Below are 72089 nucleotides of genomic sequence, written 5' to 3'. Positions count from 1 at the left end.
TAAATTTTAAATGGACTCTGAAACCTGGCTGAGGGCTGTTAACTGATCTCTGGAGAAATAACAGTTTTTAACACTAGTGAAAGGGGAATGTTAAACTCTTCTGTGTACTCCACATTCTGCAAGAGTTCGCTCATTCGGTCGGATTCCAGAATAGGTTCTCTCATCAAAAAACACAACGCTATGCCATTTTTAAATAAATAAATAAAATAACTCCTCTTCTCTTTGCACCAATTAAGCGATTTATGGGTCCTTCTGCGCGAATTTAGGTAATTTGTTTAGATAAAACCACCATTTCACTGCGGCGGTGTTCAAAAGAATTTCTGTTTATTTAATGTTAAAATGAGAGCTGCACTCTGAATGATCGTTATTGTCCAAACTTAGACTCTGCGATATTTGTTTTTGTTTTGACAGGGCAGGAGACAAATATTTTCACTTAAGTAAGACAAAATATGTAAAAATAAATAGTCATAACAATAAATATTTACGAAAAGTATGTATGTAAAATGTGCTTACTAAAATGACAACATACGTTCACGCGTGTAATTCGATTTATGACTTTGGCTTTGTTTTCAATTTGGATGTGTGTGTGTGTGTGTGTGAAATGCATCTGTGCGGCAACTGTTTCGCTTTGCTCTTTTCAATGCATGCACAAGTAATGCACATACAGACACACATACATATCTCTGATTTTTGGACTTAACAGCTCAATTCGACTTGGCGCTCTCTTCCTGCCAAGCACTAAGTTGCTGGATGCTGTTGCAGTATTTGAACTATTAATAATTCGTATTTGTAGGTTAAGAATTTCCATTTGAAAAAATTATATGTAATGTGAAATTTTCTTATGTAAAATTGGTCTTTATTGTTCTGAAAGAAAAACCAGCTAAAGTCAATAAAGTGTTTCTGTCAACAAGCCACAGATATGCACGTAATTTATTAATATTGATATTTAGTCTATAAAATTAACTGATAGCTTGGCGGAGAAATGCGAGCAATTTTTATTTGCTAGTCAATCAATTTGCTTTCGCTCGGCTTGCTTTGTCCGATAAGCGCCGTTGATAAGAATTGTAATAAGGGAAAGACTAAACAAAAAAAAAAAGAAGAATTTAATCACACTGGATTATTTTGTCTTAAATTTGTTTCATGTAAATGGGTATAGGCGATTATATTTAGCTAAACAAATATATGAAGAGGCTCGAAATGTAAAATTTGTTTTTTTTTTTCTATGTATTATTTGTAAATATTTTCTTGTTTTTGTTCTGAAACGACAGCAAATGCGAAAAACAATAATAACACTAAAATGAAACATGCTCGGTTGGGTGGAAAATTGTTTTCTAGTGTGAATTGTGGGAGCAGGGGCGAGCAGTGGATTTCAAGAAAATTGCTACGTGGGCGATATTACGAAAGAAATATTTTGTTGTCGCCAGTCCCATACACCGCCTAGATTTTAAATTTACAATGTATGCCTCAGTTTAAATGTTCTTTACTAAAAAAAAGAGGTTGTCTGTAAGTCGGTTAACGGACGATAGTTTAACGTGACAGCGTCATAAGAAAATACTGATGGAATGGTTGCAAGTTTCAAAAGAAATTTTTAATTTTATTTGTTTGATAGATTTTTTATTTATTTATTTATTAGAATTAATATATAATACTAAAACTAATACAAGAACGAGTACTAGCTGCCAGGGCCTACAACTCGAGTTTGATAGATATTTATATAATATAAAAAAAAAATGTTTGATTTTGATTTGTTAACATAACATAACATAACATAACATAACATAACATAACATAACATAACATAACATAACATAACATAACATAACGTAACAGAACATAACATAGCATGCAGTTCAAGCAAATTACGCCGCATGAGCAAGATAACGACGCCTTTTTTGGTGCGTGCAGCCGGCTACATCGAATAAGACGTTATCACGTCAAGAATGCGTCTGTAGGCAAAAAAATGTAAATCTCAGCAATTGTCGGTTTAAGGGGGTCTTCTGGTCTCCAGCGAAAAAAAAATCGATTTTTTTTTTGCATAATTTTGTTGTATGTGTATCCGAGAATACGCCACAGAAAGGATTTTTTGAAAATCGCATTTTTTCACATTTTTCTGGGCACCGAAGTGTACCCTCCTCCGGCCGTTTTCATCATAAACTTTATCTTTAAACGCGTTTCCCCGAAAATCGTGTTTTTTAAGCATTTTGGTCACACTTTTCATAGTAGTTATACTCCGATTTCAATGGTTTTGGTCTTAAAAGGTTCGGAAAACTTACCGCTAAGTTTCCCCGTGTACGATTTTTGAAATTTTTTTTTCATTCCATTTTTATAACCTTTTAAAGTTCAAAAAATGAGCAAAAGAAATTTTTTTTTGCAAATTGTTGCATAACTTTTGAAAAAAATTTAAAAAAAAAATCTGTCACGGGAAAACTTAACCAGGGCAACTCTGAAGACAACGCATATCTAATTTTTGCTTTCTGATTACCCAGGTGGAAAAACCGTGACCAAAATGGAGACCTGTTTCGTTTGGAGGTGGACGTCTTCAGCGCCATTTCAAGGTCGCGGGTGTTAATTTTTTTCAAAGTCAAAACCATTTTTTAAAAGCCAAGACATGTACCTTTAAAATAAAAAAAAAAAAATTTTTAAATATTCACAGGATTTGTCACAATCAATCCCCAAAAAAACCCTTCGTTTCAGGGCCTCGAGACCAGAAGACCCCCTTAAATAACAAACTAAATACCTGCCTTCCAAATGAGTTTTGCGCCCTCCTAAAGTCGTATCTGAGCAAACGCTACTTTCGCGTTAAACAAGGAAACGAGTACTCTAACCTTGAAGAAATAAATGCTGGCGTGCCGCAAGGAAGCATTCTTGGGCCGCTCTTATACCTTCTATATACCAGAGACTTGCCGATACTCCCGAATAGCTTGATCGCCACTTTTGCCGACGACAGTGCCTTCCAATTCAAAAAAGGGCTGAAGAAACTACAGCCAATTTGGAACAAGCGCTATTGAAGAATGGAGGAAGATTAGGCGCATAAAATTGAAATTGATAAAACTTAAACGGCATGAAATCCATCAGAAGATAATAAAATTGAAATGGCTGATTGGACGAAGATCAAATCAATCCATATATAATATGTAAAAAGTGATTTTTTAAGAGTTATAGGAAAATTTTTCAAAAAAACACAAGTACAATTCAGCAAAATGAATGAATTTTTTATTTAAATCGATAGTACAGTCCATCTAATTTAATGTTTGAAGATTATTTCATGCAAATGTAGACCGCGACTGCGCTTCAAATGGTCCATCCGCTTAGTCCAATTTTGGCATACTCTTCCCAATGTTTCGGCCGGTATCTCACATATAAATGCTTTAATGTTGTCTTCCAATGCGTTAATTGAAGCTGGTTTGTCTGAATAGACATGAGCTTTAACATAGCCCCACAAAAAATAATCTAAAGACGTTATATCGCACGATCTGGGTGGCCAATTGACAGGTCCCGAACGTGAAATAAAATGTTCACCGAACTCGCCTCTCAACAAGTCCATTGCTACGCGTGTTGTGTGGCATGTGGCACCGTCTTGCTGAAACCAAATGTCATGCAAGTCAAGCTATTGCATTTTGGGCACAAAAAGTTGGATATCATTTCCAAGTTGTTCAGTTCAGTTGTTGACCATTTTACTATGCCAAAACTATACGAAATTACGGATATTGCAAATGAGTTGATGGCTCTGATCTGGTTATAGCCATTATTATTAATATTATATTATTTATTATTAGTTTATACGGCCGCCGTAGCCGAATGGGTTGGTGCGTGATTACCATCCATTCGGCATTCGCAGAAAGAACGTTGGTTCGAATCTCGGTGAAACACCAAAAAATTAAGAAAAACATTTTTCTAATAGCGGTCGCCCCTCGGCAGGCGATAGCAAACTTCTGAGTGTATTTCTGCCATTAAAAAGCTCCTCATAAAAATATCTGCCCTTCAGAATCGGCTTGAAACTGTAGAACAACATCAAGACGCACACCACAAATATGAGGAGGAGCTCGGCCAAACGCCCAAAAAGGGTGTATGCGCCAATTATAATATATATATACATATATAGTTCATCATCCAAAGGCACTAGCGCCTACAACGTCTTTGAATCATTAAAATTCACTTTGAAAATTGGTCAATTCGTAAAACGTATAGTGTCGATTAGAAGTCGCTCGTAACAGCTTAGGCTTCGTCCGTTCACAGTATGGAAAATATTACGCAAAGATAAGAACCAACTGGTGCAGAAACTCAAGCCTGAAGACCACTGAAATCAGCGTACGTTGCTTTATTTTGCTCTAGAAAAGCTGGGCGATTCTTTTTTTTCGAAAAATTTAGTTGATTTTTGGTTGAATGGTTTTTGTAGCAAACGAAATAGATTTGATAAAACGATATTTAATGTTAACAGTAACTCTCAATTTGGTTCTGTTAACTGGGCTGCTGAATTGTGTGACTTTACACCATTCGATTATTTCTGTGGGGGTTGTTAAGTTATTCGTGTACGCTAATAAACCAGTAACAATTAACAACATGGAAGGTAACAGTGATCGAGTTACAGCAGAAATAAAACTGATAGACTGTGGTTCATCAGGCGAGCCAGAGGTGGACAAAAGAATACATTTTAACTTTTATTTTTTTTATTTTGGTTTCTGTTTTGGTTTTTTATTATTTTTAAATTTTTTTTAAATACTTATTTTTATTTTTAAAAGTTTTTTAATTTTTTTCTATATTTTTAATTTTGTTTTTAGAACAGCAATATATATTTTTTATTTTCTTATACATATTTATTGTGTTTTATTTTGTTTTTAACATTAATTTTTTTTTATATTTTTATATTTTTATTTTTATTATTTTTTTTAATATATATTTTTTGTTTTGTTTTTAATATTTTTTTTTTATTTATTTATATTTTTTCAAGTATTCTCTAAGTTCTTATAATTATAAGCCAATTGGCAGTCACTAACCAACGAAATGAAGGCAATGAGAAGTGGGATGAAAAACAAGATTACGCTTTTTTAAATGTCCCGTTATAAAGAAGAAAAAGCGATATCTGTGTATACATTATTATTATTTTTTTTTTATGCGCATCGTTTTTCCGATTCTCGAGTCAGTCGTTGATTTTTGGAGAGTGACAACAGGGGATTGTGTAAAATGGGCCTCATATTGTGAAGTGAAAAAGAAAGTCAGAATGTGAAAATACCAACCCAACCCAACAAACCCCTAATTACATTTTTACACATTCTACTTTTTTTATGTTTTGTTCTTTCTTTTCTGTTTATATTTTCATTTTTATTGTAGTTTTATTTTTTTTATATTTTTATTTCGGTATTTTTATAAAGAAACTTAAGAAATTTAGTGTCTCACAGAGTAAAAATGTATAGGGGGACTTGAGTTGCTTTATCATCAAATATACACAGATTGGAGTCTTTTTTATATTTTATATAATAATTTATTATTAGTATTTATTTCATTATTATTTTTTATTTTTATTTTTTTTTTTACTATTTTATTTAAATTTTTTTTTTATTTCATAGATATCGTTTTTTTTATTTATATATTTACATAATTTTATTTTTTATTTGTGTTTTTATAGTTTATTATTTTAATTTTTTTTGTTTTTTTTTTAATTATTTTTTATTATTTTTCTTAATTTTTTTATATACTTTTTTTTATTTTAATCGTTTGTATACATATATTATTTCATATTTGTTATATATATATTTTTTTTTTATTTGTTTTTTATAATCAAATTTTCATTTTTATTACATTTTTATTTTGTATTTCCATTTATATATATTATATTATATATATATTTTTTTTTTGTATATATTGTTTTTTTTACACTTTTATTTTTTTATAATATATTTTGTACTGTTTTGTGTTTTTTGTTTTTGTTACAATTTTGATTATTTTGTTTTATTTTTTTTTTTTATATTTTTTGTTTTTACTTTTTTTTTATTACTTTTTGTTAAATATTTTCGTTTTCTTTACTCTTATTCGTACTCTTTACCCGAAGCCTCGGTGCACCCGTGTCCGCTGGCTAAAAGCCCAACCACTTGTCATAATTTGGAAAGCGACAAGCTTAAGCTAGCGATCGCCGACACATTTTCGTGGCAACAACAATGCAGGCATTTTGAATTGCTTGCCGTAAAAGCTGTCTAGGTGGGATGTAGCCACAAGTGCATGCTAAAGTATCAAAAATGTATGTCATTCATATTTTCAACGCGCGTGTGCTTGTAATTGTAATACATACACATACATATGTAAATAGGCGTCCGTATATAGAGAAGTAGACCGGTAGGAAATCGGCTGTCCTAAAAAAGCACACGCCTATGCCAAATATGGAAAAGTAAATAAAATCGTTAAATGATATGTCAATCGAATTATTATAATCAGATTATTTAATTGGTATCCGGAATCAGGCGACATTACACTGTGCTACAGAAATAAAGTTTTTTATCGCGTGTGAGAAAATTGAAGCGATTATTATTTTATGAGAGGATTTAGCACTGCGGGCTGAAAGATCTGTTCGATTTGGATTTAACTCTCTCAATAAATTTTAATATTTATCGCATTTTATTGGGTTTTTATTGTGGATTTCTGATCGTATTCAACTCGGTAGGAGTTTCGGTTCAAAATGTGGTTCATTGACGTGATTAATGTTGGCTCTGGCGGAATAAGTTGGTACACCGGCTTCTATGAAAATATAATCAGCTGAGCAACGTCATTCCATACAATTTAAGTGTAAAACCAGAAGACTGTTCCCGACCAAATGCGTTAGGTCAGGTCTCTCACTAAAAAACAAACAGCCACTGAAACACGTGTTGCCAATCTTTGAAGAACTTTCTGAACTTCTTTTGACAGTTATTAGCTGTCACATTTAGCTTGCTTTAGAAAAAAAGTCCGCGTAATTTTGTTTGTATTTGTTTGCTTGGCGTCAATTTTAATATGGAGCCCACAGAAGAGCATTTCCGTCATATATTACTTTATTATTTCCATAAAGGAAAAAGCGCAGAGAAGGTTGCTAAAAAGTTGCGTGATTTGTATGGTGATAAAGCCTTAAACGAAAGACAGTGTCGAAATTGGTTTATCAAATTACGTTCTGGAGATTTTTCACTCAGAGATGAGCCACGTTCAGGTCGGCCAAGTGATATCGATGAAGACGTTATCAAGGCCTTAATCGAATCGGATCGTCATGTAACTTTGCGTGAGATTGGAAAGAAGTTAAATATACCAAAGTCAACCGTTTATGAGCATATCAAGAGTCTTAGACTGGTAAAAAAGCTTGATATTTGGATACCACTTGAATTGAAAGAAATTCATTTAACAAACTGAATCAACGCTTGTGATATGCATCTTAAACGCTATGAAGTCGATCCGTTTTTGAAGCGGATTATCACTGGTGATGAAAAATGGATTGTTTATAATAATGTTAATCGAAAACGAGCATGGTCCAAGCATGATGAAGCGCCACAAATCACTTCAAAGGCTGATATTCACCAAAAGAAGATGATGCCGTCAGTTTGGTGGGACTGGAAAGGTGTGGTATTGGGTTGGGGAGAAAGTAATGTCGTATTTTGTCAATTAAACATATCTTGCGTTGTACTTATTGCATCGGGTCACACTAAACGGCGATTTGAAGACGAAAATCTGTAATACAAGTGTCTATTTGACATTGTTGTGATCGTACGTTTCAGTCTTAAGTTATAGCGCGTCAAAGATGGAGTCCACCAAGCAAGAAATTCGTCATATTTTACGTTTTTACTAGCTTAAAGGTAAAAATGCAACGAACCCGGCGACAAAAATTTGTGAAGTTTATGGGCCTGATACTGTAACGATTTGCACAGCACAGCGTTGGTTCGATCGATTTCGTTCTGGTGTAGTAGATGTCGAAGATGCACCCCGTACTGGTAGGCCAATCGTCGTAGAGACTGATAAAATCGAAATGAAATTATCCAAAGAGACCGGCATGTGAGTATTCGCTCGATTAGTCAGGAACTAGGTGTAGACCACAAAACCGTTTGGAACCATTTGCAGAAGATTGGATTCCAAACAAAGCTGGATGTTTGGGTGCCACACGTGTTGATGCAAAAAATATCTTGGACCGAATCAACGCTTGCGATTCTCTGCTAAAACGAAAAGAACTTGACCCATTTTTGAAGCGGATGGTGACTGGCGATAAAAAGTGGATGAGCTACGACAACGCCAAGTGAAAAAGATCGTGGTCGAGAAGCGGCGAGCCGGCCCAAACCATCGCCAAGCCCGGATTGACCGCCAGGAAGGTTTTGCGGTGTGTTTGGTGGGATTGCAAGGGAATTATCCACTATGAGCTGCTCAACTATGGCCAGGCCCTAAATTCGGTCCTCTACTGTGAGCAACTTGACCGTTTGAAGCAGGCGGTTGACCAGAAGCGGCCAGAATTGGTCAATAGGAAAGGTGTCATATTTCATCAGCACAACGCTAGACCGCATACATCTTTGGTCACTCGCCAAAAACGGAGAGAGCTTGGCTGGGAACTTTTGTTGCACCCACCATATAGCCCTGACCTTACACCGTCGGAATACTATTTGTGTCGGTCTTTGCAGAACTCCTTAAATGGTAAAACTTCCGGCAATGACGAGGCTATAAAATCGCACTTGGTTAAGTTGTTTGCAAATAAAGGCCAGAAGTTCTATGAGCGCGGAATAATGAATTTGCCGGAAAGATGGCAAAAGGTTATCGAACAAAATGGAAAATATATAATTGATTAAAGTTCATGCTAAGTTTTAATGAAAATGTTGTCTTTTAAAAAATCGGCAATTTCCTTCCGTACAACCCAATAGTAACTTACGGTGAAAAAGTTATTAGTGGACTTGAGTTGTTTAATCAAATCTACACAGATTTATAACCGTTTCGGTGGCGTTTTTTTTTAATTTTATTCTTTTTTTTATAGATTTTTATATTTTTTTATTATTATTTTTTTATACCTTTATTATTAGTTTTTATTTATTTTTTTATTTTTAGTTCTTTTTTATTTATTTTTTTTTTATTTGTATTTTTTTTTTGTTTTTATATTCCTATTATTATTTTTTTTTTAATTTTAATAATTTTTTTATTTTTATTTTTTTTTTTTTTTAATTTAATTTCTTTACTATTTTTTCTTAAATTTTATAATAATATATTAAATTTATTAATAATGTTAGGCACCGTAACATTACGTTTGGTTCATCCCACAGCGCCAGTTCTGCTTACCAAAAGTGGCCCACTGGGCACATTATATCCCAACCTCAACCTTCGTATCAATTTAAAGTTTGAGAATAGGTTAAAATCGTTTCGACCCTAAGGCCTCTAATTATTCGCTTTACCAGATCAGATTATTTTACATAAATTTGAAATGCACCAGCTATCCTGAGGGAAACTTCGGAGGGAACCAGCTACTAGATGGTTCTATTGGTCTTTCGCCCCTATACTCAATTTTGACAATCGATTTATCGTTATTCGTTGTACAGATACCCACTGGTACATAACTTTTGTTACCCTCCTAATTTGCGACCTGCTTTGGTAGGCTTAGCAACAAGCAACTCATACCAAATGCGGCAGCTGTCAAATTTAGCCACGTAAAAGTTATCATCTGCGCGATACTTTTCATATTGTTTTGTTTCCTAGTCACTGGGCCACAACGGCCGTTGAGTCACATAACATTCCAGTTCATTCGTGCGAGCTCCTTTTGTCATATTCCGCTGCTTTCTCTTTACTAAGTACTTGAACGTATTGACAGCTGTCAGTTGAACAGCTAGCCTTTAATCATATTTAACGCTTCCAATGAATAGCAATTAAGTAGAGACTCAATAAAAAGCCAGCGAATAAAATAAAAACAAAAACCGAAAGCCCAAACGAATCAAGTTTCCATAAAAAAAGGCTGCGCTCACAACTTTTTTGGAAAGGTTTACTCGTCAAATGTTTTTATTATTTGGTTATGTTAATTAGATACGTCAATGTTAATAACTATAATAATTATTGATATATTGTTTGCATACGGTTTGTATAGGGTTGTCCAAAAAGAGCGGATCGCAATGGGATAAAACTAGTTTCGAGTTCTTTTCTTGTTTGAAAGACCCTGGCATGCCATTTGGTAAGAAATGTGACATCACTCAAATGTCCGTCGCAACTTGGCTCGGTATCACTCATTGATCTTTTTCTTCTTGATTGACATGGTAACCGCTTTTGTGGGTTATATACAGTTAGAATTTTCAGAAAATCGATTTTTTTAATTTATTTTTTTCTTAATATACATACATATATTTAAGAATACACACAGAAAATTTAATACCGTTCCGGTGAATATTTTCGAATTTACACGAAAATTTGAAAAGGCGTTTCAGAGTGCTTGAAAGCACCAGGCCGGAGCGGCAGAGCTCGTGGGAGCACCCGAGACGGGAGAAGGGGCCGCAGACAACAACAGCTCGAGTTACAAGAAGTTAATAAATAAGTTAAAAAACAAAATTGTATCCCATGTAAAGTGCTTTTCAAACTTTAAACGCGTTTTTCTCAAAATACTTTTTTCAAAGTCGGTGGCCAACATTACTTGAAAATGGCTAAACCGATTAGTCTCGAATTTTAACACCAGCTTCTGAAATATATTTTTTAGTAATTATTATTATTATTAGAAGGCCATTACGCACTGCGACCAGAGCCGATCTATTGTGAAAGGTCTATTTTCGTAGCCCTAGAGTTTTAGGCTTTTTAAAAATTTTAGCACAATTTTGGGTTTGTTGTTCCAAAGATTGCATGGAGATACTACGATACCACCAAGGTGATGAAGTCTCCGTCTGTATTCTGTGCTTTCTATGTCCATTTCGCAAAAGCGGCAGACATTGGTCTCAGATATTATTTAGATGATACCTCAGGCTACAGTGACGTGTAAGATATCCTGTTAAAAGACGCAGATCTACTCTGCTTAGTGAAAGTAGCTTGTCAGATATTCGTTTGTTGGTTTTTTAATTCCAGAGGATCCAGTTCTGAGATATAGAGGTCACCGCAAAACGTCTTTTTTAAGAGGAGCTCCCGCAGATCAACTGTAGCTCCTTTCCAAATAAATATTTTTACTAAAATGCTAAGTCTTGAAGTAAAGTAAAGTTAAAAAATAAAATAGAAATATGGTAGATTAAGAAATTTGAAAGTTTTCTCAGAAAAAATTCTAGAAAATTCACTTTTTTCGGCCTTCTAACTGTATATACCTAAGTGATTTTGGCCCAGTTTAACAAAGTCCGCCAGTAGTTTCTTTGTCGTGCTAATCGGCGCCAGTTGAACACTCCAAGTGAAGCCAAGTCCTTATCCACACATGCCTATCCATTGTAACATCTATGAACGCGAGCTTTCCGACACCAGATGCCGCGAAACACTTCCAAACCATCACATTTCGTCCACCGTGTTTAACTACTGTGAGCAGGTTGTTCTCCTAAAGCTCTTTATTCGGCTTTCGTCAAATCCTTTGTCATCCATCTGACCCGAATAAATTGAATTTTGATTCATCACTAAATATGATGGTGTTCCACAAAGCGTCGGGCTTGTTTAAATGTTGTTTAGCAAATTCTGGCTGCTTTTTCTTATTTACCTTCGAAATGAAGGGTTTGCGTCAAAGAACTCGGCCATGATACCCAGCCTTATATACGGTATTCCGAACAGTTTGGGGGTTGAAATTGCTTTCAAATGAATTTTGCAGGGTCCCGCACAATTTGACAGCCGAAGTTTTTGGATTTTGTGCCACCGTGGAGACTATAATTCGCTCCTGTCGTTCGGTTAATTTTTTTGGGAGACCAGATCTGCTCTCCGGAGCTTTTTTGCCAGTATTTCAATAATGCTTAACGATGTTTCGAAGGCTGGACCATGATACCAATTTTACCGACAAGTTTACCAATTTTGCGATAGGATTTCTTTCCAAAATACAGTTTTGTCATTAATTGACGTAGTTCTAGGGAAATTTCAGCACCACTGCCCATTTTGGTCTATGTCCGTTGAAATCGCGATCAAAAGTGATTGCGAACATATAAAAATCCTAAAACGTACGAATAAGTAAAAAGCAAGAGTGAAAGTAACGGGAGTTTACCGTTACGACGCCAAAAGCATTAGCTAACATAAAGATGCGCCAAAACTTTTTGGGTGTGAATTTATGCCTTATTTTACCTTTCAAGTTTGAGCTTGTAAACCTATGTTGATACTAATTTTTTTTTGTTCAGATACGTAATAAATAAATACATTTAGAAAATGCCGTTTTCTATATTTTAATATTTTCATTAGAAGAAAAGTTATAGCACTGAGAACTTTGATTTGATTTTTCGTGTGTGCCAATACTTTCTTGACTCACTGTACTTTCATTATGGTTTGCGATCATTTTTCTTGCAGGTGGAGTTAGGCTTTTTATTCCATGCTCGATATTTTCTTATATGGAATAAAGTGTCCAACTCTGCGAAAAATTGTATCAAAAATCACTAAAAAATGTTCTCATATCCGAAATTTGTTTTTACAAATCTGAAAAAAAAAGCTGGAAATGTTGATGAAAATTAGTGGTTTTTTATTTTACAAAGTTTGCGGTTTTTATTGTAGAATTAAGGTAATTTTTTATAAAAAAAAATATTTTAAATAAATTTAAATTAAATTAAAAATAAAAAAAATTAAATTAAATTATAAATAAAAAAATTTAAATTAAATTGAAAATAAATTAAATTCTTTAAATTAAATATAAAATATAAAAAATCTTTGATCAAAACTTCCCATCATATCACACATCTATTATTTTGAACTCAAGTGTAAATTATTCCAGCATTAAGGGATTAGGGGTAGTCAGAGGGCCGAAAAAATGATGATTTTGAATAATTTTTTTTTTTTGCTAGTCAATTGCTTTATTTTACAAAAATAAAAACATAGCATTAATACATCATAATTCGACTTGATTTTAACAAAATTTCAACAAAAAAAAAATTATAATTGTAAAAGTTATTTGCTGTTCAGTGCCTGCGTTCCTCCAAAAGACCCTTGCGGTGATCATCACAAGTCCTTGGAAATTCACCTAAAATCAATCGGACAAGAGAAATTAGTTTTATGAATAGATAATCTTGTGCCTGATCGAAACTTTTTTTCAAAATTAACAATGTGGCGGCCTCAGGAAATATTCTTCAGATGTTCCAGAAACAAAAAAACCGACAGTTAATTGTTTAAAAAAATCGAGATTTTGAAAAAATAATTCTTCGATTAGGCACGAGTTTTTTATGTTTTTCAAAAGCAGTATACATTTTATTGAAATCTGCCAATCAGTTAAAAAAACATAGTTTTGAGAAAAACGCCTTTTAAGTTTTTGTTTGCTTTTGTCCGAGCGCCCTTTGTTAATTGTTGAATAACTCGAAAAGTATTTGTCGGATTCACCTCAAATTTTCACACAAAATTTTTAATATATTATACTTTAAGAAAATCCTAAAAAAAGTCAAATTTTTTAAAATTCTAACGCCTTAATAAACTCAGGGTAGCTGTTCGTCTTTCCATACTTGTTTAGTTTTCATAGCCTTAAAATCTCTGGCAATGATGTGCCAAATCGAAGAAGAATGCGGGAAATCCCCAAAATTGATTTCGAGACTCTACGAATTTTGTTGTTTGAGCCTCAAATTCAAGTTGATAAGTGTACGGATTGCATCTTTAGCAAGAGTTCCGCTTATGCCTAAAAGGGGAAACTCGTCATTTGACTCTCTGTTTATAAATAATAAAAGTTGCTCGCCAAAGCCCTATGCCTATGTGTGTAAAGGGTGGACATTTCGAATAATTAGTCATGCATATTTTAAGTTTAGTACAGGGTTATCCAATTAGTATTTGGAATTTATTATTTTTACTTATCGATTTTTTGGCTTTGTTACAAATTTAAAAAAATAAATAAATAATTGACGCATACACTTCTGTTAGGTGTTTAGTCGGCTTCCTCCTATTTGCGGTGTGCGTCTTGATGTTGTTCCTCACAGGGAGTTTTTTTACAGTTTTAATCCGACACAGAACAGCAAATAGTTTTTATGAGGAGCTTTTTCATGGCAGAAATACACTCGGAGGTTTGCCTGCCGAAGAGCTACCACTATTATCAAAAACTTTTTCTAGTTAATGTTCGAATCTACACACTCTCGAATAGTAGTAATGGTAGTCACGCACCAACCCATTCCGCTAAGGCGGCTGCATTTCCTGAATTAAGGGGTATACACCTTGAGTTGGACTAAAAAATCGAATTTTTTTATGGCATATCTAAAAGAACATCATCTTAAAAACATAAATTCAAAAAATCATAAAGATCGGAGCACTAGAACGAAAGTTACAGACCGTGGAAGCGCGCGACCTGAATAAAAATTATTCATAAATGAAGTGCACGCAAATCTTTAGAAGCGAATATCTCGAAGTCGTGTTTTTTCAAAATTACCATCGCGGTGATCATTATTTATCAAAAACCATGATATTTGACCGATTTGAATACACTTTTTTTTTTAATTATTCGAAGCTACAACCTCGTGAATCTGAACGGTTCACTTTTTATAAATATTTGCATAGTTCGCTTGAATTAATTTTTTTTCATTTTTCAACCCTTCAAAAATGTTTTTTTTGTTTTTGGTGCAAAGCGATTTTCATATCGAGACAAATTTTTTTTTGGCTAAATAAACCGTTCAGATTCACTAAAACACATTTTCTACAATAATCATTTAATTTTTTTTTAATTCAGTTGAGCTGCTCATGCGCTACCGTAATCACCGCAAGCCTCTTCTAAAAAACGGCGTTTCGGGGGAGGGGCGATGTCAGCAATAAATAATAACATTTTTTAAAATAAAAACACCAATTCTTCGAGAGTTACCCTTCAGTATGATATGTGCCTCATTTGAATAAAAGTTCTAAAACATATTTAAAAAAAATTATGATAACCGTCCATTTTTTCGGGCTCACAAGGTATATAACCCCTTAAGTTCACCTCTTTTTAATTTGTATGGCTGACTTTAGGGAATTCTCTCTAAAGCACCTTAAAATTTTGTGATCGTCTTGCCGGGAAGTTTTTCCGTTTCTTCTTCTTTTTTCCGAATTTTCCACAAATTCGGATGCATTTGTAATCATTTTTGCTGAGCTTGAAAGAATATTCGGTATTTCTGTTTAAGATCTTCCACCTACTCTCAATTTCAGTATCTGCTTTCGTTGCTCTGTGGTGCAGTGTTTCGCTTGACGCACAACAGTCAAAACATAGGGAATATATGAATGACACTCACCAAAATTAAAAAAAAAAATACAAATAAATAATTTTCTTTTTTTTTCCTTGTTCACTCCACTCGGGAGTATACAATCGTCCATTTTTTCGGGCTCACAAGGTATATAATCCCTTAAAATATTTTTAGAGAATTTTTCTTTGATGTCTATATTGAAATATTTTCAGATTTACAAGATTTACTTCTTCAAAAATTAAAAAAAAAAACATTCATTATAAAATATTCGTACGTCTTTTAGTTATAGCCGAATTAAATTAAATTCTGAATGCAAAATGGACCACCCGGTGCTGTAAACTCTGTAGAGCTTTCTGTACTTTATAACAATTTTTCAATATAAATCTTCACGCATTAATCTTTATTAGTCTATATGAACCACAAAAACAAACAAGAACAAAGAAATTTAAAAGTTCAGCTCACTTTGAAACACCCTTTAATGCGCATTTTTTTTTTTTTTTTTTTTTTTTATAACCCCATGCGCTTTGATTTTCTAAAACTGCATCCAAATAATTTGAAGCGCTTAGTTTCTAGCTTTCGCTGTGTAAAGCTGCATGCATACTTACATATGTATGTACATATATCTATGCATGTTGTTGTTGTACATATCTACATAAATGCCTGCATAGTTTAAACGTGACTGCAATATGCCGGTAACTACTTGCCCAAACGTTTGACATAATGAAAGGGTAAGCGCAAATGAGACAGCGAAGACTTTTTGACTCTCTGCAATGATGACGCCGTTGGGTAATTTATTAACCATTGACATACATACGAACGCACATATATATGTCACGCATAACTACATAAGTTTGTAGTGCATACTTACTACTGTGTCCAAAAAATAAGGTGACATTGTATTTATTTTGAAAATTCTTTATTTATTCTTCCAAATCAATTTCATCCCCTTCAAAGTAATCCCCTCCCGACACAATGCACTTATGCCAACGTTTTTTCCAATTTTCGAAACACTGGTTGTAGTCACTTTCCGGGATGGCCTTCAGTTCCGTCTTCGTTGCGGCTTGAATCTCCTCTATCGTGTCAAAACGGTGTCCCCGGAGCGGTCTTTTGAGCCTGCTGAACAGCCAGAAGACGCACGGTGCCAGATCAGGTGAATACGGTGGTTGCGGAACGATATGGGTTGAGTTTTTGATGAAATGATCACGAATTACGAGTCCAAAAAATTCAATGTTTTCGGTACCAGTCGAGATTTGACGCGCTTGAGGCCCAAAACATCCTTCAAAATGGTATTGACTGAGCCTTTCGATATGCCAACATCATCAGCAAGGTCTCTAATCGTTAATCGACGGTTTTTCAACACCAAATCTTTGATTTGTTGGACGTGAGCTTCGTCAGTTGAGGTTGATGGTCGCCCAGGACGCTCTTCGTCTTCGACACGTTCACGACCGGCTTGGAACTCACTATACCACTTGTAAACATTTTTTTTAGACATAGCCTCATCACCAAAGGCTTTCTGCACCATCCTCAACGTATCCGAAAATTGATTCCGCAAACAAAATTTAATGCAAATTCTTTGCTCAACAAATTTCGACATTGCAAAAAACGAGAAACTCACTTTTAGCAGCTCACAAAACGACGCGTATCAAACAGTAAATGAATATTTCACATGAAATTTGACATAGATGTCACTCACAGTACTACCAACCTAAAAAAAAAAAGAATTCTCCTAATCCTTCAAAGCGCGCAGTTTAAAATCAAATGTCACCTTATTTTTTGGACACAGTAGTACATACATACAAGTACATATAATGAAATCGAAATTATAGCTAAAGAGGTTTAAGCAGCAGCTTCACCACCTTTTCGTGCGCTGCAGCAGTGAGGGCCGGACGTGCTCTCTTCACCAAGCACCAAGTTCTCCATAATCCATCGCATGCGCTCACCCATTTTTTCGCGCTGTTTATTGTTGTACGATCATTAGATATTTATCTAGTTGCTTTTTGGTCCGATGTCTACATGAGGAAGTGCTCGTATATCGAGCTGGTTGGTGAGCTAAGTAAGCTGGTGCGATGTTTAGCAGCTTGCTGCTCTACGATCAGTTCAATTGTACACCTCGTGCGCGATTGTATATAATTTAGCGTGAGTGTTTCAATAAACTACAGGAAGCAGTTTCGCGAATTCATTGTATTGTAAATTTTGTGATTTTATACAATTTTTGTAAAAGAAAAGCAGAGAAGTGTTTTTTTGTTAATGAAATAGGTATGGAAAAGGGGGGAAAAAGCTTACGAAATACAAAATGTTTATGTGTATATTTAAAAAATTTATCACTTTTTTGCATATGAAATCTCAATGTGCTGAATTTTGTGCCCAAAAGCGTCATCAGAATCAAAATTGCTGCTAGTATTGTTTACCCATTAATTCTATGCTTTACGCTCTTAACAAATATCAAAAATATATTTTTAGTCATTGTTTTGTTGTAGTTGCTCTGGAATGTACTTATACGTATGTATGTATGTATGTGTGCAGCTATGACGGACAAAGTCAGAAAATTAAAGCAGCGAACAAAGTAAAGCATTGATACGCATAATAAAATAATAGAATAACCAAACTAGCCAACTAAATGGGTGGAAAAAAACTTGAAATGAAATATAAAATGTTTGAAACAAATTTGGTTTGCAAATGATGGTGCGCAGACAGTGAAGAACTCAACAGAAAATAATTTTTTTAATGCAAGTAAATGCGGCTACGTTTTTTTTTTTTTTTTTTTTTTTTTTGTTTTTGTCAAGAAGTGCAAAAATTCGTTAAGCCTAAAGGAGTATGGGCGAAGAAGAGTGCGCATCTTTCAAACGATAACTAAAAACCAATAACTTCAAAACAAATTACCAAACAACAACAAAAAATTGCACGTAGTAATTAAATTCACACAAAAACAAAAAACAAAACGATGCAACTTGAACAAGTCCAGAAATAACAACGCACATAAAATTTCTTTTATTGCATTGCAGAGCGCAAAAGCATGAGCGCAAGCTCAGTAAACTCAGCGTGAGCGCTTGGAAGAGCAAAGCGAACAGTGTAGGGTGGCTCATGAGCGTAACAGAGCACCAGCAGAGCACAAGATCGCGTGCGTAAGTGGTGTAGATTTTTACATGCTTTTTTTTTTTTGTTTTAGTTGAGCAGGCCCAACTACACCTTTGCGAACGGGGAGAGAGAGACTGAAGGCCGCACAGCAAACAGCTGAAATTTGGTGCTCGCTGCGCTCTGTGCTTTTTTTTGTGTTTTTGTGTTTTTATTTTTTTTACTGTTTCTTTGCATCACTCACTCTCTTTTATTTTCCAACACGCCATTTGATAAGAGACTCACCCAACTGATAAGCTGTCACACATACCTACACACATACCTACACACATGCATACATACATTTGTGAATATGTATGTTTTTAGCACTTCAATAATTATTATTATTTTTTTTTTTGCTCAGCTAATAAGCGTAAAAAGTACGTAATAACGCGCTCGTAAATTGTGAGCGCTCGTACGCTAAGTAATTCCAGTTACTCAACATCTACCCATAGTGACGGACGGTGGTTCTATTCATACGGGTTAACTGCTAAACGGCAAACGCAAACAGCGCGAATCGCAGTCTATTCAGTGTCAAAACTCATTGCAAGTGGCATACAAATACACATAAAAACGTGCAATTCATACGTACATACGAAAAACAAAAAAACTGTTCTTTCGCACATTCGCATATACATATGTACGCGTGTATATGTATGTGTGTACTACAAACGTGTATAATTATTCCTCAACGATAAGCTCGATTATTCAATTAAAATTTTTCGCTTTACTCGCACTCCACTTAACGCATATCGGCGGCGCGTCAAAACGTTTGCTTCATTAATTGCTACTGCGGCTACTGCTGTTGCTAAAAATAGTGTGGCACAAAAACAACTCAAGCGTTATTTATTAATAAAAGTTAATATGCCAGATTTGTCGCAAGACGTTTTCGAAATACAAAATCCCATCTCATCAACGCCGTTGTCAACGCGATCCTCATCGTCCAATAGTGTCGTCTCGCAAGCAGCAGCAAACGGTAGCTGGAACATGAATGGTAGTGGCGGCGATGGCAGCGGTGGCGGTGGCGGTGGCTCAGTTAGCACCCTATCTGTGCCTGGCCAACAACTGGAAGTGTTGCCTCACAATGGCGCTCATGGGGAGATGCCCCATCAGGGGTACAAGCGTGAGTTGGACCACAGGTGAGTTTGTAGCAAAAGCGAGAAGGTGTAAAAGAAAACGAAATTTTGAAACATAATAAATATACTGTAAAATACAATATTACTTTTGTGGGTTCGAGTATCTAAAATTTGGAATTTGTAATCCGTATCTTCTTCTGCTTGATTGGCGCAGTGACCGCTTAATCGATTTTAAAGGAGGAGAGGAGACATCCGAGGCTATGCTTGCTTTTTCAGTGGGATAGAATTTTTATGTGGCGTGTCCGAAACTTAGCGCACAACCAGATACACTGAGCTTTTTCGCCTTCTCGCATTAGTTTGCTCCCAAACGGGTTGTTGCAAAGATACCCAGAGGATACTTGGGCGAAACCCGAAAGTTGTGAGCTGCAGAAGAACCGTGGCCACTCCCAAGTGAATGGCGATCAGAGACTTTCCCCACTTGCGTGGATTTCTACACACGGAACAATCCTCCGTTATTGTTTTTTAAATCCATATTTAGAGCAAAATATGTACGTCAATTGTGCCCACATGAAAACTTTCTCGCTTAGATTTTAAGCAAATTTTGTGAAGATGCTCTACTATACTATACATTTTGCTAATAGGGGCGGGCGGCAAAATTGAGTGGCTGCCGTGATATAAAAACTTCAATTTTTGTGCAAGTATCATATTTTTTCTTTTAATTGCTGTCGCTCTAAAACAAAACGAAATAATAGTTTACTATTGTTCAAAAAGTATTTTTTAAAAAATTTGAAAAAAAATTTATAAAAAATACTTAACTAAATATATTTTTTTAATAAAAACAAAAACGAAGAAAAATTTTTATACAATATACAATATTTAAAAAAAAATTAAAAAAAAAATTTCTAAAAAATACTCAACTTTATACATATTCTTTTTTAATAAAAAAAAACAAAGAATAATTTCTATAAGAAATTTTAATAAAAAAAATTATAAAAAATACTTAACTACATGTTTTTAATAAAAAAAAACAACGAAGAAAAATTATTTAAAAAAAAAATATTTAAAAAAAATTCCAAAAAAAAAAATTAATAATAAATACTTCGTATAGTTAAATTAAAAAAACTTATAGTTAATTAAAAAAAAAAACGAAGAAAAATTGTTATAAAAAATATTTTTAAAAAATTTGAAAAAAAATTATGAAAAATACTTAACTTTAAGTTTTTAATAAAGAAAACGAAGACAAATTTTTATAAAAAAATATTTTAAAAAAATTTGAAAAAAAATATTATAAAAAAGTTTATAAAAAATTCGAAAAAAGCGCAAAGAAAATTTTACAAAAAGTTCTTTAAACCTATTGTTATACATTTTTTTTTTTAATTTTTCATTTTAATTTAACCCTCCGTTTGACACCTTTTTTCAATCCTTTGATTGAGCATCCTGTTCTGGCCTTTGTTTCGTCCTATTCGAAGATCCTTTTTAAGATGTTATATCTATAAATCGATAGAAAAGAAAGCTCAACGTGGAAGCTCAGTCGTTAGCTATAATATAAAAATGTTAAATTCAATTAAAAAATATCTTAAAAATGAAAAAGGCCGTCACGGGGGCCCAACGGAAGGTTAGGTCGTTTTTGATTTTTGTTTTTTATTTATTTTTGGTTTTGTGTATTTTATTTTTTTTTTTTTATTTAAGTTTTTGTGTATTTTATTATTATTTTTTTTTTTTTGATATAATTGTTTTATTTTTAAAACTTTTTTTATTTATTTAAATTTTTTCTTTTTTTTAATATCAATATTTTTTTATTTTTTTCTTAAATTTTTCATTTATTAATTTTTTTTTTTGTGATTTCAACAGTTTTTAATTTTATTGTTTTTGGGTTTTTTTAATTTGTGTTTTTGTAAATTTCAACATTTTAAATTTTTTTTATTTTTATGTTTTGTAAATTTCAACATTTTTAATTTTTTGTTATTTTTGTTTTATTTTTAAAACTTTTTTTTTAATATCAACAATTTTTATTTTTTTTTCTAATTTTAATATCAACAATTTTTAATTTTTTTTTATTATTTGTTTTTCTGTGATTTCAACAGTTTTTAATTTTATTGTATTTGTTTTTTTTTTTAATTTGTGTTTTTGTGAATTTCAACATTTTTAATTCTTTTTTATTTGTTTTTATTTTTTTGTAAATTTCAACATATGTAATTTTTTTTATTATTGTTTTATTTTTAAAACTTTTTTTAATTTTTTTTTTAATATCAACAATTTTTTTTTTTTATTTTTTTTTTTTAAATTTCTTTTATTATAATATCACCAATTTTTAATCTTTTTTTAATTTTTTTTTTAATATCAACAATTTTTAATTTTGTTTTTATTTTTTTTTTTAATTAATTTTTTTTTTGTTATTTTTTTTACTATTTTGTTTTTTTTTGTTTTTGCGATTTCAACAATTTTTAATTTTATTGTTTTTTTTTTGTTTTTTGTAAATTTCAACATTTTTAATTTTTTTTCTTTTTATTTTTTTATATTTAGGTTTTACTCATTTTCTTCTTTCATATTATTGTTTTATTTTTTTTAATTTTTTTAAATTTTTTCTTTTTTTTAATACCAGCAATTTTTATTTTTAACTTTATTTTATTTTTAATTTTTTCTGTTTTTGTTTTTCGATTTCAACAATTTTTAATTGTATTGTTTTTTGGCTGTTGTTTTTTAATTGTTTTTTTTTTGTTTTTGTAAATTTCAAAATTTTTAATCTTTTTGCAATATTTTTTAATGTTTATTTTTATATTTTGGTTTTATTTTTAAAACTTTTTTTTTTAATTAAAAATAATTATGTTGAAATGAAAACCTCGAGCTTGTCCTTTAAAATAATACTTAACCTCCTAAGGAGAGACAAAATTGAGCGCACTTTTCCGCAGCAGCTCGGTGCAATCGATCCAACGGGCAGCTCAGATCAACGTTAATTTGCAAGCATTGTGGCTCGAGATGGTCATCACCAAAAGTGGAAGCGACCAAGTCAGCACACCATTGTTGGTTTGATCTGGTCGAAAATCATAGAAAATCATCGTATCAAAACTTGACGTAGCCCCAGAGAAAATAAGTTTCAAGCGCTTGATCGAGACAGTCTATTGACCCAGTTGCCAAATTTCTTACCCACAACTTCGAGCGTTGCGTTACTTGTATGGAATGTAGAGCCGCCTTTTTGGAATCACAGTTCAGATACATTGATTTTGCCGAACTCTCAAGGCGAATTGAATACTGATGGTGACGTCTTTCTAAATCAATTACCTTATTTTTCGCGATTTTGACAAGTCTGACATCAGGTCCATTTCCAATAGAAAACAAACGAATAAAAAAAAACAAAATGATGAGAAATTACGTGTTTGTGGAAATTTAGTGAATGACTTCGTAGCTCGTTTTGCGGAAGACGCCTTGGCAAGAAAGTGTGTGTGTGCGTATTATCCTAGCCGAACTCTGGTAACTTCGATGTAAAGTTGGTAATTCCCGAGAAGCATGAACGGTAATGGGGTCTTCTTGTTCCTTATTTTCCTCATTCCGAAAGAGATAAGATCCGATAATGATGGATTATGTTCGCTTGAGCGTAGTAGTAATATTTTTAACGAGTTTTCGTCATTTCGTTTTGTGCTGACATCCAAATGTTCAAGGCGAAAGCAAAAAGCAAATTAGCTGATCTACTGAAATCACCTAGCATAAATTTACTTTGTTGTTGTTGTAGCAGCATAAACATTCCCCATACTTACATACGGGGAATGCTGCTGGAGTACCAATCCTTGGCCGGATATAAATCCGGGTCGTTTAACGAAACCCGAAGGAAAGTGCAAAAAGTGGTCGATAACGTAGAACCGACTGCCGTGGAATACTTTGTATTAAACCTTACTGAATATTTTAACAGCTGGATGTCATTGGTAACTTTCGAAATTTTCTGAAGCAGGAGAATTGGAAAAACTATTATTGATATCTTCTTCTTCTTGGCCGAGTTTAAATAGTCATTGTCATACCTGTTAATCCTTTATGCCAGCCCCCTGTAAAATTTTCTCAGGGTTGGAGTCCCTATTTCTGAACAAATAACTTTTCGAGTGTCTAATGCCAACTGAATGCAATTAGGTTCGCTGACTTACTTTCAAGGTAAGAAACTAATTTGGCGAAAAGCCATATTTGGAAAGCCCAGCCAATCTCTAAGGTGGGCGACATCACAAGTTTACCTGGTATTGCTTAAACAAATTTATTTCCCCCTACAACGTGTCAATATGTACATATGTACGTGTCAGTATGTACGTCAAACACTTTCGCCTGATGTGCTCTATAAATGTATGAGTAGGTACGTCACACGTACTTAACCCATTAAACTCAAAATATCCATGTAAAGTTTTTGTCTTCAAATATTAATGCTAAGGGGTTCTCTATTCATCATATTTGTGATATTAAAAAAAGGGTTAACCTGAGCTCAACATATCCATTATTCCCTATTCTATATTCGCGCAATACGCTTAGATCCACAAGTGCATAATTTCATCATCTGTTATCATTCCTATTCGCTCTCTTCCCAGTTGGCAGGCCTTTACTAATCTCTGATAAACAAATATTTAAAGTGTAAACTGTGAATCATCAGTTGCTTTGTTTTTTACTTTTCAATTTTGCGCAACATTTTTCGCACACCCTCACACACACACACACACAATGTTAGTGAACATGTCAGTGCATGTCGCTGTTGACGTAGGCGAGAACATTTTTGTTGTCATTAGTAATCACCCTCGGATATTGTGAAATTGCCGTTTGACAGAATTGATGGCAGATTTGCAATTAAAATTAAATTTTTGAACTTTCCTTCGGGTTTCATAGAATTTTTTTGTTGGTCACTTTTGGGAAAATACCTTGACTATAAATGTGCCTACTAACAGAAATTCCAAATACGAGTGTAGCAGCTAATTTTCACGCCATCTAATTAACAGACTCTTAATAGAATATTTGCATAATCCCGAGTATGTGAAAAAAGGCTATTCTATTTAAACAAAAATGCACACATATACTGACGTATATATGTATTAGTATATTTAAATTAGTGCAAGTACATCCGTTTGGAAACCTTCAACTGACGTCACACAGTGTAGCATCGCCATGTAAGCTGTGGTCAAAAATAGTAAACGTTCTCCGATTTCGCTGAAACTTTGTGCCTGCTTTACTTTCATTTAGTGAGGAAGAAATATGAAATGCAGGCAAATAATGAAGTACTGCCACGCCTCTTGTGGGCGGAAATGTTAAATGTCAACCGATTTTGATGAAATTCGGTTGGCACATTGGTTTTATCTAGAAAAATATAAATCTGAAAGATGGTTCGATTGGCCCACCAAGGCACAAAATTTTGACCCAGCTAGTTATTGACAGCGCCAAGGGGCGTACACTTTCCTTTATTGACAAGTTTTGACCATTAATTTATTTTTAAATTTTAATTACGTTTTGATAAAAATAATTATAATAAAAATATAGTTCAGACTACAACAAAAACCAACGTAAAGTTTCAAACTTTGTACAAAATGCATGAAATTTTCCTCAAAATTTTAAACTTTTTACTCAGAAAGGATTTTTACAAAAATTTCGAGTATACAGTTGTATAGCTCAAAAACCATTTAACGCAAAGTTTCAAACTTTTTACAAAATTTATAAAAATTCAGCAAATCTTTAATCAAAATTTCAAGTTTTTTTACTAATTTTTAGAAAATTTTCGGGTACACATTTTATAGCTCATTGAATTTTGGTGCAATAAAGTGCAAGTTTCAATTAAGTCAAAAATCGCTTTGATTTTTACAATTTTTTTTTGCTGACGGAGCTGCGTTTGTCTTTTCCATATAACAAAAATGTCGGGCAAGCGTAAAATGAAGAAAATACACAATACCGTCAGTCACAAAAAATTCTTAAAAATCAATGCGATTTTTAACATACTTAAAACATGCACTTTATTACACCAAAACTCAATGAGCTAAAAAACTGTGGTTGCGAAATTTTTTTAAAAATTAAAAATTCTCTAAACATCCAATTTTTTTTAAATTTCTTTTATATTCGTAAAAAAATTTAATTGTTATAAATTAGTAAAAATGTTTACACAGAGATAGAGAGAGTTAGTGCTGTGAGAATCTTCCAGATTCTTTGGCAAATCTGTAAATATCCTCCAGTTTTAGAGAAAGAATATTACTCATTCTCACGACATCGGAAACCAAAACTGGTAGCTGTGCTCTAGCAAAGGCAGGATACTCGCAGAGAAAGTGCTCAGTGCTATCCGCCTCCTCCAAGCACGACAGGCACATTGGGTCCTCAATGATTCCAATGGTGGTCATATGCTGACTCCATGGTTTGTGTCCTGTAATAATACCGACCATCAACCGAACGTCTTTCCTTCCAAGTTTTAGTAGAAGTTTGACAATTTTCTGTTCGGACTTGTCACAAAAAACTTTGCAATTCTGCTGCGTTCCAGACCGGACCATCACTCTTTATGTAGATTGCCTACATAATCGCTGATCCAATTTATGATTCCTGCGGAACTGATCCCGATTATTGGCTCTGGCCCTTGTGGGTCAACCGCTGATCCACGATTGGTCAATTCATCGGCAATTTCCTTTCCTTGAACACCGGAGTGTCTTGGAACCCATATAAGTACAAGCCTGTTTTGTCTTGCGACAGAATTAAGCTTCTTCTTACATTCTTGAAAAATCTTTGAGGTTTGCTTCGCGTTCTCCAGGGCCCTCAGTGCAGCCTTTATGTTAGTTAGAAATCCAGTTCTTTTAAAAATAGGCACTTTTCTCACAATAACTTCAATTTTTTAGTTAAAATACGGATCAAAAGGGCCTATGATGTTGTTGTTGTTGGTGTTGAAATCATCGTATCAAAACTTGACTTAGCCCCAGAAAAAATAAGTTTCAAGTCGCATGTTCACGACAGTCAATTGACCCAGTCGCCAAATTTCTTGTTGTTGTTGTTAGTGTTGTTGGTGTTGATGTCGTTTTTATGGTAGCCGCATAAAAACGGGGAATGCTGCTGAAGTGACAGTCGTTGACCGGATATTAATCCCGTCCGTTCCGGAAACGTAGAACCGAATGTCATGTAGGAATGCTTGACCACCCATCTGAGAGGTCAGTTACTCATGCGTTCTTTTCAACGTTTTATCCAGTTTTAGGCTATGATAAAAATTTTCTGTTATTTTTATTTTAATTTGGCCCTTTGATTCACTCTATTTTTGTAAGAATTCATCAGTTTTGTAAAAAACTCAAAAAAAAAAATTTTTCATTCCAAACACTACATAAAAATCACTGCACGACTTTCAGTGACGCTGTTGGTATTATAGCAGTTTGTCAAGCCCTGCCAGGCAGGATCGTCAGAGTAAACCTCATCTGACGGTAGGCCACATTTTGCGAATAACACCGCTCCATCCAAACCAAAAGACCCGCCAAAAATCACAGAGTAGGAAGGTCTACGGACACTGCGCTATATCAGCTGTATACGGAGATCCACACTTTTCCACTGTATACGGAGATCCATGCTTTTGACTGTGAGGAAATTGTGCTCACTGTCTCTGCCTTCTGTGACATCAAACGAGCTTTTAACAACGCCTCTCGCTCAGGATTATGTCGGCACTAGAGAGGAAGAACGTCCAAAGACCTTTCTGTAAATGGATAGAGTACCTGCTACAGACAAGGATGCCCGAAAGCTAATAGCAATAGCGGAGTATATTGTATGCATACTTTAAACAACTAAATGGTTCCCGCAAGAAGATCCCCTCAGCTATTACGTTGCCATTTGTACAAGATTGGGATATGGTCCACCGGCTCCTGTCTCTTCTGCGACCAGTCTCCGGAATAATATAAACTACTTTGTAACATCAATTATAAGATTCGTGACTAACTCTGGTGGCGTACAGATAGTAACTAACCTTCAATCACGATCCAGGCTCGTGATGTTCATGTGCGATCCGATTATCTGTACACGATCTCGTCTCGTGATGTTTACTTTTGGCCCGACGATCTATTCACGAGCCTGGCTCGTCATATTCTTGTTTGGATGTTTCGGATGAGGTGCTGTGATGATTAGAAGACATAAAATACCATGCGATCGAAATACAAATCTGATTTTCATTAATTCATTCATTCATTCAACGGAAGGAAAAAAATATACTGTTTCGACGGGTGGTTCCAAGGAGAGAGGCTTTTCAGGGACACGTGAATAGGTAGTATTGTGCTGGGTACACTCACATTCCGCTCATATGTTAAGCATTGTCCGTATGACGGGGAGGTTTGCGGATAGGTAAGAGCTTTGAGCTTCACTTTCAGGTGACAGTCGACCCTATTTGTTTTTAGAGTACTTTCCTCTTATGATATTAAAGGTGTGTGCCATTTCTTTACCGATATCTGTAGCTAAGTGACGTATTTACCAATAGAAAAAAACGACTAGATTAAAGTTTGTTTGCTTTGAATGATCGCTCGCGCGCTGAAAGCAACAACTGCTTGACTTCTACTTCTACAATCGACGACTTTGCAGAAGAGTTTTTTTGACGCTTTATTAGGTCCGACAAGGCATAAATATTTTACTCGAGCATGCATACAACAGCTTATCTGAGCAATTCCGAAGCGTAATCTGTGATAATTTCATATAAAACAAACTCGATTGCTACTTAAGTACTTTCGCAGGCCTTGAGTTTTTCGCTGTCAAGGAGATAGCTGATAACACGTAAAAACGTAAAACAAAAATGGGCTGCAAAAAGCGAGGGGGAAAGCGAGCGGAAACTAATTAACCTTTTAAGTGGTGGTAATCTGATTTAAGTTGCCTTACATTTTTTTTTATCTTATATTTAATGTTGCTATATGTTCGACTGCCTAACAATCTTGCACTCCACACCTTTAACACGTTGACGGATGCGAGTGGTGGGACGTATAAAAGAAAGGAAAGTGAAAGAATATACTACCTAACATTTTAACCAGTTTTGCCTATTTTTTTGTTATTTTGATGTTTTCTTTGTTTTTTTTTGTATTTATTTATTTTTTTTTGTTTATTTTTTTTTTTTTTTGTTTTTGTGGTTTAGAAAAGTAAAGCTTATTGTATAACAAAAATTTTATAAATTCCAATTTCGAATTTTAAAACAGGGTGGTTAAATTTCAAGGGCCGATGTTGAATGTGAACCACACCTTAACGTCAACGACACCGTTGGGCTTCTTTCTTTGGGGTTATTTGAAAGAAAAGATGTACGTCGATAAGCCAGCAACAATTCAAAAGCTAAAGGATGAGATAATTCGGCACATTAACGGCATAGAACCTCAATTATGCCTCAGCGTCAGCGAAAATTTAGACCATCGGATGGAGGTGTGCAGCCGAGGCCCTGGCGGCCATTTGACCGAAATTTTGTTCCACACGTAATTGAGCCACACCAATATTATCATAACAAAGAGAAATGACAATAATTTCCTAAAAAAATTGTATTTTTATTCAAAATCAACACCGGCCCTTCAAACTTAACCACCCTTTACAAAAATTATAAAAATTCAACAAATCTTCACCAGAACTTTAACCTTTTTATACTGAATTTTTAAAAAGAAATCTTTTATGCGGTTTTATAGCCCATTAAATTTTAGTGGGTAAAGGCGCAAATTTGAAGTGGCTCAAAATACTGGATGATTTTTGTAATTTTTTTCCATTCCATTTTAAACAATTTTTTTGAATGCTTATTATTATTGTTTTTAAGTAAAGCTTTTTGTCTAACAAAAACTATGGAAATTCACACTTCGAACTTTATACAAAAATTCATAAAAATGTTCACCAAAATTTTAACCTTTTTATACAAAATTTTTATAAAAGAATTGGGTATTCAGTTTTATAAGCCATTCAATTTTGGTGGATTAAAGCGCAAATTTGAGGTGGCTCAAAATTCTAAATGATTTTTGTAAATTTCTTTCTCCCTGTTTTCTGCATATAAAAAAAGTTGGCCATCCTTCGATATATGGAGAAATTCCACAAGATTGCTGGTGAAAAAAAAAAATACCAAAAATAAGCAGGAATTCCGAGACACTTTAACTTGCACTTCGTTATATTAAAATTTAATTGGCTATAAAATTGCGCACCCGGATTATTTTTAGAAATTTTGCTAAAAAAAATTTGAAAATTTGCTGAAAATTTGTCGAATATTTAGAAATTCAGTACGAATTTTGAAACTTGTATTTGCATGATATTTGTTGTGCAATGAATTATATTTTTTATAAAAAACTCATAAATACATATTAAAAAATAAAACAAAAGTAGTCCGAACTGGCCAAACGATTTTGAAGTGCAATTGCAGTATTTTAGCAAACCTTCAACTCGATGCATTTATGCATGGAAATTTGAATTGTTTTTGTTATTACTATGCATTTCATGATTCTAATTCTTTGAAATTTGAAAAGGTCGCGTTAAGGAACACCAGAAGATTTGGTGGCTCCTAAAACACTCGGACTAAAGAGCCCATTGTATTTAGAGCTCTGGAAAGAGGGTAGATAGTAAAGGAGGGAAGGAGAAAAGTATCAGAGAAAGAGATGGGAAAGAATAGTGACAGAGATAGAGATAGTTAGTGCTGTGAGAATTTTCTATATTCTTTGGCAAATCTGTAAATATCCTCCAGTGTTAGAGAACGAATATTACTCATTCTCACGACATCGGAAACCAAAACTCGTAGCTGTGCTCTAGCAAAGGCAGGGCACTCACAGAGAAAATGCTCAAAGCTATCCGCCTTCTCCTAGCACGACAGGCACATTGGGTCCTCAATGATTCCAATGGTGGTCATATGCTGACCCTATGGGTTGTGTCCTGTAATTATACCGCCCATCAACCGAACGTCTTTCCTTCCAAGTTTTAGTAGAAAGTTTGAGAGTTTTCTCTTCGGACTTGTCACAAAACACTTTGCAGTTCTGCAGCGTTCTAGACCGGACCATCACTCTTTATGTAGTGCAGTTTGACTGTCACTGAAAACTCCAATCTGTTTCCCGCTCCATCTCCTCTCGGTTAACCATTCGGCTACTTTCAGGATGGGGAAAAACTTCCGTTTGGAAAACAGTTACCATTTCCCCCATAGCATAGTGATACTTATTAGTATCGTTTAAGTACTATCCGGCTCCAGACCCTATTTCATTCTTGGACGCATCGGTAAAGAAAATATGCGTCAAACCTCCCTGAATGCATTCTGGATTGCTCCATTGCTCACGCAATCTGACATCAAGTTTACTTCCAAATGAAACTGTGGGTATGAGGTTGTCTTTAGGTGCCAAAAACAGTAGATACTGCTCAGATAGCAACTTAAAGATTTCTCTGTGTCCCGAAGTTGCGTCTTTGTGCCAGAAACCATATTTATAGTGTCTTCACATTGCTTTTATTGCTTCCTGTTGTATCTTAAGATCCAATGGGAGCAAATCAAGCGTAGCATTTAGGGCATCACCAGAGGTTGTACTCATAGCACCCGTGATGCATAAACATACACTTCTTTGCAGTCTACATAGCTCCCGGATTGTGGACTTAACCACGCTCCGTCGCCGCCAGACCACAGAAGCGTAAGTGATGATTGGTCTGATAAGTGCTGTGTATATCCATAGGACCACAGCAGCTTTCAGACCCCAGGTTTTACCAAAGGCTCTACGGCATTGCTGTAAAATCCTTACCAATGCGCGATTCATCTTCAGTGGAACGTGTGTGTCCCAAGTCAGCTTCTTATCCAAGATTACTCCTAGATATTTAACTTCATCGGAAAGACCAAGTGTCACACGTTTCAGTGTTAGAAGACTGAGTCCATCCAATTTCCGTTTTCTCGTAAACAAGACTATGGTGGTTTTGTTCGGATTAACGGAAAGAACTTGTCTCATGCACCAGTCATCGATTTTGTCCCGAATCCTCTGCACTTTCGTGCAAAGCCTCCTTAAGGATTTATCCGATGTTAGCGCACAGACATCGTCCGCATATGCTTGGACATGAAAACCGAGTGCTAAGCCTTTTCTTCCATATAAAAAAAATTTAGTCTACACTTTGTATGACTTCTGTGCCCTCTCGGAATTCGTTTGTCATAACAAATTTAGCGCCACTTTTTTATCTACATATTATATTTCGCACTCGCTCGTTTAAATTTTTACCATTCCTGAACGTGTTAAGCATCCATATCACTTTAAGTGAGCCTTGTACCCTAATTAGCATCACTACACCTGCGACTTCCATGGGGGATTTTTTACTCAGCATCACTTTCTCATTAACTCAATTTTTGCGCCTGCTATCAGGATATTAAAGGCGTATCTAAATTGCCCTTTGCAAAACGAATGCGAAACTTTTTGCCCAAGAAAATCTAAAAATTCGCACAAAATTCGAAAGAGTAGCAATTCAGGATATTTTATAAATGTACGTACAGAGTAAAAATAGGCACCAGTGCAATATGAAGTGGTAAACGGAAGGGAGTGGTGGTGTTGCAGCGGAAAACCTTTTCTGTGTCGTTTGGCATAACTTTGAGCTTTGAGAATTTGCGAGCCATTGCAAATTGAGTTTCATTAAATTTCCTGTGTGTAGAGGACTGCCGCACAGGAATGGTAATGACTTTTTTTTGCTCTTTTTTGGTTTTGGTTTTTATTTTTGGTTTTGTTTTTGTTTCAGTAGGGTTGCTGCTAGGTGAAAAACTTGTTGGTAAACAATTTGGCAATTAAATTAAATTATGTTACAACATGAACAAATTTTACCTAACCGAAATTTAAGAAAGCGCAATTGCATTTTACTAAATTTAAATAAAATATAAATAAAAAAGTGATAAATAGAAATACGAGAAAGTTAAATAAAAGCGCAACAATTTGAAACCCAAACCATTTAAATTTAATTGTATTAAAATTTTTACTGAAAATTGTTGGTTGGTTGGTTGTTTTGAGTGGTGATTCTTCCAGAATCCAACTAGCGCTTCCGCACCATTTTTTTGCTACATCCTCGTTACCAACTTGTTTACCAGTTATTTACGGCATAACTATATCCAGTCTGTGCGGTTTAAGAACCTTATCAGGTTGCTGACATCTAAGCCAGACAGTTGTTCGAGACTCTCGGACAGCGGTTTGCTCAGGGTTAACATTCTGTCCTTCCATAGGGCAGGGCATTCACAGAGGAAATGGAAGATTGTTTCCGTTTTCTCCGATTGTTTACAACTGTGACAGTATGTTTTGTGAGAGATGCCCATTTTGGATGCTTGTTCTCCGACAGACCAAAAGCCAGTTATGACTGCCGTTAGTCTCCAGGCGTCCCGACGTTTCATGTTTGTCAATGTTGACGATTGCTTGAGGTTGTAGGTGGGCCATAACGTTCTGCTAATTTTGCATTTCGTCTGGTCTCTCCATCTAAAATCCGCGATTCGGAGGTATTTTAGGGAAATTGCACACTTGACTGCACCTAATGGTGTGAATACCGATTCTGCAAGAGCGATATTCATGACAGATCCCCCTCTTGCCAGTTCATCTGTTTTTTTCTTACCTTCAATATTCCGATGTCCCGGGACCCAGATTTAGGTAACATTATGGTTTTCGCTCAAGGTGGAAAGACTGTTCCTACTTTGTTCCACCACCATAGAGGTTGTTGTACCTGAATCCAGTGCCTGGATTGCAGCTTGGCTATCCGAAAGAATAGCGATATTGCCCTTAAAAGATTAGTAGCCTACAAGCTTCCTCAATTGCCAGTACCTCGGCCTGGAAAACACTGCGGGCATTAGGGAGACGCACAGATTTTTCAATTTTAAGTCTATAAGAATATATACCAGCTTCAACACCACAATCCATTTTACTGCCATCTGTATAGACAGTAGTGTCGAAGTTGTTTTGTGAGAATCCCTTATTCCATTCCTCCTTAGATGGAAAGAGAGTGGCAAAAGTCCTATTGAATGTTACCGTCGGGACGATGCGGTCAGTCTCACCGAGGTTAACTGAGTTTGTCGTAATAGTAGACTGGCATGACCATAAAGTTTTTCTTTCCAGCGACCCGCTTCGTTTAACCTAAATGCACTCATGGTTTTCGTCTTCTTAATGCGTAGGTCTATTGAAACAATCTGATTGCACCGTTATTGCACAGGCTGATCTTTGTATTCTACCGAGTAATTTAGTATTGTAATCTCTCCCTCGAGCTTTCCACCAAACTACCGAATCATACGATAAAATTGGTTGTATAATCGCCTTATATTGGAGTCCAAAATTACCTCTAAGTACTTTGCACTGGGTGAAAGTCAGAGGGTTTGTCCGTTAATATTTGGTAGTGTAAAGCCGCTCCAAAGTTTTTAGAAGGAAGGACGACCTTGGCCTAAAGTCCTTCTCTGATTCATGTCCTCTTCTACCTGCCTTTGGAAAGAAGACGACTCTAACAAGTTTCCAGCCGTTTGGAATATAACCTAGGCTTAGACACGCTTTGAAAATTTCCATTAGCCATGGTAGAATACTATCAAGAGTTTCCTGTAACATCTTAGGAAAGATCCCATCAGGTCCTGGAGATTTGAAAGGTGAGAATGATTTGATTGCCAATGCAACCTTCTCTTTCGTAACTATTACATCGACAAGATGCTGTTGGTCATATTGGTTCCGCCGGATAATCCCAACATCACTATCATGGGCGCTAAATCCCGGAAAATGAGTATTTAAAAAGAGTTCTAGAGACTCTTCTGCCACAAAAGTCTAAGTACCATCTGGCCTCTTGATCCAAGAAGCCTTTGAATGATCTTTGGACACAATACGGCTAAGTCTCGCAGAATTTCTGTTAGATTCGATAGAAGAACAGAAATCTCTCCAGCTCTCCTTCTTGACGGCCCTGATTGCCTTCTTGTATTGTCTCCGACTTTTTTTATACAGCTGCCAATTACCTGTTGAGTAGCTGAGATTAAAATTTGATCTGGCTTCTTCCCTTAATTTTGAGAGCTCATTGCTCCACCAAGGAGGATAGGATTTTTTGGTATATTTATATTAATTGGACACGACGTTTTGTAGGCCCTACTTAATGTCTCCTCCAATGTTGTGACCCTACTCTCAATGTTTTCTGTGAGAGTGATTTGAAGGATCGGAATCCTTCCTATCCTGTTCCCTACTGCGTTTTTGAACAGTTTCCAATTTGTTCTAAGTGGGTTTCGATATGGTAAGGGTGGATCTACCTCAAGATCCAGGTGATAGAGGACCCAGCTATGGTCCGAAAAAGACTTTTTGCTTGAGACCCCGCAATTTTCTACCCTCACTGATGTGTTTTCAGACAGTAGTGTTATATCTATTACTTCCGCCCATCCTCTAAAGCTTTCCGTGCTTGGAAAGGTGAAAGTCGGGGTATTACCCCTATTACATACTGTTGGGTTAGTATTTATGATAAATTTATATAGGGACTCACCTCGATCTTTCGTTTCGGTACTCCCCCATAGGGTATGCCTCGCATTGGCGTCACATCCAAGTAGCAGGATATTGTTTTTGTTGTAAAGCACAAGCCTACGAGCCTCGTCCAGGCGGTGCTGGTTGATCGTGTGCCATATACATAGATGGAGGCAATTTTGATTCTGACGCCGTCAGCAGCCTCCATTTCGATGACCGTCACATCCGATGAGCTGAAAATTGTAGTTTGTATTAAAAATGTTTTACTAAAATATGGTATAACTTTCTATAAAAAAAATGAATTCACACTACTTTAAGTTATATAACAAATTATGAAAAGGAGCCACTCGTTCCGCAATCAAGTCACTTTAACTTTTTTCAATATTTTTCGTGGAAAATTTTTTTCTCGTTGACTTTTGGCAATTTTTTTCTCTGAGGTGTTGAGCATTTTCTGTGATATATGTATGTAAATGAATTTCGAGCATGTAATTTAATGGAAGAAAATTGTCAACATTGTAAGAAAAAAAGAAAAATTATTAAAAATCAATGAGAATTCAGAGCCATTTTTAACTGTACTAATATTAGATGGACTATCGAACTGATATTTTCTAAAAACTCTAAATATAAAAAGTTTAAAATTTTGACAAAATTTGTTAAGCTTTTTTGAATTTTGTACAAAGTTTGCTGCTTTGAGTTTATTGTTGGATGCAACGTTCTTTTAAATCAAGAAAAATATGAAATACAAAAAAATAGTTAAAACTTGGTAATTCCATTGCGCTACTATGATTTTGAATACAGCTGTATGTGCATTAGATAGCTTCTGCAAAAAAAAACACAGTTCCACCGTAGTTATAAACTTCATTATATTTTAAGACTTTCGTCAATTCTTCAAAATTAAATCTTCTTAAAAATAAACTTTCAAAATCCTATAGATTCTAACATTTACGCCTACATAACAGCACTTATTACCTACAATTGACAAATGAGAGCGCTCTACTGCTGTTAATGCATTCGGTATACAGCACCATGCAAGAGTTATGTAGGTACTAATGTTAATGCACTGCTAATGTTAATGCACTGTTGCTGTTAATGCATTCGGTATACTTACAGCAGCAAGAAAGAGTTCTGTAGGTGCTAATGGTAATGCTTTACCGCTGTTAATGCATTCGGTATACAGCACCAAGCAATAGTTTATGCAAATGGAAATGTTATTGCAGGTGCTAGTGTTAATGTAAGTCCTAATGTTAGTGTTAGTGTTGCTGCTTATGTTAAACAACTAATATGTACAAGTAGGTAGTCAATATTATCCTATATAAAAAAAGTAAGGTTTTGCCTGTATTGCAACAAATATACAAAATTATTTTATCTCCATATTTAAAAACCCTGTCTCGTAAGATTTTTACTTTGAAATTATGTAATTATTTCTTGGAACTAATTGCGCGAAAGAAATTGAAATATGTATACAATATAATTATGCCACACTTTCATACGCTCTCCAACTTTTTTGTAATTTCTGCAATTGAAATCTCAGCATTTTGTAGCAGCGTAAAGATTTTTGTGGATTTTCTACCATTTCCGTTCATTTGCGCCATTTATAGTATTTCCCCTTAAGCACTCTTTACTCTGGTGATTGCGCCACGCCACCAGCTACACTTACGTGCCTCCATTTCGATCTCATACGACTGCTGCTGGTGCATGCAACTCACGTCTGTTGTCGATTTTCCGAGCTGCACTTCCGGTTTTTATGGTTTCCTTTCCTTTTCTTTATTTTCTTTTCTTCTTGTTTGCTTCGTTTTCACCTCACTTTGTGCCAGCAATTATTGTTTCCTTGTGTGCATAGTCGTATGTATGTATGTACTTGTTGTCGGTCGGTGTGAAACTGAAACATCAAAATAATAATAAAAATTGTCATAACAGCGGCACAGTTTTGTGCGTTTGAGTGTGTGTGTGTGTGTGGGAAAAAGCAACACTCTGAAGAATGAGCGCTTTTAGCTTCTGGGATCAACTTCAACAATGGGGCGTTTGCTTGTTATGGTATTGCATTTTAAATTAAGTCTTACAATGCGTATACAGGGTGATCCGAATATAGATATATTTTTAAATCACATTTTATGTTAACACTGCCGGTTTTTCCGCACGCAATCGTGACTGCCAGTTAGTATTAATTATCGATAAAAATAAGGTACATCACTCCTGCAAAATTTTAAGAACTAAAGCAATTTTATTTTTTAAAATGGGTGTTTACCGAAGTTTGGAACGGGCGCATTTCTATCGTCAAACGTTTTGAAATGTAGTTTCGAGAAAAATGCGTCAAAGTTTTCAAACAAGATGAATAGGAACCAATGGCGTGTCACCAAAAAGGCTAAAACTCATGAAATAATAGAAATTAAAAACAAAAATCTCTTAATGATATATTCTTAAATGTCTAAACTTTGTAAATATGTATAAAAATATTTCGATTTTAAAAATTCTACACTAGAATACCCCCTTAATGGCTCTAATTAGAGTCTTAAAATTTCGCGTTGAGTTTTTGCGACTACTTTCCCATGATTAATTTGACTTCAACTCAACGGATGCGACTAAATTTAACCAACTTTATCGGTGGCAAAGTTATCGCTACAACAACAACAACTTCACCGGTGCTGTAAGCCAGAGAAAATTTAATTATTACGAGTATAGGCAAGCAATTAACTTTTTTTTTGTAAGTTCCTATTTCAGGGAAGGAACTCCAACTCAAGCAGAAAATTGCAAATTCCCAAGCAGTTCATTTCTGAAATTTTGCTTTTGCATACGATATAAATCATTTTTTCTTCATGCTGTAAAAAAATAAATATAATATAGATGAATGTATTCAATAAATATAAAGAACTTGCTCGAGCGTCTTTTATTTGGAAGAAAATGCTCAACACCTCAGCGAAAAAAATTGTCACAAATCAATGAGAATTTCGAGCCACTTGAAACTTGCACTTTATTGGACTAAAATAGAAAAAGCTGTAAAACTGCATACCTGGAACTTTTCTAAAAATTCTGAATAAAAAATATAGGAATTTAGCGCATGTTTTTTTAATTCTTTAAATTTTCGTGAATGTTTGACAAAGTCTGGAGTTTTTAATAATATGGAGTTTCAATCCTATATAAATTTATGTAAAAAAATAAATCAAAACGTCAATAAAAAACCTTAGTTAACAATTGGTAACTCGACGCACTACTATTATTTTGCACACAAGTGTATGTTTGTATGTAGATACAAATATACAGGGTGCGCCATGTTGTTGTTGTTTTGACAGTAATAGAAGCCCCGCCAGTGTAGGGTATATCACCGGTCGTCTTCGTCTAGCTCATCTAACGGTAGGTCAAGGAAACATGCTGGTCCAGAGGGAGAGGGGTGCTAGATGAGTGGGTTTGATGGGGCATGCGAAAAGGTGGCTAGTGTCGTGCGGGGTGCCTTCACAAACCGGAGTCAATTCTGCAGGAGTATGAGTTTAACCTGCTACAGTATCCAGAACGTGATTGTGCCAGTATTACGCGGGTCTCACGGGAAGCTAAAGCTCTTCATCTGCAATGGGTGGCGGTTGGACTCCGATTACGGCATTCACTGGACGGAAGCTTATGAAGGTGGTAACAGACTCCCGGTGAGTGTCGTTTAATGTCTGTGTAAACACTGTCTGGTCCAGTAGGTGTCTGTTTGTTTTGTCCTGCAGTGTGCGCCATCTTTTATGTCGGTATGAAAACATTGAATAACTTTGAAAAAAAAAAAACTGATTTGTATAAGTAAGGGTATTTTCATTTGGTTTGGTTATTTACAATTTATTACAACAATTTTTTGTGAATACAACATCAATCAAGTGGCCACCTTTATTAGCAATCACAAACTGCGATCTTTTTTCTGCGTTTGTCATCACCTAATCAAGCATTTCGGGCTTTATAGCGTCGATTTCGGTGCGAATGTTTACCTTAAGCTGATCAATAGTCTGCGGCTTGTTGGTGTAAACCTTACTTTTCAGATAACCCCACAAAAAGAAGTCTGGTGGGGGTTAAGTCAGGTGATCTGGGGGGCCAGTCGATGTCGCCTCTTTTGGATACTAGACGTCCCGGGAATTTTCGTTGCAGAAATTCAATTGTTGCATTCGCAGTGTGGCATGGCGTACCGTCTTGTTGAAACCAGTAACTGTGTCAGCCTTTCTCACGCATTTGCGGGCAGACATAATGAGCCAACATCCATCGATATCGGTTTCCATCGACCGTTTCGTTTTCTCGGTAAAAATGTGGCCCAATGAGTTTCTTTCCGGTCATGCAATGGCGTTTCATTGATCTCGTGTGGATTATCAGTTCCCCAAATGCGGTAGTTTTGTTTATTCACGCTGCCAGAGATGTGCCTCGTCAGTCATTAAAATTTGCTTCCAAAAATTGGGTTCAGTGTCAACCATTCGAGCGACTGTTTGGCCGTATTCCAAGCGACTTGAATGGTCTGTCGGCAATATTCTTTGTGTCAATTGCACTTTATACGGAAACAAATTTAAATCATCCTCTAAAATGCGCCGCATTGTGGTTTCGCTGACGCCAAAATGCTGAGCGCGACGACGATACGACACTGTTGGCATCTGGGCAACGCTGTCCTTCACTGCTTCAACAAGTTCTTTGGAACGTCTTCGTCGTTGATGAACGGCTTGTTGACGGTCTCCTACTGTCCCGTGCTCACAACAACTCGACACCAAACGACGAATAGTATTGTCAGACAGTACCTGTTTGCCGAGATACTTTTTGAGATATGCGCGTTGAGTTAGCACAATAGAACGACTATTTTCGATGTATAGCGTCACTATTTCAGCGCGTTGTTTCGGTGTAAAGCGATCCGTGATTGAAATTGTACTGAATTGACGTATCGAAAAGATGTATGTTGAAGTCGATCGGTTGGTAAATGACAAAGTTATTCAGCGCTATATTTCTCAATTAACTCAAAAGTTTTAATGAATCGTCTTGTGCTATTCCATGGACAAAATTTTAGAAATGTATGCCCCAACGCACATCTTGGAACAAATCCGGGGATCCTTAAAAAAAATTCCGGCCTCAAAATTTTCCGCTAATATTGAGCACAAAAAATCAGTTTTGGTTTAATCCCCTTATTACTTTGACATTTCAATTAATTTCTTCTATTTTTATTTCGTATTTTATTTTTAACTTTCCTTATCACGCCGCTCCGCTGCTATCCATCCGTTCGCTTTTGTTATGCATAAATTGCTCGTTGGAAAGAGATTTCTGCTTTTTCTTATAAGAAAATGAAATAATTGTTTTTCCACCATTTCGTGCCTTTTCTTTTTCCGTGTCGCACCTTTGCCGCGAACGCAAAGAATTCGCAATCAATTATGTCGGACACGAAGCGCGACGCTCAAAAAGTTTCCGTGAAATTTGCAGCTCAAGAATGCATGAAAATGAAGGATGACACCTACATGTGGCATGCAATGCGCCGCACGCAAAAACTGCTGCAGTGGCAAGGAAAGGAGGTGTGTACTTGTGCGGCATGCAACGACGTGGCACGAAAAGCCAAACAAAAGTTGCTTGCGCTGTCTGCGGGCTTAAATGCACCTGTACTCTCAGAAATTAACGTTTTTTTTTTGTTTTATTATTTATGTATATTTATGGATGTGTACATTTGCGTTCATTAAATTTGCAGCAACTTCATTACTCAATTATATAACAATTTTTTTATCGATGTATACGAGTATGTTTGAAAATATAATAAGCACATACAAGGTGAAGTCCTAAATAAACAAGACAAGTTTTTGATGGCGCCATCTTTTTAATGACTTAGTGCTTTGGAAGTTACACCCCTAGCTGACTTCCAGTGAAAGCTTGGCGTTATTCGGTTCAGAGGAAGCGAAATTATTACGTCTAAAGTGTCAGTCTGTTTGTGTCATCGGTACGAAAATGAGTGTCGAAGAAAGAGCTAATATCAAATTTTGTTTTAAATTCGATTAAACGTTTGCCGAATTTGAATTGATGAACAAAGTTCATGAGTGGCTTACACGTTTCAGAGATGGTTGTGAGAACATAAATGGCAATGAACATATGGGCCGCCCAAAATCAGTAATCACCTAAGACTCCATCGAAATCGTTCGTAAATTTATCAAAAATGAACCGAAATCATCGTTAAAATTCATAAAATCGGAGTTGAATATCTCCAAAACATCGATTTATCGCTTTTTAGCTGATCATTTGGGACTACGAAAGGTCTGTGTGGTCCGAGGGCGAGTGAGGAACTGAGGCCCAAAAACTGCTCAGAATTCAACATTCGAAAGACCTCGACAAAAGACGACAACTCCCTTTGCAACATTGTAACTGGTGATGAAACGTAGTGTTTCCAACATGAACCTGAATCTAAGCGTCAAAGTGCCGAATGGATGGCCCCAGACGAGCCACCACCCAAAAAATCGCGTTTGGAGAAGTCAAAAATCAAATCGGTGCTCATTTGTTTTTACAATTCCAAGGGAATTGTCTACAAGAAGCTCGTGCCAATGGGCGAAACCGTCAATGCAATTTCTATCTTGGCGTTTTGAAGCGTTTGTTGCATCGCATTCGTCCAATTCGTCCTGAATGCCGCGAAGGAGGAAGCTGGCGCTTATTGCATGATAATGCACCATCTCATCTAGCCACCCTTGTGACTGATTTTTTGACCAGAAATCGCATTTTAACCATCAATCACTCACCGTATTCGCTTGATATGGCTCCCTTTGACTTCTACCTATTCGGAAAATTGCACTCGGCTATGAAAAGAAAACGTCTTGCGTTCGTAGAGGCCGTCCAAAAGGCTTGTGCCGACATCCTAAAGGACATTCCGGTCAATGACCTGAAACAGTCTTTCGGAAACAGTGTATTGACGCCAGAGGGGACTATTTTGAATAAGTAACTTCGTAGCACTTGAAAGCCGCAAATCCGATTTTTGCTAAAATAAAACACCAAAGAATTTGTTATTGTACGATTAATATTTATTAAAAAAAACACTCCCAAAGACACCTGAAAAATTATATGAAGAAGTAATGAGCAAAATAACAATTTTCAGAAAAATGCCTTAAAGGCGGGTATGGAACCCCGGCTGGGAGCAACGAACGCTAATTTTTTTGTTTGCTTAGAATTTTTTTTAATTAAACCTTTTTTTTACATTGTCTATATTTAGAATTCATAAAAGAGCTTTTACAAATATTTAAAGTCATTTAAAAAGCTACTTTGATTTAAGTCTTAAAAGTATACTCGTATTTTCTGTGAAAAGCTCGGTGTTTTCCTTTTCAACTTTAAAAAGACACGCAATGGTAGCATGAGAGTAGAAGCCAGTTGTTTTGGGTGTGATTGAAAATGTTGTTGTTGTTGTTATAGCTTCATAAACATATCCACATGCATGTACGGGGAATGCTTCAGGAGTGACAGTCTTTGGCCGGTTATAAAACCAGGTCGTTCCAGTAATGCAGAACCCTACTCTCCTGCGAAAGAATTGAAGACGATCTCGGTATTTGCTTCTTAAAATTTTTATTTCCTCTTTTATTAAAAGAATTTTTAAGTCCCGCTGAATTGGACATTCGTTACGAACCACGGAGCGTTTACCAGACTGCGGTAGGGTCTTGGACTGAGAAACGTACAGAATTTCTAAGTTTGAATTTGATGCTGTGCTCCACACTTAGATCACATAAGTCCAGACCCAGACTGGTTTAAGTACCGATTTGCAAAAGGATAAGCTTGTTGTCCAGTGAAAGGAGGGATTTACGGTTTAACAGCCACTTCATGTTTCGAAATTTTAATCCCAGGGCTTCCCCTTTGGCAAAGATTTGCGTTTTCCACGTAATTTGTACTCATAACATTGGCAATTTCTCTTCGATCGGCTTGAAATTTTGACACAATATTCTTGAGATATTTTGCAAATATATATAAAAATGAAACAAAAATAAATGCAAAAAAAATTGTACTACTTTATTACCCCTACACATGGGGAGTATTTTTAGCCAATTAACACCGTTTTTCTCTGCACTTCGGACAGATCTTTCTATTCGCAAACTGGAGTTTGTGGCTCATGCAAGCGCAATTTTTCCAAGTAGACAGGATTGGAGCGAGGGGAAATCAGCTTTGAAGCTAATACCTCTAACTTCACTGACGGCTACAATATGGAATCGGGAGTCGGAGAAGAGATTTTCTTTCTTTAAAATTTCCGAATACTGCTAGTGTTTGTCAGGCAGACGTTTTAGCGCTGCAGGCATGCAAATTGTTTAGGAAACATGGGAGCGAGAGATGTATCAACTTTTCTTCCGATAGTTAAGCCGTGATCAAGGCTCTGGCGACACCGATGTGTAGATCCAAACTAGTAAATAACAGTAAGGAGATGATGAAATCTCTTGCGCGTGCACGTAGCACCTCTCTGATCTGGCTTCCAGGTCATAGGAACATAGAGGGAAATGAAATAGCCGATGAACTTGCGAGGAAGGGGTCGACTGAACTAGCCTCAGAGGTCTCCTACCTAGACATCTTCATCGCCTTGACTGTTTGTAAAGGACAATTAAACAACTTATTTTTCAGAAAAGCACAGATCAGATGTAGCTTCAGTTCTTCGTGTGTTATTTCAAAAACCCTTTGGCATCAGTACAATAGACGGAGGACTCATAAAGTCCTGGGTAATGCGCGCTGTCACTGGACGATCGGCAATCAAGTGGAAAAGCTAGGGTTACCATTTGCAGAAGAAGAAGTTTACCCCCATTGCAGAAGCTGTGAGGACCTTTCAGAGAAGGAGTCTGTTGAGTACTTTCTCAGTAAATCTCTGAGTTTGGCAGCTAGACGATTAAGGTCACTGGGTGGTCCTTTCCTCGACGGCTTGGGGCAGTGCGCCAACCTAAAACCCATCGATCTTCTCGTTTACATTAACAGCTCTGGGTGGCTGTAGATATCTGCCAGTGGGAAGTCTCTTAATGGTATCAAAACGGCGCTTTAGTCCTACTTGGGGATACTAGAATGGGACTTTAACCATTTCACTTACCTGCCTTACACCCCTTTAACAAAGTGCTCTATTGTGAAAACATGAATTTAGGCATTTAGGCGCTTATTGCTTTTTGATCACAGAATTACATTACTTCAGCTTCCACCCTCCGACAGCAGTTGCTGCTATTTTAATCATCACAAGTGTACGTATTTTGGGTGTAATGTATTTGTCAGTCCGTCTGTTGTTTGCACGACATTACTTTAATTGCTTTACCTGTGCGACATTTCGGAATTATTCCACGACCCACCAACACTTTCGCAATTATAAATGCTATTTTACATCTACAATGCGTGTGTGTGTTTGTAAAGCGAATTTGCTTCACTGTCATCCTCCTGTGCAAATGGGAAAAGTATTTTCCGATGTTTCTTTTCTCTTGCTGACAGCCATTGTCCTGCCTGCCTCTGCATCCATTTCTCCTACGTCCCTTACTCTCTTCACCTCCGCTCCTCCTTGTGGGGCGCTTCACTTGCTTATGCTTATGTGCGTTTTATATGGATGTGTGTGTGTGTGTGGGTGCTGAAGAAGTTGTAAAAATTATGCAGGGTGACGTGTTGAATAACAACAACAACAATAGTCATCAAAACTCTCTTCTGTGAAAAAAGTATCGCCTTTGTGCGCATATTTCATATGCAAATTCTTTGTGCATAATCAGATTTTCCATGTTGGAAAATGCAAATTCCATTGGCTTCATTTATAGTGAATTTATGTTTTGACTTTGTTACTCTTTCTGTGGGGTGATAGGGTTAAATATTTTAATGAGGGACTCGGTCGTAGGCTGAAATGAGCGGCACGCAAAGGAGGTGATGGGAATGATTCAAAGGTAAAGGAAGAAAATTTACGATATGGCTTTCTCCTGCCCTACTTCGAGGTCACAAAAATTAATATTTTCGGACATTAACAAAAATACCTTTCAAAGCGATTTTACCGTAAAGGAAGGTGCGCATTTCAATTCATTAATAATTTCGACGGAAAAACGATGTTGAGTATTTTCTTCCATATAAAGCACTTGCTCGGAGGTGTTTTATATGGAAGAAAATGCTCAGTACCACAGCGAAAAAAAGAATTGTCAAAAATCAACGCAATTTTTGAGCTGATTGAAACTTGCACTTTATAAAAATGGGCACTAAAATTGAATGGGCTATAAAATTATATACCTTGAAATTTTCTAAAAATTTGAAATAAAAATTTATGTATATATTTTGATGCCTTCAAACACAGTCTTTTATTTTTATTAAATTAGTTGATTTTTTTTTTTGCATTTTGTCCAAAATTTGGAGCTTTGAGTTATTCAACTTGAGTTTAGTTATATTGGTCAGCGCAGTTACGAATCTTGTCCTAGTCCTGGATGCAAAGCTTAACTGAAAAAGATATGTTATCCAAAGCAACAAAGACTCTCATGATCTGCAAACGTCCAGCGGGAAAATCCTGGGGTTGAAGCCCAAAAATCCTAAGATGGGTTTTCATCTTGATAATAAGGCCAATGACAACATATGGAGTGGTTGCTTGGGCATCAAGAGCCGCTCTCCCAACAGTGCGAGCAGCACTCGCTAAGCTTCAACGCTTAGTATGCGCGTGCATCACGGAAGCGATGCGGACCTGCCCACAGATGCGGTCTAACACCGCTTCACATAGTTCTCCAGCAATCAGCCAAGCGTACGCTGCTAAATATTACTAGCGAAACTGATGTGGGCCACGTAAAATTTGCTTTTTGAATCGGCTATAAAAGAAAACTAATCAATATTTTTTCAAACTTTTTTTTTTTTATTTTGAAGATTGAACATTGTCATTTATGAATGAAAAATAATATCGTTCAAATGATTGCCACGACTGGCTCTACAGAAGGCCATTCAATCATCCCAATTTTTAAGCACATTTTCGATTGTTTGGGCTCCAATTTCATGAATGGCAACTTCGATTTCGTGTTTTAAAGCATCAATCGTCTCTGGATGGTTCGCATAGCGTTTGTCCTTAACGGCACCTCACAAAAAATAGTCCAACGGACTTAAATCACAGCTCCGAGGCGGCCAATTGATATCGGAATTTCGGCTGATTATTCGGTTTTCAAAAACGGTAGCTAAAAGCTCGAGTGTAACTTTGGCAGTGTGACAAGTTGCGCCGTCCTGTTGAAACCAAATGTCGTCCATGTCATCCTCTACAATTTTTGGAAACAAAAATTCGTTGAGCATGTCACGGTAACGCTCGCCATTTAGTGTAACCGCGGCTCCTCGCTCATTTTCGAAAAAAAAAATGGCCCGATGATGCCGCCAGACCAAAAACCGCACCAAACAGTGGCTAGTTGTGGATGCATTTGCTTCTCTACACTAACGTATAGATTTTCTGGGCTCCAAATCCAAAAATTTTGCTTGTTGACGTAGCCACCGATGTGAAAATCAGAAAAGTAGAAGAAGACTCACCACTTTGGAAATAAGTTTTCAATATTTCCCAATTTTGTTCAAGCGTATAGCGTCCCATTTCGTAAATGTCAAACCTTTAAGTAAATTATGAACACATTTGACATGTCATTTGTGTTACCATTCTCAAAAAAATAGGTGGTTCAAAAAGCAAACGCTATATGGCCCACCCTGTATTTCAAAATTCTAATATTTACTTAAAAGCAGCAAAGCCTTCAAATTTCCCAAAGAGATTTCAAGTAAATTCAAGGCAAATGAATGAAATTCAAGGCGAATGAATGCAAATAAATTTTAATTAAAAAATTCCATAAATGTCAAAGAAACACTTCTACGTTTTCAAAATAATTCTAATAGCATTTCATATAAACAAACGCATGGGTAAATATCAGTAAATTTTACTTTTTCAGCCTGCTGTTAAATGCATTAAGTTTCATATAAATTCTAATTTAATTTCAAAACTTTTGTAGAATCCTTAAGCTACTGAAGCAGTAATGGACATGGATAAATAATAATTTCAAACGATTTAATCTGAATGGATTGGCTTTTAAGCAAAATAATTTATTTCATCTTTCACCTGGCTGCTTCAGTGATAATTCAAATATTTAGTTTATTATGCAAATACCATTTTTTGTGTGTTAGAGATTCTTAAAATTTGTTTATTAATGTTATTTGCCTTACATAGAAAGAAAAATATATTCTTCAAATTTGCTTAGTGCAGTATTCTTTACAGTTGCCGCAATGTCCTTTTCAATTTAAAATGTCAAAATTTCCTTGGCAGATATGTTTGCTAAACTATTTTTAGCGCTCAGGTGAAAGAAATTGTGTACCACGCGTGAAGTGATGAAGCTTATTTCTGATTCACTTGCTTTGTAAGAAACACAGAAGCGAACTGCAGCCACAACAGTTGGTTCTACGTTACCGGAACGAGTCGGATATATATCCGGTAAGGGACAGTCACTCCAGCAACATTTCACGTACATCACAACAAAGAGTCCGCTTTACATGATGTTCGTTGACTTTAAGAAGGCATTCGACACAATCAAACGAGACTCGATATGACTAGCGTTGAGTAGGAATGGCTAAGATAATGCGCCTGATCCGTTCCCTTTATAAGAACTCCGAACTGGCACTGCCACATAACGGCAACATCAGTCACCCATTCACTACCAACGCAGGCGTAAGGCAAGGTTTTGTCGTCCGCTCTCCTCGCCATCGTCATAGACGACGTTATGGCCCAATTGACCCTGTAAAAAAGACGCATCGTATGAAGTTTCACCAGATATCTCGAGGATCTGGACTTCGCCGATGGTATCTGCCTCCGCCTCTCACAAACTCACTGGCATGCAAGTGAAGGCGCACAGACTAGTTGCTCTGGCACGCACTGTCGATGGTGTACCATGGAAGAGTCTTTTCGAGACCCTGAGCTGAGTGAAAAAGGATATAAAAAAATGCCCTATTTTACGTTCTTTTATATTTTTTTTAAATTAAATTTTTAAAATAAAGTGGTGAAATAACTCATTTAACATATTTTTTTCTTAAATTTGTTTTCTTCCCTTATATCCAGGGGAAAAATGATTTAACCTCTGATTATTTTATTACAAACAAAAACTTTTCTGGTCAATGTCCCACATAGCTTAAGTAATCATCCTTGACTCCAAACTGCAGAGACACAAAAGCTGCTGCTACTTTAACAGCTGTTACAATAAGGATGCCAAAGCTTATACAAAAATGCTGGAAAAGTTTAAGGTTGAAAGAATTATGCATTACGAAAACAAGATCTACAGTCTGTGTCAGAAAAAAGGAACCGCGATTATGCACGTAGAAAAGAGATACATTTAAATTTTTTTTACATTAAAGTACGTACAAAACTACGAGTAGCAATTACTCAGTAAGCCGTGTAGTCTTCATCGTTGTCGAGTATAGCCTGGCATCTTCTCGGCATGCTTTGAACCAGCTTTTCTGCGTAGCTCGTCGACAAACAGGACTAGATTTTGCGAACTTGATGCACGAGTTGCTTTAAATCAAGGACTGGACTTCCGGCAGGATGTGTTTTCATAGTTCGCCACACATTTTCAATAGGGTTGGTGTTTGAGGACTGCGAAGGCCAGTGCAATACTGTGACGATATTTTCTTGTTTTGTTGTTTCTCAATGTTTTTTTCTGAGAGCAGTGATTTCGATGATGTGGGACGGTAGAATATGTTTGCCTCCTTCAGTCGACGTTCGATGGTGTTGATACTCACATCTATTCCCTTTTTTCAAGAATTGTGCGTGCTTGGCGTAGTCACAAAGAAGGGTCCCGCTTAAAAAGCTCGACGATCACCGTATCCTGCTGTTTTGTCGTCACTCGCTTCAAGCCGCTCTCGGAAAAGTCATCAACATTTTTGTACACCTTATACCGCTGATTCCACATCACAACAACCTTTTTGATTTTTTAGTCACTTTTGCAGCCGCGGCGTAAGATAATTTCGGCCCTTTCGAATGCGTGCATAAAAATACCGCCTTAAAACGCTTCGCGTATTTCTCACTTATTTTTGTTTGGTTGCGTTTACGGGAAAGTTTCGAACGACACTAACCTGAGTTAGCACTGGCGTCCGTAGCCCGTGAGTGGGACTATTATGCAGCAAAAAGCAGAACGAAATATATCTTGAAGCTACAAGAAAACAACCGGTAAATGCTAACTTGATGTTGGCAGGCATGAAAATAATTTTAAATAAAATTGAAATCACAAAAAGAATCTCGAATATCTGCCGCAATAGTTTGCGTATATGTAGAGCAATTTCCTGGTATCAAAAAACCTGTATTAAAAACATAGGTGCTTCTTCTCTTTCTTTTTCCAAGTGCACTAGCGCACAAAAAAAAAAATAGTCCCCTCACTTCAATGACCAAAAAATCCGATGGCAGCTTTCAGAACTATGTAATTGAATTAATTTCGATTCCTGCTCACATCTACTCGACCGCAAAAAATTCAAGTCATGTGTAACGAGCTAAGCGGTAATTAAATCTGTTGCCAAACTGTCAAAATGAAATTAATGCAACTGCCAATTTTACTCAGAGGGATTAAATAAAACTAAAAAAATAATTCTTCATATGTGAGTGATAGCATTTTTTTTTATTTCAAGCAGAATAGTTGCTGTAAATGTTCAATGGCAGTTGACAGTCACGCGTTGAATGACGTTTTTGACATTTTATCAACCAAACAATGCCCATTCGGCCCAGATGGCTGTCACTTTTCGCAGATTACATTTCACAATTTAGGTGGACAGGCAGGAGGCAGCCCGTTTAATTATAAAAGTCGGCCAAGTTTTAGGTTGATTAAAGGCGTGAACACACACACACAGGCGCATGCATATACAGATTAATGGTTTCCAATGCAAGAGGAAATAAAAAATTTGAAACAGAAAATTTTTGATTAGCAACTGGCAAGATTTTTATGTTTTCTTAAAAATAATGCTACCTAAATTTTAATCGATTGCGCCCGCAGGAAAAAAGAAATTAATGAAATGTATTTAATAAAATTTTAATTGAAAATTCATTCATTTTGTGATGTAGTAGATATAAACAAAGCCGTAATACCATCTTAATTTTTTTTTTTTTTTCAAAAATAATACCAATACCTGTAATTAGAATTTTCACACATCCCCCTCTATCAAATCTGTTTGGGCGCCCAGATTGGAAGTGCTTTTTCTAATAGGGGTTTTTTCTGACAAATCACGCATGACGACTGTCAACCTAAATACATAATTTTGTTCAGTATTCTTTGACATTTGACGAAAACCGACGCTCTGTGAAAAGTGTTCATCACGCGCTCAAGCTACTTTATGGTGTACATAACCGTCCTACCGAACGCTCTTCGGCAAACTATCAGCAAAATTCAGAATAATTTGACATTATTGGATGTTACTCGACCGATTAGCCCACGTACAGCCCGAAGTGAAGAGAATATTGTGGCTGTAAATGAGAGTTTTGCCGAAGACCCGGAAGTGTCGATGCGGCGCGCCGATCTCAACAACTTGGCCTTTCTTATGGCACTACTTCTGCGATTTTACGCAAGCATCCTGGTTTGAAAGCGTATAAAATAGAGCTTGTTTAAGATTTGAAGCTGGCCGATCTTCCAAAGCGTCATAATTTCAGTCGCTGCGTTCTTGAAAAACTCGTCGTAGAACCGCATTTGGGGAACAGAATTTTGTTAAGAGTTAATGGCTACGTCAATAAGGAAAATAGTCGCATTTAGGCAGAAGAGCGGCCCTAAGTCCTAAGCTGTATATGATTGACACTTGGTGCTGTGCTAATGGGCTATCAGCAAACCCCACCAAAACTGGTATTATCTTCTTTACCAGAAGGAGGAACCTTGATTGATTCGTTCTGCCTAAGCTAAAAGGAGTCACAATCCAGCTATCCAAAGAAATCAAATATCTTGGAGTAGTCTTCGATAGTAAATTTCTTCAGAAGCCACACGTTGAAACAAAGACATTCAAAGTACTGACAGCTTTCTGGCGGTGCAAGGGTGTCTTTGAGAAAACGTGGGGTCTTTCTCCTGGCAAAGGTCCTATGGATCTACACGGCTATGATAAGACCTATTATCACATATGCATCAGTGGTCTGTAAGAGTGGGAGTCAGGTGGACCCTATCATGACTACAACGCACTGTGGCCATCTGTTACACCGCAGTTTTTTCAATTACTTCAGACCCGACATTAGATGCTCTAGTTGGTCTACCACCACTTGATGCTTTTATACAAGGAGAGACCTTGAAGGCCATCTGCAGGCTGAAACACAAAAGGAACTGGTACGGCCCCTATCCAGAGAAGGCATGGACTTCGATCCAATGATTATCTCCATGCCCCTTGGCTCCATGCCATCCAGAGCCGTGCTTGACAAGAGATACAGTGTAGTGCTGCCAAAGGTCAGTTGTGGTCAAACTCTGAAAATGAGCCTGGCAAACACTGTTTTCGCATTTTCACGGATTGCCCCAGGTCCGAGCACGGCTCCGGCTCTGGGGTCTGTGTGGAATCCAGCAAGACAAAACTGCACTTTGCTCTTGGAATGCATGCATCTATGTTTCAAGCGGAGGTTTATACAGTTCAAAAGCGATGAACTTTGTTGTGGAAAACAGATGGAGAGGCTGATCTATAAGTATCTGCAGCGACAGCCAAGCTGCGCTCATGGCCTTAGACAGCCCCCCAACCACATCAAGGGTAGTCGAGTCCTGTAAATCCAGGCTGAACTATGTCGGTAGACATAATAGTCTGTTGCTAACATGGGGCCCGGGACACGTGGGTATCGCAGGTAACGATATCTTTGACTCTTTAGCCAGAATGGGCTCGAGGTCAATTTTCTTGGCCCAGAGCCCGTTTTGCCACTCCCTTCTGCAGCCTTCAAAGCCACGGTTAGCAAACGGGTTAGTACAACCCACAAACGAGTTTGGCATACTGAGAGAGGCTGCAAATGGACAAAACTGATGTTACCTGTCATGTTCGATCGACTATCGCAAATCCTCCCTTCATTAAGCAGAAGGGACTGCAAGCAGCTGGTTGGACTGATGACGGGCCACTTTCTGTGGACGCAGCACATAGAAAAGGTAGGCATCTCAGACAGTGCACTCTGCCCAGCTTGTGAAGAGGAGGATGAGACGGCGGACCACTTTCTGTGCATCTGCCCCGTCTTCGCTTGAATCAGGCTTGAGACCTTTGGCACTGATGTTTAAAAAAGCGACCGCCTTGGCTCCTTGGCACCACAAGGTCTACTCAGATTTCTTCGGAGGTCGGGTAGATTTAAAGAAAATTAAAAAGGAATCCGAGTGCAGTACAATGGACTCAATTATCTCTGAATGCTGTACTTGTCTATTGTCTGAAAGAATCATCAGGTTGATGAAGGTTATTCACCATTATTGCATTTGACTGCTGCTCGCCAATCACTAAACCTGTACACCATAAACAGAATCATGTCACACAAGTCTAGATTTTGCATCAGTTTGGTCTGAAGGTCACTGCCGTAGTCGATAGAGCTTAGTAAACGATTGTCGGAAGGTTGGAGGGCATACCCCGCCCACTTTAATTGGATGTGCATGACCTCATCTCTCCCTCACATTTTCGATTGCATTCTTCCTTTGAGGATGAGATGATCGTGAGCGGTGTAGTGGAATTGCAGATAGCGCAAGCCTAAGTGATCTATCTGGTGTTTGTATTCGCACAAGAATATTCCCATTTATTTATTTATTTAATTAATAGTCTAAAAATACATTCATTGTTTGTCTAATACGGAATATTTTAATCTGCATATTTATTTTTCTTAGGCACATTTTAACATTGTACTTGGCTGCATTTTTAGTACATTCATGCAAATTTAAGAAGCAAATATTCAACTGCTAGCGAATTAAATTCAACTCAACTCAAAATCGTGCAATTCCGTTGCCCTTTGCCAAGAAAATAGATATTAGTCTTTGTGAGAAATCATTAGCGCATTCATTCAATACAAATGGGAGACACCGGCTGTCATCCACCTTTCAACAGCCAACAAATAACTCAATTATTTATCTTTTCCTTTTGGTGCCTTGTGCGTTGCCGGCCACAACGTACGAGATGTAAATTAAATCTAAATGACTTCTTTGTACGTTTATTTGGCAATAAAACACAAATTGCCCAGAAACGCGCTAATAAATTAGATCATAAAGATAAACTCATTTCAAACACATGCATTTATGTACGTAAATATATATTACAGTTACACACATACATATTCACATCCATGCGAAGAAGTAGACTTAGGCTTTAGACTTACTGCATTGTCCCAGGTGCGAATACCACTTGAGAATAGCAAAGCGATGGTATCGTCGCTTTTAAATTTAGTGGGCGCCTTGAAAAATATAGAAAAATCAAAGTAAATAATAATTAAATGAAAACCTTATCTATATTAAGTACAGGAAATTTAATTAAATAAGCAAAAATAAAACTAAATAAAAGTGCTGTACAATACAGTAAAATACAACATAAAAGGAAATACATGGTCCAGCACTCGAAGTGTAACCAATTGAAAAGGCCACAAATTTAATTTGGAAAATTACTTTTATTCAATTCAAAGCAAAAAATGTGTGAAAATAATAGTTACAAAATTAAGCATCAGCTTACTTTTGCTCGATATGACCACCTTTTGCATTGACTATGGCCATGCAACAGTTCAGAAACGAATCGCAAGCTGCCCGAATGTGACTTGCAGGTATTTTGGCCCACTTGCGGACAATGGCTTTTTTCAGCGCCTCGAGACTGGTGAATCTATTAGTTCGGACTTTGCTCTCCAGAATGGCCCAAATAGCAAAGAGCCCCATCGGACTCGCGTCTGGTGAATTTGATAGCCATTTGAGAGAGTGTGGACATTATGAAGTTGGGAACGTTGGTTTTTAACCATTCTTGGTTCACTCGAGCTTTGTGAGACGGTACCGAGACCTGTTGAAACGTCCATGGTCTGCCACGAAAATGTTTGTTTGACCACGACTTCAAAGCAATCTCCAGAATACTTTCCCGATAAAATTTCGCAATTACCTTGACGCCAGGCTCGATAAAAATGATTGGAAACCGCCCATCTGCGGTTAAAGCGGCCCAAACCATTACACGTGGCGAGCGCTGCCTTCTGGTGGCCAATCGATGAATCAAATTCTCGAACGAACGGTCAGTCAAATAAACCCTATCGTTTTGGGAGTTTACGAATTGCTCAATTTGAAAAATTTTCCCGTGAGAAAACACACTGTTCAGAAATTTGTCGCTTTCGGCCAAGTGAAGCAACTCTTTCGCTCTCTCAAATCTGGTTTGTTGCTGCTTTGGTGTGAGATCATACGACTATGGGATCTTATAAGGCTTATTTTGAGATCATTTTTCAGTATGCGGCGGATGCTACGGTCAGATATTTTCAGTTCTTTCGCCATTTGATTGGCACCTTAACGAAAATAAAAATTTTATTTATGGCACCATTACTCGTAACAATGACATTGGTAGCATCGCAAAACGCCATGGTCATCAAAAGACTGCAACTTGAGCGAAATCCCCGACGGTCAAGTTGCAGGTTTTTGATGACCACCTCCATGACGTTTTGCGATGCTACCAATGTCATTGTTACGAGTAATGGTGCGATAAATAAAATCTTTATTTACGTTAAGGTGCCAATCAAATGGCGAAAGAATTGAAAATATCTGATCATATAAATTCCAAAAAATTTGTATCCCATTTTTCACGTGTTTGAATTTCGATTTCCGGAAAGATTTTTGGTATGCAGTTTTGTAGCTAATAAAAGTTCAGTATAAAGAAGTGGAAATTTGAAATTCCTAGATAATCCCTTTGATTTTTTATAACTTTTTTTCTTAACGAATGCACAACTTTTTTGTATGTGGAGAAAATACGCAACATCGTCACAGAAAAAATCTTTGTAGGAACTTCAAACTTGCATTTTATTATATGAAAATTTAATAAACTATACAATGCATACTAAAACCTTCTAGAAAAATTGAGTTAAATTAAAAAATAGATAAGAGAAAAAAAATTATAGGTAAAGGAAAGTTAAATTAAATATATGATAATATAAGGTCGTTCATTTAGCGGCTGGAATTTCATTTACTCCTCTAAGAAAAATGACTCATAAACATTTTTCAATGACTTTTTTTATTGAATGGAGTAAATTTCACCATTAAGAACACAATTTTATTCAAACGATCTCCTATCAATCAAATTTCCTATCAGGAAATTTTCTTGAGTTTCGCCACTTATCCCACCAATGGCAACCTCGATTTCATGTTTTTCTTAAGTCGTCTGCTGTTGTTGTGTGAGAATGTTGCTGGAGTGACAAATCTTTGGTCGGATTTAAATCCAAATAAATTAAATCAACGAATGTCAGTTAATTTTCTTAGAAATAACAGTCGTTATGCGATATTCCTCTGAGCATAGCTTACACTAAATTCTGATATTAAGAAGAGTGAAAAATGATATGCAAGAAAATAAGAGCTCACTCACGTGGCATCATAGGGCAAATTACCTAATTATACCTCTGCACCCCGTGGAGGGCCACAAATACCAGTCTTTACTGGCCGCCATTTTAGTTTAGTTGGAATCGCTGCAGGTAGCGCACTTTGCCAACACGTGTGTGTATTTCTTTTTTAAACTTCCGATGAAAACTGTGATTTGTTATGGTGTCTTCCGCCTGGCTAAATTTAGCGTTCAGTCGCTTGCACGCGTTGGGGGCTTACATGTTTACCTTCACAGTAAAACCGAAGCTTTAAGAATTCCTATGAAAATGAAATATACATATTTGTTTAACCAAATACTCAAATTACTGCAGAAGTTTTATTTTTTTATTGTACTTTTATTTTATTCAAAGATTTGAACGAGAGTTTTATCTTAAATATCAAAGGTGAGATGGGATGAATGGATAAAAATGCACATGTAATGAAATGATATGGAGGTCTCACATGCTGTTATCCACCTAAGCAATTAAGTAGAGCTTTCATAAGAAATGCTAAACTGAAAGAATTTAAATGCCTCAACTGGCTGTTATGCGATTTTAGACATACAATTTTTCTAAATTTCAAAAAAAATTTTGTTCTGCACAAAAGTCTTAAAATAGCTTCTATTCAATTTCAAGCATTAAATAAAATACAAAAACCAAATTTTTAATTTTGAAAATTAATTGAAAAAATTTAAATAGAGAAGTCGTATGGGCTGTTATTCGGTTTCAGACATCAAATTTTTTTTTTAAACTCTTCTAATAGTAAAAAAAAATTTTGTTCCGATTTTCAAAAAGGCCTAAAATGGCTTCTATTCAATTTGAAGCTTAAAATAACACACAAAAACTAAATTTTTAATTTTGAAAATTAATTGAAAAAATGTATATGGAGAAACCTTAATTGGCTGTTATGAGATTTTAAACATCAATTTTTTTTTTTTAACTCTTCTATATTAAATTTTTGTTTTTTTTTCGTTTTTCAAAAAAGCCTCTAATCAATTTCAAGCATTAAATAAAAAAAAAAAAATATTTTTAATATGAAAATTTTTTGAAAAAATTTAAATGGTCTTATTGGGCTGTTATGCGGTTTCAGGCATCAAATTTTTTTTTAAACTCTTTTAATAGTAAACATTTTTTTCCGATTTTCAAAAAGGCCTAAAATGACTTCTATTCAATTTGAAGCTTACAATAACACACAAAAACTAAATTTTTAATTTTGACAATTAATTGAAAAAACTTATATGGAGAAACCTTAATTGGCTGTTATGAGATTTTAGACATCAATTTTTTTTTTAAACTCTTCTATATTACATTTTTTTTCGTTTCTCAAAAAGCCTAAAATGGCTTCTAATCAATTTCAAGCATTAAATAAAAAAAATATTTTTAAATAAAAAAAAAAAAAATATTTTTAAATTAAAAAAAAAATATTTTGAATTTGAAAATTTTTTGAAAAAATTTAAATGGATGTTATGCGCTTTTATTGTAGATATTAATTTTTTTTATATTAAAAAACAAAGGTTTGTTTTCCAAAACGGCCTTAAAATTTTAAATTTAAATTCTATTAAATTTTTCAATAAATAAATTATTAGTTTTGAAAATTAATTGAAAAAAATTAGTGGAGGAGCCTTAATTGGCTGTTATACGACTTTTGTCATCAAATTCTTCTATATTAAAAAAGTTGTTTTGCTAAAAAGTCTTAAAATGGCTTCTATTCGATTTCAGACATTAAATTAAAGATAAAATTTATTTTTAAAAATTAATTGAAAAAAATTAAATGGAGAAGCCTTAATTGGCGCGATTTTAGACCTAAAACTTTTCTATATTAAAAAAAAAAATCGTTTTTCAAAAAAGCCTTAAAATGGCTTCTATTTAATTTCAAGCATTAAACTTTTCAATAATTAAATTTTTAATTTTGAAAATTAGTTTAATTTAATTCGCTGTTATGCGATTTTAGACATTAAATTTTTCTATATTAAAAAAAAATTGTTTGTTTAAAAAAAAAGCTTTAAAATTGCTTCTATTCGATTTCTATCATTAAATTTTTTAATAATTTAAATTTTAACTTTTTTTGCTTTAAGAAATTGGCTTTTGTGCCCTTTTTAAACATTAAATTCTTCAATACTTGCTTTTCTCAAAAAAAAAAAAGTTTTGTCACAAAAGATATATTTTTGGATTTGGTGGATTTTCTTATGCAAAACCTTAAAATCTACATAAAAATTAATTTATTTTTTATGTACTTTTTGCTTATAATAAAAAATTTAAATTACAAAAATCTGATTTATTTATAAAAACAAGAGCAAGTTGTAAAATTTCTCTCTACTACATCAAAAGTATATACAGCCAAAAGTGTTTAAGGGAGTAATTAAAGGCTGTTATTATTTCTGTGAATTAGTCATCACTAAGTTAAGCAAAATACAAATATTAATTACACTTAAATTTCTAATTGTTTTAATTTTTTTCTTTTATTTACAGGTATGTTTCTGTAAAACACCAGCTTGCTGTGTATATTTCTTTGAACACCACCTGTATTCCGGTAACTACAAATGAATAATACAAAATATTGATGAACAAAACTCTACTCTATGTTTGTCCATTTAAAAGCCCTTTGTGAGTGTTGGGAGAAAGCACCATCACTCTAGCCTGATATCCTATAATAAGTCAAGGTTTTGTACAGAGTTCTTCAAGCCCGAGTATCTTTTCTAGCAGTTGTTTTGAGAGCTGGCACAGTTCAATGCCGTATCTTTCGACAGATGCTGGGTAGAACATCGCATTTTACTAAAATGAGTTCGAAATGCCTTGCAAAATTAAAAAAAAAAAATTGCACTACGAAAATAGGAAATTTGTGAAAAATGTTTCCATATTTCCGGTCGTGATATTCTTCTAACAGAGTGCGGAGCATTTTTATAATATAACTTATCGGAAATTTTTGTAGTCAAGTTTAGTGCAAGTTTTTCCCGATCCTTAAACCACTTGTGCTTCCTCTCTTTCTCTCTGTAAGGAGCGAAGTAATTCTACCTGTGCTGTATTTCTATCTTTCTGAATTTCTGTTGAATTCTATGAGATCATTTCGGGCTCTTCCTGTCTAACTTTGAACTTAAGTTAGGTAAGCTAGGTTGCTTGTATCAGACACAACACTTGGTGGCCCTAAGGCCCATTGTGATATCTGCATGGGATTTCCATCCCCTAAATAAGTTGCTTAAGCCACTTAGATCTTATAAAGGAGGTGACTAGTCCTCCAGTGAGGCATTTTGCAAATTTCCCAGGTCTTCAAAGAAATAATCGGGAGGATATTTGGCACGGCTTCATTGAAGTGAGGACCTTCACAGGAGAAGTGTTGCACCGACTCAATTTCTTATTCATCTCCACAACTCCTGCAGAAGCTATTCTTAGGTACACCCATTCCACTGTCTTGGGTGCCAATAGTGAGGACGCTAGTAGTTGATCTGTTGAGTCCAAGCAGACTTTTTGCCCTTTTAAGATTCAATTTTGGCCAGAGTGCTTTGAAAACCCTGTAGTTAGTAGTCAGAGACCACCTTCTTTCTATTGGTTTCCGCGATTACGCTCAAGTCAGTTACAGTATACAATTCGTTTAGAGGAATGCTTATGTCCTCTACCACTCGCTGAAGGTCATGTTGTTGTTGTTATTGTAGCAGCATAAACATTACCCGTGCATAGAAGGCGAATGCTGCTAAAGTGACAGTCCTTGACCGGATATAAATCCAGGTCGTTCCAGTAACTCAGAATCGACTGTCGTGGGAACGAGAAGGTCAAGCTCAGAGTTTTTCCTAGCACACTCATCCGCTCCTTCATTTCCCTCCACTCCACCACCTTGAGCCTACTTTTAAAATAAATAAATAATTGGCGCGTACACTTCTGTTAGGTGTTTGGCCGAGCTCCTCCTCCTATTTGTGGTGTGCGTCTTGGTGTTGTTCCACAAATGGAGGGACCTACAGTTTTAAGCCGACTCCGAACGGCAGATATTTTTATGAGGAGTTTTTTCATGGCAGAAATACACTCGGAGGTTTGCCATTGCCTGCCGAGGGGCGACCGCTATTAGAAAAATGTTTTTATTAATTTTGCTTTCACCGAGATTCGAACCAACGACCTCTCAGTGAATTCCGAATGGTGATCACGCACCAACCCATTCGGCTACGGCGGCCGCCTTGAGCCTACTTTTGCGGAAGTATAATTTCGATATAATCGATTTCGTCTCAAAAGATAAACCCGGATACACTAGCCAATGAGCATCACCAAGGGAAGTCTGAGAATCTTACAATCTGAATTACACAAATTTGTATTATATTGGCATCAGTTGACCAAGAGAGTGAAGTTTTTCTTCCTAAATCCTACTTTGTTGAGGAAGACTAATTGCTGTTATCCGGCAAATGATAAGACGCCCGGTCTTGTGTTACCCGAACAGCACGGACTTATATCCGGCCAAACGCTGTCACTCCAGCAGCGTTCCACGTACATTTATGAGGAATCTTTATGCCGCTACAACAACAACAATGCCCAATATTTTGTCAGCTCGACCTCTTCTCTGCATCGCTGTCGTTGTGAAAGCCATCGCGAGCTTGCAACAATTGTTGAAAACTGACATTTCTATGACAACATTTCGCCGAATACTCCAAAATGCTGTTTTAACCACTCAAAGCCCAACTAAAATCTTACCTAATCGGCTCGCCTGATAATATTAAGCCAGAAAGTAGAAATTCTTTTTCACACATTTAAAACCCACGCAGAGCGAACGAAAGGCGTTAGTAAAATTAACGTTAGCCCAAAAAAGGATTTGTCTAAAAAATTTTAGTACGAGTATATATATCGCAAATTCGTGTGCCAAACTCATTTCTAAATATCTCACAAATCTATTCATTACAAAATTGTTGAACTATTTTTACGTATAAATAATCCCGCAGGAACGGACAGTTTTTTGGATCCGCATTTTAATACTTGCAACGGTATTTGGCTACTACTTAGTTGAAAATCTTTCTCAAGTAATCTATATGTGGCCCCAGCACGTTCGCCCATCATACACGCGCCCACTTACACATACGCACACATTCAATTAGATTAATTAATCACCAAAATTTAAACTAATTCATACACTTAACGAGTTTTTTGTACTCTAATCAGCCAATCACTCACACAACTACTGCAAATAGTCTAGCACGGCGATATATTCTCTGATTTATTTAAAATTAGACAATTTTCTAAAATAACCTCAAATACAAAAACGAAAACGTGTGTGGATTTCGCCAACTGTGCACATGTTCAGCAGGATTCCAACTAATAATCAACATTTGCATGTATTTATTTCCATATACGAGTGGGTACATATGCCCACATATCTTTGGACGCACAGTGAGTGTCGTTGCAGTTCGTACAAATTTTTTTTTTTTTGCAATATTTTAAAAATTTGCGTTTTTTGTTAATTTATACACAAATTTTATTCGTGTTTTAACACAGAAAACAATACAATCAAAGCTGTAACAATTTTTCATTAAAATTTTAAAACTTTGAATCAGATATTTAACAAGAAAAATAAACAAAAATTTTGAAATAAAAGTAAATATTAAAAAAATTTGGACAGAATTTTATCACTTATACAGTTTGTAGCTCGTTAATTTTTAGTTTACTATTCAAGTTAGGGAAGTATGGGATTTTTCCATGGAACGCATTCACTGGCAATCCTCTAAGTGTATTTCTGCCATGAAAGAGCTCCTCATAAAAAATATCTGCCGTTCCGAGTCGGATTGAAACTGTGGGTCCCTCCATTTATAGAATAACATCAACACGCACGTCACAAATAGGATTCCTCCTCCTCTCGGTCAATCATTCAAAAAATATTATTTTGATAATTTTGTTTTTTTATTTTATAAAAAAAATTTTCTAAATTTTACATTTTAGATTTTTTTATTATTTTATTGGTTTTGTTTTAGGTTTACGATTTTTTTTTTTTTTTTGATAAATTTCTTACTCTTATAATTGTTTTTAGTTTTCTAAATTTTTTAATTTTATAAAATTTTTATTTAATGTTACTAATTTTTCTTATGGTTTTTTTAATTTTATATTTTTTTTATTTTTATGTTATAAATGTTTTTGTTTTTCTTTTATACATTTTTTTTTAAATTTAATTTTATTTTTTTCTTGAATTTTATGTATTATATAATTCTTTTTGAATTTTATAAACTTTTTTTCAGTTTTAGAGGTTGTTTGTTAGCCTTCTAATTTTTTTTTTTTTTAATTTTATGAAAAGAAATTTTTAATTTTATACTTTTTTTCTAAATTTATACTTTCTCTTCATAATTTGATTAATTTTTTTATTATTTTAGAAAAGCAATTTTTCGTAATTTTATAACTTTTTTTAATGTTATATATTTTTTTTCTGATCCTTTTTTTCGCTAAATTCATAATTTTTTTTATTTTTTTAGTGTTCTAATTCGGTTTTTTAAATTTATAAAATTCTTGTTAATTTTATAAAATAATTTCTTTTAGTTTTATAAAAATGTTTTTTTTTTTAAATTTTGCTAAATATTTTTTATTTCATGAGTTTTTTTTTTGTAGTTTTCAATTTTTTTAATTTTCTTTTTTTTTTTTAATTTTATTATTATTTCTTAATTTTATTAATTTTTTTTTAGTTTTATAAATTTTTTTATTTATTTTATTTATCATTTATATATTTATTTTTAATTTTATAATTTTTTTTTAATTTATTTTATTTATCATTTATAACTTTTTTTTTCTAAATTTATAATTTTTTTTTTTTTGGTTGTATAAATTATTTTTGTTTTTCAATGTCAATGAAATTTTCTCGATTATTCTAAAAGGTTTGCAACTTTTACGTATAATGTTTTTGTAAGAGTATGAAATTTATTTTTGTAAAAACTTTCAAAAAAAATGTGTACGATTTTCAGCAGCACTCACTGTTTTTATATATACACACGAACTCACTATGCGTGTATATTTAACAAAAAAAAGGCTTGTTTCCAACCCAGCTCGCTAGTCAGTTGGGCATCTACGGCATTGATAACGCGTTTCGCGGCATTAAAGCGCCAAATTTGGCTTTTGGGCTGTTGCTTTGATAAGACTTTATTATAATTTCTTTTATTTTTAGCTATGCGTAAATAGAAAATGTGGACTACTACAGCACTTGCGTAGATCTCATACCTTAGGGCAAACAACAAATGACAAAAAGTACAGATGTTTAATAAATTTGCATTTCTAACTACAGTTTTTATGATCATTACCCTACTTTCAGAACTCATCTGGGTTAGCAAAATTAATATTCCCAGCCTTGACTGGCAGTCGCTTCAGGTTTTGTTGCGAAAGCGAGCTATCACAAACAGCCACCGAAACTAGCAGCTGACACCAAACAGCCAGCCGCAACCAAGCGTTCTCAGTTTTTTGAGGGCTTATCAAAAATCTAAGTTAAGTAAATCGTTGTCATCATGAAACTCTGGCTGCTGTAATTGAATTGCTTGCTGCTTTATCAGGAACTATTTATCGATCGTAGAGATCAGACTAAATCGATTGGACAGGCAATTTTGCCCATTTCATTCCACCCAACAACCTTCCAGTTGCTCGTCCGAGTATTTGATTTGAAAGTTCACTTGGAAGTCAAACTTTTGTAAAATTGTTTACATTTCTAGGCCAGAAATGGCTATGCTTGTTTGGGTCGTTAAAGGAGAGTTGATTCCATATGTCCGGAGAAAAGATTTGGATCCTTTGGCATCTTGGGTGTTTTCTCCCATATAAAAAAAGCCGAGCATCCGTTGTGTGGAGAAAATGGCAAGAACCACTTGTTATGCTTGCACTTTTTTGTAACAAAATTCAGCAGAAATGATTCTGAACATTTTCCAATGATTCTGAAAAAAGTGTGAAATTTTGATTAACATTTTTTAATACTTTTTTTTAATTTGCACAAAGTTTGAAATTTGGATTTATATGGTTTTTATGGGATAAAAAAGTATATTTTGCTAGCAAAAACATAAACAAATCTACAAAGATTTTGAAGAAAAAGCTGTGTGTTTTTTTTTTTTTTGTACACACACCCTTTTTTTGTCCTGTTCGAGGATCCTTTTAAAAGGTTATATCTGTAAATCAATAAAAAATTAAATTTTGGGAAGCTCCTTGAGGTCCTCAAGTCGTTAACTATAATAGAATTATGTTAAATTCACGTCCAAAGTCAAAAAAGCCTGGGCAGACCCGGATGCTCAACGGAGCTAAATGTATTTTATTCTAAAAAATTTAAAGGAAAAATTACAAAAATGTTAAAAGGAATCAAAGATATTTAAATTCAAACACTCTTTCTTTCGCCGTGTCCATATGGCTGTCAGCTCAGAATGAAACAAGGTGAATTCATTATTTGTTTTCTAGTTTCGCAATACTTTGCTTTGACAATCAAACGTACAGAGCAGTATTGTTGGTCTAGTGCCACCACCTTTAATGAATGCGCCTTGATTTCATATATAAATTTTGAACATTGAATAAATCTCAAAATTATTAAATTTTCGCCAAAGTTTTTCAGTTCACTTCTCATTATACTAAAGCCTATAAATAAAACCATTTTTAGGTGAATTTACGACAATGACCAAAATACTTGGATCACTTGACTTGAAATCGCTCTTTAGATAAATATTTGGCCACCACTGTAGTGCGTTGGTACTTCCATTGGCAAGAAAATTAAATGGCCAATATTGAAACACTTCGATAAAATATAAATTAATTTATAACTTGTATGTATGTATATCTGCATCTACTCGTTTGCTTGAGTTGCGTCATGTCTCTCACTTTCTACCCACTCTGCTATTGACACCACTTGAGTGCACCACTAAGTCCTCACAGCGCCTTAATATAGCAGCGCCGCGCTATGCAAAAAGCCCAGATGTCGAAACAACTTTTCAATTGCGCTTGTTTTGTTTTTTTTTTTTTGTAATATGGGCTGACAGGCTGCGCTCATATCGAGTGAAGGAAAGCGGTGCGAATTTTACATGTACTCGTACGTTAATATTGATTGTGCATGTGTGTGGATGTTTGCGTGTATACAGATACGGATTTTCATAGTATGCAAATCTAAATTTTTCTATTATGCAAATAAAAGTGGTGGAATGTGTGCTTGTGGTTTTCAATTTAGTGTAACTTTCTCAGTGTTTCACGAATTTTGGTTGTTTTGTAAGCGAAAACAGTAAATTTTCAAGTTTTACATCTCCTCATTACAATAAACTTTGAAACTAACGCAAGCGCTGAAGTTTCTTTTTTGTTTTTAATTTCGAAACTGATTTGTGATATGCAGTGAATGTTGTTTTTTTAAGATTGTAACACTTTTTTTTTTGTTTTAAGATTTAACAAATTTACACATTTTTGTTTTTAATTTTATCCCTTTTTGTAATTTTATAAATTTTCTTTTTATTAAAAAAAATTTTTCTTTTAATTTTTTGAATACAATTTTGCTTACTTTTTATAATTTTTTTTTGTAATTTTATTATTAATTTTTTTAATTTAATTTTTTTTTTTGTAATTTTATATTTTTTGTTTTTAGTTTTCTAATTCCTAAACAACTTAAAAAAAAAACAAAAAATTAATAAGTTTTCTTAATTTTATAAAACAAATTTAAAATAAAATACATATTCTTAATTTTATAAAAACATATTGTAGTTATACATAGTTTTTTTAACTAAATTTAATGTATGCCATTAACATTGGAAGTTTCGTATTAATTTAAGTTAAGCGTAAAAAGAACGGTGTTCAAATAAGCTAAATTTGCTAAATTAAAAATTTTTTCCCTTATTTTATAGATAAAAAATTTTAATTTTTTTTTTATTTTATACATTTTTGTTTTAAGTTTTCTAATTTCTAACAAAGTTTTCTAATTGTGAAAATAAATCTAAAAAATTATAAGTTAAAAAAAAAAATCTTAAACAAACTATAAAAATAAATAACAATTAATAAATTTTATTATACATTTTTTTATAAAATTAAGAAGATTTATTATTATTTTTTTTATTTTTATAGTTTTTTTTATTTATTTTTATTTAATTTAATTTTTTTATTATATTAATACTTTTAATTTTTAAGTTTTAATTTTTTTTTGTCAGATTTAAAACTTTTGTGGTTTAGCTTTCTAATTCTTAAAACACTTAAAAAAAAATCAAGAAGTTTTTTTTTAATTTGAAAAAAAAAAAAACAATTTTAAATAAAATACGTTTTCTTAATTTTATGAAAAATATTTATAGTTTTTTTGACTAAATTTTGTGTATGCCATTTACATTAAAAGTTTCGTACTAATTTAAATTAAGCTTAAAAGGAATTCGTTCTAATTTTATTATTATTTATTGTTTTAATTTCATTTTTTTTTTTTTTGCTAAATTTAAATTTTTTTGTTTTTTCACTTTATCAACAAACATTTTTATTTCTTTATTATATAACTTTTTTTAGTTTTCTAATTTCTAAAAAAGTTTTATAAATAAATATAAAAACCTATATCAAAATAAAAATAAAAAACTATATATTAAAAAAGTTGACATCTTCATCTGCTCCACCGTCTGCCGTGATAGTGCAGCCGAGGAAGCAGAAGCTTTCAACAAATTCCATCGGGCATCCGTTAACCATTATAGATCTTGCTTTATAGTGGTTGACTCTCATAGCCTTCGTCTTGGCGTTGTTGACCTCCAAGTCCGACAGTGCGTGCCAGCGTGACTAATCTTTCCGCCTTCGCTTGCATGTCAGTGAGTTTGTGAGAGAGGAGACAGATGTCATGGGCGAAGTCCAGGTTCTTGTTGTTTTTCTAGCAGCATAAACATTCCCCATACATATACGGGGAATACTGCTGAGGTGACAGTCCTTGGCCAAATATATCAATCCGGGTCGTTCCGGTTACGTAGAACCCACTGGCGTGGGAATGAAGCTCAGGTCCTCAAGGCGTCTAGTGAAACTCCCTACGATGCCTCTTTTGAACAGGGTCAATTAGCTTATGACGTCGTCTAGGGTAACAGTAGACAACCTTGCCTTACGCCTGCGTTGGTGGTGAATGGGTCACTGATGTGGCTGTTGTGTAGCACTGCCAGTTCGGAGTTCTCATAAAGCACTCTAATCAGGCGGATTATCTTAGCGGGAACGCCCTTTCTACTCAGTGCCAGACAAATTGCGTCTTATCTGATTGTGTCGAATGCCTTCTTTAAGTCATCAGTCTAATACTTTTGTGTAGAACTATTCATGAAATTTTTTTTCCCCCTTTCAAATGTTGGCCGCAACTGCGCCGTAATTCGGCCATTCGTTAACACCAATTTTGAATGACTCGCTGGAGGACTTCGGTCGGTTGGCTTCCAATGCCTCAATCGAAGCTGGTTTATCCACAAAGTATTTAGACTTTGCATACCCCCATAAATGAAAGTACAAAGGTGTGATATCACACGATCTTGGTGGTCGATCCACTTTCGTTGGAGATGAAAGATAAATTGCTCACCGAAACGTCAACGCAGTAAATCCGCTGTTTCACGGGCCGTATGGCAAGTAGAGCCGAAAAGATGTTGGAACCAATGGAAAATGTTGTGGAGATAACGAGCTTCAATTTCCGACATCAACAAGTCGTTTATCATGGCACGATCGCGTTCGCCATTCACTGTTACTTTGGCGCTAGCCTCGTCTTTGAAGAAATATGGGCCTATGATTCCTTTAGCTCATAGGCCACACCAAACGGTTGCTTTCAATGAATGTAGTGGCTGTTCTTCAATGACTTCGGCTTTCTCTTCAGCCCAAAGACGGCAATCTTTCTTAGCCAATAAGCCAAAAATGGGTCTTATCGCTGAAAAGCAGAAGATGGTCTTAGCGCGCGTTGACTACTTTTCACAGATTTTCGTAATACAAGTGGACGATTTGTAAATGTTGTTGAGGGGTAAGTGTTTCCATGATGAAATATCTACATATGAATACTGAAAAAATTATGTATTTAGTTTGACAGTAGTCACGCGTGATATTTAAATAAAAAACAACCTATTGGAAAAAGTACCTTCACATCGCTTTCTGACAAAAAAACCTGTTTTGCTGCTGGTGAAGATTTTCGTCAAATCCACGTGATGGCACTCAATGTTTTAAGGTCCATAGATAGATGACTTGATACGTGCTTTCAACGCGTGCCTCTATAGAACTGTCGACTTTTATTTGAAATTTAAATCTTCATAAAAAAACTATACAGAGAACGTAGTTATGTAAGTAAGGGCCGTATTCTCATCTAACTAATGAAATGAGCCGAGTCTATAAACTTTTTTCTTTACCCTTTTCATATTCTCCACTTTGACAGACAAAGAAAAATTTGCTACTATATGAATTTCAAAATCTCGCAGCTCTCGGTGCAAATTCTTTAAGGCGCTCTCAGAGCTCTTAAGTTATGCAGGCGGATTACCATCGGCTGCATAGAAACGTCTCCTTCAGCACACAAATATAAAATCAATTCACCTAAAATGTGATAGATATTCAAAAAGAATTATTTAGACAGCCAATTTTATGTCTTTCACCGTCCCGGTTACAACCTTTCAAAATGTTAGTACGCGTCTGATTCTAGCGAAGCCTCGTACCACCGAGGCCTTCTGGTATGTGCATACATATGTATGTATGTACGTATGTGCCATAAATAAGATCGCCGTACGTGTGGCACAACTACTAAATTGTTACACTACACTTAGACTGGCGGTGGGCTGGCGAATATCGCTGCTGTAGCGATTTAAATGAATTAAAAAGACGAGCATACAGCCGGCGGCAGAGACTTAACAAATTATTTGAAAATTCTGAATTGAATAGCTTAGACATTATTTGGACATTTGCGATATTGCGCGCAGCTAAGCAGTTAGTCTGTCTCGAGACGAAGCAACAAACAGCAGCACGTAGAGCTGGGCGCGTGTGAGATAAGTCAGTCAATTGCGTGTGTGAAGTGCTAGACTTCAGCAATGAGGCGTTGAACAGCGAGCGACAACAACAAACACCTCAAGAGCTTACGTGACATAACAATTGATTTGGCTGTCTCTTTGGCTGAAAGTCGGATTTGCATCAAATATTTGCCAAAGGCAAGGCAAATACGGGACAGAAAATTGAATTCAAGAAGTGTTTTATTTTTTATTTCGTGAGAATTCAAGCAATTTTTGTTGGCGCCTTCCACAACCTTGACTGTGACATTGCGTATAAATCAAAAAAATAAACAGTAAACTGGCAAAAAGTGATAAAAATCGTTACAATAAAAAAATAATAACGCTAAAAGTGGCGAAATGGTGCGTAGTGCTAAGTAAAGAAAAAAAAGTTATATTTTTGGCACATTTTTCTTACCAATTTAGTAAATTTTTGGCTTTGCCACTTTTGTATTATTTGTGTTGAACATTTTGTGTAGCTGTATGTGTATATGTGCGCATTTGACCTTGCAGTAATGGCATCTATACGCACATAACTCATGCCTTTTTTGCGAGCCTACGTATTCGCGAGCGCAAATTTCCTTCGTTTATTGATTTTCCTTAAGCGATTTATCGTCTTTTATTAAGGAAATATGTAATTATATGCGTCGAAACACTTTCGTCAGTGCTTCTATTAGCAACATACGTTTGAAGGGCATTTTTGTTGATATTTTTATTGATCGTCCGGCTCAGTAAAATCGCGAGCAAAAAACTTGCAAAATTTCAAATCTAAATTTAAAGCAAAATTTTATACGCGGCGAGTTTCACTCTCTATTTTTTTGTTTTTTGTGTTCTCAATAGAAATATTCTTTAATTCTATTCCAAGCAAATAAATTTGTTACCGAAATTTTGGGCGTAAAAAATGCAAACCTTAAAACAGCTGAATACCGCATTTTCAGCAATTCAATTAAAGTCGCTGAAAAGTTGCGGCATAAATTGGGAATAAAGCAAGACCATCTGAATTGTGGACCGATGCTAACTGTCGGTGAAATCCCTGCCGTTTAAGGGCCTAGTGTTGGTACTTAGTTCATTATTGTAGGTTTTATATATATATATAATTGGCGCGTACACCGTTTTTGGGTGTTTGGCCGAGCTCCTCCTCCTATTTGTGGTGTGCGTCTTGATGTTGTTCCACAAATGGAGGGACCTACAATTTCAAGCCGACTCCGAACGGCAGATATTTTTATGAGGAGCTTTTTTCATGCCTGCCGAGGGGCGACCGCTATTCGAAAAATGTTTTTCTTAATTTTGGTGTTTCACCGAGATCCGAACCTACATACGTTCTCTCTGTGAATTCCGAAGTACGTACCTTAAAAATTGAAAGAGCATATCTTGCAGTGAAAACAAAAACCTAGTAACTGTATGATTAGTTTTCAGAAGTTTATAAAGGGTCTTTCAAAAGTGACGCCTAGATGCCAGAAGTGAATAATTTGTAGACGGTACATTTTCTCCTGCCCTCTCTGACATTTGAAATTATTGAAACTTTATAAATGAAAATTTTTCAAGCAAAAGTGATTCATTTTTAACTATAAACAAAACTTAAAAATTTATACAATTTTTTCAATATCTGCGAAGATTCCACCATACCATCTTTGTTAGATATTTTCCATAGAAAAGTAAGGAGCTAAAATTCTGGATCTCTGTATAGCGAAATTTATATATTTTTGAAGTGAAACTTCTTAGGCGTCGATGGACGACCGAGAATGGAGAGTAAAATTTCAAGGCCATGCAACGTTTGGGCATTTTCGTTCCGCGAGAGAGAAGAAAGATATAACGTAGAGGAAAAGGAGAGAGAGAGAGCTATACCTTATATATATCTTAGATACACTTTAGGCTATTTTTACTGAGTTTTTCCTTGTGGTTGCTAATTTCTAGTGAGAAATAACACTGCCTACTTTTTGGCGCTTGTTTGCTGTTGCAAACTTGTAGGAAATATATTTTTGGCGCTTCTTTCCGTTTCCTGGCTAGTGCTTGTGCGTACTATAAAGTGTTATCCATTCCGGCCTCGGATTTATTGGTATTGCCTTGCGGTAATTTATGCCGTTGCTGCGGTCCTGGAATCGCTGTGTTTGTGCAGGTGATAAACGCTCAGAGTAGTACGCGTTGTTGCCACGGTTTGTGTTTGGCGTTTACCTACACCGGTTGACCCTTCTCCGTTTTTTGTAAATTTTGTCTATTTGTATTCTCTGCAAATGTTGTGAATTTATTTAGATATATATTATTTCCCCCTCTCTCTCTCTCTCTGACAGCCGAGGTAGCAGAAGCTTTCAACAAAATCCAACGGGCATCCGTCAACCAATATCTGCCTTGCGTTATTGTGGCTAACTCTGATTGACTTGGTCTTGGCGATGTTGACCTCCAGTCCGACAGAGAGTTTGTGAGAGAGGAGACAGATGCCATGGGCGAAGTCCAGGTCCTCAAAATATCTGGTGAAACTCCATACGATGCCTTTTTTGTGCAGGGTCAGTTAGCTCATGACGTCATCAAGGGCGATGGCGAAGAGAAGGGGCGACAGGGGACAACCTTGACTCACATTGCCTGCATTGGTAGTCAATGGATCGCGGATATTGCCTTTGTGAAGCACTGCCTGTTTGGAGTTCTCGTAGAGGGCTTTGATGAGGCCGATTATCTTGAAGGGAACTCCCTTTCTACTCAGTGCCAGCCATATTGCGTTCCGTTTGATAATGTCGAACGCCTTCTTAAAGTCTACCAACAGCATGTAGAGCGGGGAGTGTCACTCAACTGATTGTTCTACTATAATCCGAAATGTGCTGACTGGGCCAACACTGCTTCGGTGAGGGCAAAAACCATCCTGCATCTCTTAAGAAGCGTTCGATATCTTTAAGCCTGCTTTGTATGATTACGGCTACAATTTTGTAGGTGGTGCTAATTAGGGCTATTCCTCGCCAGTTGCCGCAGTCACACAGGTCGCCTTACTTGGGCTCCTTCACTATGATGACTATTTTCCAGGATGGAGGCAGCTTTTCATTGCTCCAGACGGCGGTGAGGTGGGGATGAAGACTGCCCTATAAGCTCAAGATTTCAGACATTTTCAATGAATTTTGCTTCCAGTTTTAGGCGTAGCCTGCCGAGGGTCGAGTATGCTCACACTATACTACAATCATTTTCACACTTTCTGGCTTTTTGTCCCTTATTAGCACCACCTTGAAGTCATAAGCTGCCAGCAGTCAGTGCAAAATAGTGTCAATCTCGAGTCTGCTCTTATAAAAGATAACAGAATGGTAGTGAACAAAACAATATTAAAAAAAATTATTATCTGACCCAGCCACATTTCTTCGAACGACCCTCGAGCTGTACAACGCAAACTTTTGTTTTTGGTTACAATTCACCATGGAATAATAGGTTGATATACAGTATAATCGCGAATTTCGAATTTTCAGCTGCTTATGAATGCCTACAAAATTGAATAGGCTTGGTTAATTTTTTCTGTTTTCTCATTTTCGGTATCATGTCGGCAGCAGCAGCTTGTGCTTTCCATGCCTACTCCATCAAATGCATATCGCACTGTTCACGTTTTTCATGCAGCTCTTACAATGCCACTGTTCTCATATCCTGTGCAGACCCCGATAATAATAAACAGAAACGCCATTGTCTTCGACCAGAAATAATGAGGTTACACGAACTAATCAGCAATGCGCTATTTTACATAATCTGAGGAAATGTATGAAGTTGCTTTCATTTGAATTCTTTCTTTCCTTCTCTTTTTGTCCAGCAAATCAAGTGCAAGTGCACAACAACAATCCCGAACAGAGTCAATTTTCTAGACAAGCAAACTTCTGCAACTGAAACTCATTTGCGTTAACACGCCCACTTTGCAACTAAATTGAATCTACAACTTGGCACCAATAACCACAAATGAACATTTTTTTTTTCTTTTTGCTTTTTTTACATGTTATTTCACTCATTTATTTAACCTTGTCTTTCTTCTTAGAATAGTAAATGAATGC

The 72089-nt window shown here is 35.5% G+C and overlaps 1 protein-coding gene across 1 annotated transcript; it reads left to right on the top strand.

Moving 5' to 3' along the window:
• The first annotated feature begins 17325 nt into the window (after positions 1 to 17325).
• Positions 17326 to 57740, top strand: LOC129238056 (uncharacterized). The gene is made up of 3 exons (XM_054873097.1): positions 17326 to 17492; positions 18803 to 19486; positions 57662 to 57740. Exons 2-3 carry the CDS (start codon positions 19212 to 19214, stop codon positions 57738 to 57740), a joined length of 354 nt encoding a protein of 117 aa, XP_054729072.1. The 5' UTR covers positions 17326 to 17492; positions 18803 to 19211.
• Positions 57741 to 72089: the final 14349 nt, after the last annotated feature.

This window comes from Anastrepha obliqua, chromosome 2 (assembly GCF_027943255.1).
Source record: "Anastrepha obliqua isolate idAnaObli1 chromosome 2, idAnaObli1_1.0, whole genome shotgun sequence".
Classification (NCBI taxonomy): domain Eukaryota; kingdom Metazoa; phylum Arthropoda; class Insecta; order Diptera; family Tephritidae; genus Anastrepha; species Anastrepha obliqua.
Note: the sequence above shows the minus strand (reverse complement) of the source record. Positions and strands in the feature narration are given on the sequence as shown.

Bases quoted from the DNA above. Each gene is read 5' to 3' on its own strand.
- LOC129238056 (XM_054873097.1), top strand. From the start codon at position 19,212: ATGCCAGATTTGTCGCAAGACGTTTTCGAAATACAAAATCCCATCTCA. The intron at 19,487-57,661 runs GTGAGTTTGTAG...TTTTATTTACAG, and splicing joins AAGCGTGAGTTGGACCACAG to GTATGTTTCTGTAAAACACC.